General features: G+C 38.6%; 1 protein-coding gene across 1 annotated transcript; it reads right to left on the reverse strand.

Annotated features, from left to right (window-relative positions):
• Nucleotides 1–43,657: 43,657 nt before the first annotated feature.
• Nucleotides 43,658–48,118, reverse strand: LOC137096561 (uncharacterized). The gene is made up of 2 exons (XM_067466230.1): nucleotides 47,371–48,118; nucleotides 43,658–45,672 (listed from the first exon to the last, which is right to left on the reverse strand). The coding sequence occupies exon 2, from the start codon at nucleotides 45,224–45,226 to the stop codon at nucleotides 43,658–43,660; it is 1,569 nt and encodes a 522-aa protein (XP_067322331.1). The 5' UTR covers nucleotides 45,227–45,672; nucleotides 47,371–48,118.
• Nucleotides 48,119–72,089: the final 23,971 nt, after the last annotated feature.

Here is a 72,089-nt window from a genome sequence, read left to right on the forward strand (position 1 = left end):
TGGAAGGGATAAAATATAATTTTATAAAAATTCAAAAGACATCTGTGGTGGTTACACTCCAAACATATGGAGTTTAATCAATCAGTAGATTTCACCAGCTATGTGGTATCTTGCTACTTCATCACATTAGAGAATGAATCCACTTTAAATCCGGTTTCTGCCTCCTGCAGAATTCTGGAGTTTATAGTTTAGTGAGGCTGTTAAAGGCTCCTCCCTAAACTATAAACTCCAGAATTCTGCAGGAGCCAGCAACCAGATTTAAAGTGGATTTATTCTGTAGTGTGATGAAGCACTTGGTATTGTCAGGGGATTGCTTATTGTGAAAGCTCTTGTCAGTCTTGCTTTAAATCCCATCCCTGGCAGAAAAAAGGTGTTTTGCGGGATCTACTAATTTGGATAGGTTTTTATTCATCTGTACTGAAGAAATTGCTCTGCAGATGGGAAATATGGAGTGAAACTTATTTTGATCACTCTCACTAAAGGGCAATGGTTTCTGAGACCAACTGTATCAATGATATATGGGCTAAAACCTGTTTGAAATAGTTGCAGCTTTCATATACCTCAGAGAAGCTAGTTCATGAACCCAGAGGCAGGGTTGGAGCCAATACAAGTGAGCAGCCGTACTTGTGTTTGCACATTTGGCAAATGAAATGCATTGAGGAGACAAGAGCTGCTCCCAGAAATAGCTTTCTTTCATAGTATCCTTTCCCAGAGCTCAACAGCTGGGCAGACACATGGAGTGCTTCCAGAAATAGCTTTAAAATTTCATTTCTTCCTCATTTTAGAATAAAAGTCAAAAGTGTAATTTTCTCTCCTCATATCCAGGGACTGAACAAAGCACAGGGAGAAAATGCTTAAAGAAAGACAATATATGACACATGATTTCATAGATCCTGTTGTTTTTGTTTCTTACTTCTGTAATAAAGTTCACCAACGCTATAGCAACTGAAATTTAGAACAACTTCAAAAGTTCTAGCGTACTCTGCCATTGTTTTTAAATGCCCCAAGCTCTCTATATATTTTTCTACCATCTGGCAAATTACTTTTGCAGAAAACTCTGATTGTAGTCATCATTTTAAGATTCTTTTAGAATGCAGCCCTCTGGAGTCACTGCTGTGGCCTTTGCAATGACCCTGTCTATGCCTTCGTTCCTACTCTTGAATTTTGTTTCATTATATGCATTCTCACACTCACACTTTGGGACAAAATAAGAAATAAGAGGAAACGAAACATAATATTCTATTTTTAAAAAATCTGCAATGGAACCCACCACCGCTTCAGGTCAGGTTGCTCTCTTGAAACCACTTCTGTATAAAAGTATCTCTGACCAAATGTTTGTTCTGTGGCTCTGACTTATCTGTCCAAAGTACTTAGAGTTTTCAAAAAGTACTTAGAGTTTTCAAACTGTGGCACACAACATTCTGAAAAGGGAAACAAAATGTGGTGGAAGATAAGGAAAATAGTAAAAGAATAGATAATCCCAAGAAAGCCTTTCATACAATCCAACTTTGGTTGGCAGAGACAAGCCCAGTTAATCCTCTGCTGATCCATTTTCTCAGATGTTTTCAGAACATCCCATTTTCCTGCCTTTCCTCACACTTTCCCCTTTCATTCTCAATTTGCTTTAGTTGCTATAAATTGAGTTCAAAGTACCAAAGTCATTTATTATCAAATTTGGTCGTGTCAGGAGCAACTTGAGAAACTGCAAGTCGCTTCTGGTGTGAGAGAATTAGCTGTCTGCAAGAACGTTGCCCAGGGGATGTCCTGATGTTTTGATGTTTTACTACCCTTGTGGGAGGCTTATCTCATGTCCCCGAATGGGGACCTGGAGCTGATAGAGGGAGCTCATCCGCGCTTTCCCTGGATTCGAACCTGCAACCTTTCGGCCTTTGGTCCTGCTGGCACAGGGATCTAACCCACTGCGTCACTGGGGGCTCCTGTTATCATTATCAAATCAACTCAGCTCTAACTATTGTTAAAATGTTGTTTTTATGTTGTTTTCATATTTTATATGTTACGTTTTTAACTGTATATGATTGGACTTGGCACCATGTAAGCTGCCCCAAGTCCCTTCAGGGAGATGGAGGCTGGGTATTAAAATAAAGTTATTATTATTATTATTATTATTATTAGTATTAGTATTATTATTATTTTACTGATACAAAAGCACAGTATGTCACAGCAAACGAGATCTATATGCTGGATTTTGTATCACAAAATCACAAGTCGAACACTTCCCAAGAGTCTAGGACTGTGTGATGTATTTTCAAATGATGCGTGCAGATCCAAGTAAGGTGGCCTTTTGCAATTGACAGATCATGATTTTGTCGATGTTTATTGTTTCCAAATGCCGGCTGAGATCTTTTGGCATGGCACCCAGTGTGCCAATGACCACTGGGACCACCTGTGCTGGTTTATGCCAGAGCCTTTGCAGTTCGATTTTGAGGTCTTGATAGCGGCTGGGTTTTTCCTGTTGTTTTTTCTCAATGCGACTGTCATCCGGTATGGCGACATCAATAATCCAGACTTTTTTTCCCCACAATCGTGATGTCTGGTGTATTGTGTTCCAAAACACAATGTTGTTGTTATTATTATTATTATTATTATTATTATTATTATTATTATTATGTAAAGGTAAAGGTAAAGGTTTCCCCTTGACATTAAGTCTAGTTGCATCCGACTCTGGAGGGTGGTGTCCATATCCATTTTTAAGCCAAAGTCGGTGTTGTCTGTAGACACCTCCTAGGTCATGTTGCTAGCATGACTGCATGGAGCACCGTTAACAAATTAAATCAGTGTGAAGCAAAAAAATTGAGCAGGTCTGGGTAAAAAAAAAACATGGACAGCTATAAAGATCTAAAGCATGCCTGTTGAAAAGTCAGAAATAACCTGTTAAAAATAGGGCCAGTTTGGGAGAAATATAATGATAAAATCTGAATAGGGGTTGAGGAGCTGAAAATGTAGGGAAGTTTTACTTTATTTGGAACTGAGATATTACAGTGTCCCATGTGTGCATAGACGACATGTTTATTTGTTAGACCAGGGGTCCTCAAACTTTTTAAACAGAGGGCCAGGTCACAGTCCCTCAAACTGTTGGAGGGCCAGATAATAATTTTAAAAAAAACAATGAATGAATGAATTCCTATGTACACGGCACATATCTTATTTGTAGTGTAAAAAAACACTTAAAAATAATACAATAATTAAAATGAGGAACAATGTTAACAAAAATAAACTTATTAGTATTTCAGTGGGAAGTGTGGGCCTGCTTTTGGCTGATGAGATAGCGTAGTTGTTGTTGTTGTTTTGTGCTTTCGAATAATTTCAGACTTAGGTTGACCCTGAGCAAGGGCCGAGTTAATGACCTTGGAGGGCCGCATCCGGCCCCTGGGCCTTAGATAGAGGACCCCTGTGTTAGACCATAAATCTTTACTGTTTCTATTTTCTGCATCTCAGTTTGACTGCTTATATTTAAAAATGCCCCTGCCCAACAACTTACCCCATAAGCCACTACTGTCAACAATACATAGAGCAATGCTGTAACACAGACCACAGAATACCAGCTATATTAAAATTGAACATGCTGCTTATTTTTACAGTGGACCTTGGTATATGGAGGAGTAATTCTAAGACCTACTGTGAATACCAAAACCTGAGGATACTCAAGTGTAACTTCATGCAATGGTTTGGTTCAATTGTGTTTCTTATACACATAGCAAAAAATCAAAATAGTGGATGGTGAAATCTGTAGATGAAGATTCCCTGGATATGGAAGGGCAACTGTATTTAAAAACTGAAATAAAAAGAGGGCTGTAGAATGTTTGTTTCTCAAATAAAGGTACCTTTAAGGTATAAAAAATTAAAAGTGTGCAAAGAAGTGTTTCCTTGCAGTCATCCAAAAAGAATTGAATGCCTTTGGAAGTCTAGTCAATAAAACAATTCAAAATAAAAATTAAATTTTCTTTCTTAACCTCTTCTTTCTTTTACATATTAGAAGTTTGTTAGTTAAGTTTTGAATCAAACCAAATTGCCATACCATATTTCTTAAGGTGGTCACAGATACCCCTTTAAATCTTTCCAAAATCAAAGACCTACTTTTTAAAATAAGCAATGAACAAATAACCTTAATTGAAAAGTAATTTCCAAGATTTATTGCAAAATTCCTAAATAGTATTTTGTGTCCAGCTTTAAATATATGAGTAGTATTTTCTAAAACTATTGTAGGATTGTTGCTGTTGTTGTTGTGTGCCTTCAAATCATTTCTGACTTATAGTGACCCTAAGGCAAGCCTATCGCTGTTGGATTTTTTTCAAGATTTGTTCAGATTGGATTTGTCTTTGCCTTCCTCTAACTTTCCCAAGGTCATTCAGTGGGTTCCTGTGGTGAGGGGAGATTCAAACCCTGGTTTACAGAGTCATAGCCCAGCACTCAAGTGCTTACACCATGCTGGCTCTGCTGTATAATAGCATACTTGTTTCTATATAAAATCTGGAAGTATATTTCATTCTTACACTATAGCAAGACTTATCCATCACCGGAGAAACCACCTTCTGTGTTTCTGTCTGATTTCAGCAGGTTTTCTGATTGGAAGAAGGCAAGCCCAGAACAATTACTCATGAGATGCACAACAGGACAGTTTCCTCTGTGTGAGAATAATTCTCCTTTACCTCCAGATTGACTGATCCAGCCATTGATCCAAATGTATCTGGACTGACTGGTGCAAAGATTCAGCACAATTACTAGTCCCCAGCAGAGGCTGACTAGATGAAGGTAAGGCTGGAGTACTCAATCATACTTGTTGGCGGGCAGGCAGACTCCACTATGGTTGAGTGCTTTGAGCTCACAGTATCCTTTCATAGTTTCATGATTTAAAGGATTTATTTCTTATAAGTTGGCAGACAATTTGGAATTTACTGCATAGGAACTGTTTAAAATTGATTGCAGTGATTCATTACTACTAGTACTAGTACTGTGACATATTAGTAGTGGTAGTATTTGCATTATTAATTGAAAAACTCCTATCCTTAATGTTATATATATTGAATGGAGCAATTGTGTTTGTAGCATCATTTTTGCCATTCTTCATCAAATCTGTGCTCAAACAAATCTGTCCCATGTGGAAAACCATTTCCTTTGCAAGGACTGGCAATATCAATTTAATACCTTTGGCTGTGTCTCCAGTAATTCTGTTCATCTTCCTTCATGTGTCTCTTGATTGCTTGTTTTATATGATTACTCATCCACAACTTTTTTTCCTAACACAGTTCTAAAAGACCTTTAATTAAAAATGGGGAGAAAACAACTTTTCAGAAAAGAAATTGCAAGTTTTGACGGCTCATGGCTTTAAAAAAGAAGAGCCTTTCCCTTTGGCTGCAAGTACTGAAACTACAAAAGCAATGACACCTCTGAAGTACTTTCCCATTCTGCTCCGGGGTATCCTTAATGTTCAGTGATCTCATCTGAGTATGGATTTAATAAGAGAGCTTTCATCTCCTTATAGTCTAGTTCACACATCTCTTGGAAAAGACTAAATAAGCTGACTAAAACAGCTCTGTCTTTACAATTGTAAATTGAAGAGTTAGCAGTTGGTGGTTTGAATATATTTTGAATGTCCTTGGGGTACAGTTGCTTTCTTCTCCTATCAATTTGAAGCAGGTTTCTATCCAAATGGATTTGTACAGTTCATTTTACGATGATGCACATGTTAAGCATGTTCTAGTGCAACAAATAAGATTAGCTAATCAAGGGATGAAAGTTGTCAACACGATTGCACTGTTTAAATCTTTCAGTTTAGATGTGTTCTGAGCATTTTCCTAGCCTTGCAACAAGAAATCATAAAACTCAAAAAGCAGTGCAGCAAAGTTTCAGCAAATCTCTGATTTTTAAGGACTATATCCTTAATGCTTTAAAGACTTAATACTTTAAGGACTACACCCTTAATACTGAATCCCAGCATTATTGGTACAAAGAAAAGCAAGTGTGTTGATGTATTTGAGAGGTTCTGCATATCTCCAAGTCCTTCTTCTCTAAATGCAAATGTGCTTCTACAAATCATCATAAGATTATTTCTAACACAAAAATGGAGGAGGTATAGTATATAAAGGCATTTCTCCAGATTTTCATTATCCTTGTGAGGGGGAGAAAGGGGGAGATGGTTGCCAGAGGAATAGTCTTGTATGATCTCAATATCAATTCCAAGATTAGGCACACAGAGTTTTGAAGGGAAAGATGACTGAAAACCAAACCAACAGAACTTTCTGTCTGTCCTTGCATTACCAAAACCAATACATACTATACACAGTCAGAATTCTCTGTAAGCCACTATCATTCTATACAGATATTATACAATAAAATCCATCTAGACATCCAATCACTACCCCACCAAGTCAAGCATCAGTAATACAAACAACATTGCCAATTTCATCTGAGGACTAGGAAACATAATGGATGGTCTTCCCCACTACTTGCCTTGTTTAGGAACAGAAGAATTATGTCAGTTACCATTTTAAATCTGTGATTATTACCATCTCTCCAACCCATTGCCATCAACAGTTCCCCTCTTCCAAGCATCCATAATTCCAGTCAAAGCTGTTAGTATATTGAAGTCTGATCCCTTGGTTAACTGAATCAATTTCTCTGCCTTTTCCAAAGACAGAAGGCGTAGCTGTCCAACCCTTCCTGGAATGCATTAAACCTACATATTACTTCTTCCCTAAGTGATGGTAAAGAGCAAGTTTAACTGTCTTGACTCACATGGTGCATGCCACCTGTCCTAGAGAAGAGAGAAAAAAGACTTTGGTACTCTCTCAGAATTTTCTACACAGATGTAATCTCAATAATCTGGTATCTGCGATTTCATTTTTCCAAGAAGCAGCTGGCAAAGTTGTCAAATGATTAGTAAATTCCAAGTATTATTTCCTTCCACATCACTGGTTCCTTCCATAATGACAACTTCTTTTTGTACCCATTAGCCATTATTCCAGAGTTTGGCCTCCTGTGTACACTTTCAGCAGGTATTTTACAGATCTCTTCAAATCCACTAATTGTCCCACCATTACTTGTGTTTGTTCTTGAAACTGCCAACAGATGGGTAATGTTCTTCCAATGGAACAGTTACCTCCAGGCAGTCTTGCTGGCAAAGTATCATAAAATGCTTTGTTTGTCCCCTTTATTGTTTCTTCATGAGGTGGAAAAACAGACTACAAGTTTAGCAAATATACTTGAATTTTCACATCAATTCTAAGCATGGGAAGAACTATGATCAGAATCTCATTAAACCACTTCAAGATCCCCCCTCTCCCCCCACACAATATTTTGAAGTCTCCACAATTAATATTATTTCCCCTCAAAGACAAAAGGAAGGGTGCCACAACTAGGAGTGCATCTACATTGTAGAATCAATGCAGTTTGAGACCACCATTGCTCAATGCTATGGAATCCTGGGATCTGTAGCCTGATAAAGTATTTAGCTTTCTCATCAAAAAGTACCTCTTTTTTGATGAGGTACCATCAAAACGTTTGCTGGTACCTCATCAAACCAAAAACTTCAGGATTCCATAAAATTTGAGCCATGACAGTTAAAGTAGCATTAAACTCTATTGATACTGCAGTGTAGACCCAGCCCAGAGCAGAGAAGGTCAGTTCCTTGGGATTATTTGTAATTTTGTGAGATATTTAACTAGCTCTAGCAGAGAACTTGAATGTCACAACAAACAGATCCCAGAATTCTATAGCAATTCTGTCAAACTACTATCCTTCTGCAATATGGCTACATCGTAAGATGACCAATATAAAAGATTCACAATAGCAGTTCCAGTTCATGTTCAAGGTCTATCTTTTCTGTCATGATCTTTAATAACTACTGAGTCCATATTCTAAAATCCTGCTCCAGGAAAACTCTGCAGATGGGTACTAATGAGAAGTCATGAGATGACCCAATCCTGTCATTTCCTGACCAAAGTCCATTTTTGTTCCCCTTAAAGGAGCAGACTAAAGCTATCCTATTCTACTTGCCATTTGTTGGCAGAAAAAATAGGGGAAAGTTTACAATGAAGACTAATGTTTGTATATTTGTTAGGGCTGTATAAAATTTTGATTCTCCGTCATAAGTCAGATCTAACTTGTTAGATTCGTACATACAATGCGATCTCCAACATGTGGGTGTTACCCATACCAAAAATTTAATAATCAAAACTTTTACCTGGTATTCTTCATAAGTTATGTAAATGTCATAACTCTCTGTTACACTGTTTTAATTCACAGAGCAACTAAGCACTACTGGAAGGTGAAGTCAAACTTCTTACCATGCCTCTCAGGCAATCAGGGCTGAAGGAGGTAGGAGAGAAGAGGCAGAGCCGCAGCCATTGCTCTTTAAATGCCCTAGCACCACACTGTACCCTCCATTTGCAATTGGGCAGGGAAAGGGAATAGACAGAGCAGGTACTAAGGTGCTAGCACTGGAGAGAGAGAGAAAGAGTCAATGATAGATTGAAGCTGAGGCTTTACCGCTTGCTTCTTTTTGTGGTGGGTGTGCGCCTTTTGCCTTTCATTTTTTCCCCCAGCATTTTGATGGTTTCTTCTAGGGACTGCCAGCCTATCTTGTGTGCAATGGTTGCTACAACCCACACAAGTTGTTTGAGATAGGCACGATCCTATTTTGCTTCATTTTCGGGGTATCACTATCTTCTAGGGCTACTGTCAGCCTAATTTGTATGCATTGGTTGCTACAACCACATAACAAGTTGTTTGAGACAGGCAAATACTTTTTTGGTTCATTTTGAGGGTATCACTATCTTCTAGGGCTACTGCCAATCTAATTGTGTATGTTCGTTGCCACAACCACACAATAAGTGATATCTCTTCTTACTTCCCTTTTTCTGCACTCCGCCCTTGAGCACCACTATGGAAGTGCACCACTGTAAGGTGTGTAAATATGTTCTACCATTGTAGCAAGTTTCACCCCAATAGCTCTAAAAATGATTAAGAAAGGTGCCCCCCTCCCCCTCCTCCCCCCGCTAATTACTAGTAATTAATAGTAATGAAAAATTGATACTCCCATTATAGTAATGAAATGGACACTTACAATATTTTAGAAATGACTCATCAGTGCCCCCTAATTTTGTAATGAGTACTGAAACCTTTTTTTTTTAATCGATCACACAGGCCTAATGTTTGTTGAAATACTAAAGGAGCTAACTAAGGTGTTTTATCTGGGGGTGTATATTCAGACATATATAACCAAACATTCAGGCTGGTTAGTCTAAATATCCTTTAAAAAAACAGATCTTATCTTATTTTGGAAGCTAAACTATATCAGCCAGAGAAACAGATAACAAAAACAGAAGAACAGCCTGCCTCAGGTGAGCATGCTCACTCCATCAATGTTTAACATTTACACAAATGATCAGCCACTGCCAGAAGGGACAGAGAGTTTCATCTATGCTGACATTCATGCCATCACTGCCCAAGCAGAGAGTTTGAAATAGTTGAACAGAAGTTCTCTGAAGCTTAAGATGCCTTTACTGCCTATTCCAGGGAAAACCAGCTGAGTCCTAATCCATCTAAAACACAGACATGTGCTTTTCATGTTAAGAACTGACAAGCATCTCGAGCTCTAAGGATTACCTGGGAAGGAATCCCACTGAAATATATCAGCATGCCCAAATACCTGGGAGTTACCCTGGACCATGCTCTGACCTACAAGAAGCACTGATTGAATATCAAGCAAAAAGTGGGTGCTAGAAACAATATCATACGAAAGCTGACTGACACAACCTGAGGATCACAACCAGATACAGTGAAGACATCTGCCCTTGTACTTTGCTACTCTGCTGCTGAGTATGCATGTCCAGTATGGAACACATCTCACCACACTAAAACAGTGTATGTGGCTCTTAATGAGACATGATACATTATCACAGAATGCCTACAGCACGAGAAATTATACTGTTAAGCCGGTATCACACCACCTGACATCTGTTGGGAAGTAGCAGCCAATCATTAAAGGAACAAGGCAGTGACATTTCCGGCCCATCCTGTTTGGATATCAGCCAGCACACCTTAAATCAAGAAATAGTTTTCTAAGACTGACAGAAGTATTTGCAGGAGCACCTCAGCAAGTGAGAGTCCAAAAATGGCAGGCTAAAACCCAGCACCTCAAGCCATGGCTGATACCGAATGAGAGACTCCCCCTGGGCACACAGAAAATTGGGCAACTTGGAAGGTGCTAAAAGACTGCACTCTGGCACCATGAGATGCAGAGCCAATAAAAAAAATAGGGCCACAAAGTGGAATCCATGGCATGCGAGTGTGGAGAAGAGCAAACCACAGACCACCTATTGCAATGCAGTCTTGGCCCTGCCACATGCACAATGGAGGACCTTCTTATAGCAATACCAGAAGCACTCCAAGTGGCCAGGTGCTGGTCAAAGGACATTTAGTATAATGCCAAGTTTTTAAAACTTTGTGTTTTTAAAACGCATTACAACTGTATCCTCGGTTTGCTTCTGATACAATAAATAAACAGCTATGTCAGCTCTGATTAGTATTTGTATGGGAGACCACCAATTAATATCAGATGCTGTAGGTTATATTTCAGAGGAAGGAACTGACAAAAGCAGATTTGAGTATTCCTTGCCTAAGAAAATCCTATGAAATCTATAGGACCACTGTATGTCACGACACAGAGCAAGAACAGGGCTCCACAGCCACATACGGACCCACAGGGAAACCCATGATGGAAGACCATCTTACTCGTCCAACGAGGGATCGCCCTAAGTAAGTAAGTAACGTGCAGTTTGAAGGCATGTACAATTCAGGCTAAATCTGGAGTGAATTCACCATCTGCTAACATGGAACTCACCAAGCTTTTATCATTTCCTTTTATCATTTCCACTGATATTATATACTGATATTCTTTATAGCTTGATTTTCAAAACAACTATTTTAAAACTAGTCTTAAATTTGGCTTTGTATTGTTTACAGTGAACTTTAAGCCTACGGGATGAGCAGTTGTGGTGGGAATGCACCAACAATATTTTCTTCCATAAATATCACCTTAGCTGCTGTGGCAGAAGCTTTGTTTCTAGGATAAGACACCCATATGAATAAGCTATATTGATTCTATTGCTGATTCTCACCACTGCCCCTGGCATGACAACTGCTGAGCCTAGTACTTTACAGCCCTCCATTCCATGTGCAGACACTACAGAGGCAATCATTTGAAGTCCAACAGCTTGCACAGACTGTGGTATGCTTTGCCTTTATCATGCTGTTCAGAACATTCAGCAGCCATCCCCAAATCATATACTAACTGCACACAAATCCTGTGTGAATGATTTGTCTGAAATTGATGGTCATATCTACAAATAACACTGGATGAAAATATCCCATGCATGAAGTATCTCCAAAAGAATTATGAAGTGTGTGCCAAACTCAGTGCTGGAAGTTGTAGTCCAAAAAGGAACTTTCCTAAGCTTGGGCCAAATGTGTAAGCAGATGGACTGAAAGAACAGTACATTTGTGAGTACTGAACTAGGATTGCATCATTAAACCTACATGCAGAGATCGAGAGAGAATGAGAAAGGGGATGGAAGAGAGTACTCAAAAGGACTTTATTGCAAGCTAACATCAATAAGCTACAACCAGTTCCGGACAATAACACAGCCTTCTCACAACTCCAGGAAACAGGTTTTCTTTCTCCTACAGAGACCCTCTAAAATCGTAAATAACTACTTACTTCCAATAGGATACATAAGATGGAAAGTAATATCATAACAAGACTCTACCACAAGTCCAGATGCCAATACTGTGTCTCCACATCTGCTCTAGGAGCAATGTAATAGGAACCAATAACATCACTCACAGTATATGCATTTACTTGTTCTTCCTCTAATGAGATCTATGTGATCCAGCAATGCTCTTTGCTCTACGTTGAATGAACAGGACATAATCAATGCAAGAGAGCAAATGGACACAAATCTGATATGGCATACCCCAAAAAAAAAGGTTGCAGAATTTTTTCAGTCTTCTGGGACATACAGTAAAGGATTTAGAGTTCACAGTCCTTGAAGGAAATTACAAAGGAAGACGAGTGTCAGTTTCTGGAACTTGTAGGAATAAAAACCGCTTACTGAGAACTGAACTTTATTTTTCCTTTTACCGGACTACAAGAAAAACAGTTCTGCCTAGGGAGACAGAATGTTGGGTTATATAGTCTCCTCCAACCTCCCTCAGTTCTCATAACACAGACCAACTGGCCTTATCAGCTCAGTCTTTCTCTCCTTCTCTTCCTTCTTGCACATCACATATGTCAGGCTGACTCATTTGGCTTTTTTCAGTTGGCATCCAGACAACTAGAAAAAGAAAATGCTGGATTGAATTTTATTCACAAATTCCAATGAATTAGGTGTATGAACAAAGACAATGACTTCATTTGACACTATGATACAAGAATCCTTGCTACTGCACATATAACAAAAGGACTTTTTGCAGAGAAAGTTTTGAACACAGGGAAACTGAGTTTTGGAAAGCAGATTTGTTTTTACACACTACATAGACCTGAAATACATATATTAACTTGTCAAGCCCTTTGAAAAATTAGAGCATGATTTGCATGTTTCTGAGTCCTATTACATTCTATCCCCCACCCACATCTGTATAAATATACAATAGATCTATTGCATCTATAGAAGTGGGTTTGTATCAATGAAAGCTCATGCTAAAATAAAAAAGAGTTAAATCTTAAAAGTGATGCCACATTCCTTTCTTCTCCCTTTCTCGTCTTCCTTTTTATATTAATGAGGACTTTTCATCTATGGGTCAACTCTTAAATGTAGATTTTGGCACCTTTTCTTCATTTTGATGAAAGGCTTTTAGCTAGTGTCTCATGTAATTAAGCATGCATGGAACAAAAACAAAAAGATCCAAGCTCAAGCATTACTGTGCAACACCATTCTCCAGTTACTTTGATTAATACTTCTCGAGAAGCAGTTTGGTTTTGATTTTCAGTTTTGAATAATTGCATTCCACCCCTGTGTCATCTGCCTCTCTGTTTTTAGTTGCTTCAAGTATTTGCTGCTCTGCTAGATTTCGCCAGTTTGGACACTAGCAGTGATTCATTTTTTTCTGAAACATAAGTGGATGAGTTTGAATTGTCTTGACATTTAACATAAGTAATTGTTCAGAAAAAAATGAAATAAATTAAAGGATTTTATCAGACCTAGCCAGTTGACCTAATCTTACAGTCATAGACATCTTGCTTTTTGCAATATTAGTCAATATGTCCATTATATTATAGTTGAAAAAAGACAGAACACTACCTTTGACATCTGAAGTACTAATATGCCTTGTTGTAATTTCACAATAACAAACAACTGTCCCTGTTGTCATTCTTTATAGTCATTTGAGTTCAGAATGATTTGTGGAAATAAGTGTGCCCAGGAGTGGACTGAAGCAGGTTATTTGCCAGATTTAACATTATTAGAATTTTATTCCTCATCATAGTGCCAACCAACAAAGGGCGTTACAAAGACTAGAGGCAACCACCAAAATGGTCTCCTGTTTTCCTACCAGACATGCCTATGCAGGTGATGGAACCAAAAATTAGAGCCCCCTTTTGGAAAACTTAGCACTCAAACAGGCCTGTGTATACTATGCAATTTTTGAGATAACTTGGTCCAAAGCCACATAAGGGTTTACAGGCCATCACTAGAACCTTGTATTGGGCCCAGAAATGAATTAGTAATCAATGGAGCTTTTATTGGAAGGGAGTTATGAGCTCCTTTTTCCTTTTGGATTGTTTTGGTTCTCGGGGTGTATGTAAGAGCCTCTTCAGATGTAGAGAAGGAAAGAGCCTTATGATTCCAACCACCATACTTCTGGGAATCATTGCCATTAAAACTGAGCAATTCAAGGCAGTCATAGATAGTGAGATCCACACCACGGATAGCAGAAACCCATGCTGCGGATACCGAAACCCATTAAGTGGCCAATGAATACAGGTCGTGGACCACCTGTGGATCTATGCCAAGTGAGACAAAAAAGCTATATAACTCAATGCTCCCCAATCAAGAAATCTCACCAGTTGAAGAAGAAAGCCACCAAAGTATTTTATTCAATTCAGCTGGAAAGGATGACAACTTGCAGTAAGGAGCAAAAGGAAAGCTGACATGTTTGACACAGGCAAAAACATACATTTTTATACACATAAATCCTTTGTTTTTTTCGCTCATGCCCCAGTTGGAGCTGGTTTTGCACTGATTGGCAGAGCCGGCCTTGACATCACAGACAGCTGGGAGAATTCCCTTTGAGAAGTGGGACTGTGGGAACCACCAGCTAATCAAAGAGCATTCCTCACTTCCAATGCAGATTCTGGCTCTCAAATGACTGATGGGGGCAGGATGACCAGTAGAAAAAAAGAAATGCATAGTTTATTGAAGGGATTACCATGTCCCAACCTTGGGAATAACAAGGGGGACAATTTGGGTCCCATTGGGTTTTTTAAAAAAGGTAATTGTATTATGAGTCCTCAGCTAATAAATCTAATGCCTCTGCTGCTTGTTTCCATTGCGTCCCAAACCAGAATACAGGGTTAGTCAAAATGCATAGGCCAATAAGCCATTCAATTGAATGGCTTATTGGCCTATGCATTTTGACTAACCCTGTATTATCCAAGATGATAGGATCATGAAGTCTGTTCCTGGGGAAAAGGGAACTGGCATTGTGAATTACCAGGGCAGGACCTCATGGCATACAGGAAGAGTGCCAGATGATGAGTGTTCTCCTTATGTTCAGGTGACTGCACAAAGACTGGGCAGCCCGGTTTATCAATTTTGTCATTCTCTGCATAGTTGGACTTAGGGGATCAAAATAGATGGATTGATCCCAGTGATGATGGGTGCTTGGATCCTATTGTTGTGATGATAACCAGGAAGCGTTGATGGGGACTCCCAGGTCAAGGGGTGTAAGTGATAGGTTATCTGAATTTTGATGCAGTGGCTTGATCTTCAAATAGTTTTATGAGAAACATATTACCTTAAACATACAGAGGGGTCCATGGATAGTGAGGATTCCCGGTCACAGGAACCAGGGTACCCACAGGGGTGAGTGTCAGCAAAGGAGGTAATTGGGGTGCAGGGAGGTTATATTGAGGAGAAAGGAAAGAGAGGAGCCCCACTCCAAAGGCCGAGGGGGCTATGGGGCCAAGCAGTTACCGGGGCTGGCTGCAAGGGGCAAAGAGGAGAGAAAAGGACACAGGAGGCAAAAAGAGATACAAAGATTCAATTGAGAGGATAACACACTGTAGTTCATGTTTATTAAATTGTTATTTTGTAATAAAGGGGGAAAGAAAGTATCCAGGGCACTTGGTAGCTGCTGCCAGGCTCCTTCAATCCTCTGAACATCTGCATATTCGATACCAGTGAGGCTCCGGGCTCCCGCTTGGTGAATTCCTCTGCAATGGTTCCAGTTATAAATGTATTAATAATTTGACCCAGGAGGGTCGATGTTCAACATTGCCATTGCCCTTAGCCTTAAAGTAGTCCAACCTAATTTGTATCCAATTAATCATTGACCCATATACATCATCACAGGAAGAAATTTATTCAAACTCACATGTGCAAACTGTAGCCAAATTACATGAATTTCAGCTGTACATCCAATCCAGTGGAGCTAAAATGCTGTTTTAGCTGAATATCTGCAATGCAACCTTACATGAATTGCCACAGTAAAGATTGCAAAATAATAATCGTCCTTGATCTGCAAAATTTGTTGTCTTGTTTATTCTAGCATCCTCAAACAATCAATTTTTCATTTCCCCAGATAGACAAAAAAAAGAAGAGGTTGTTTTAAAGGCGTGGTTTGCTGTTTTCAAATCACCCCGAACTAATAATTTCATCTACTATATGTATCATTTTCTTTCAGAAGTGGGGACTTCAAAGTCAGATAAGATTCCAGAATAAATACTGAAACATTTCTAAACTGCTTTGAAACTACTGTTATTTCCATGCATTAATCTCATCACAGTGTCCTATTCTCTCTGTATTTCCCCTCTCCCCCACTTTCCCTCTGATGTCTGTAACTCAAACATCTAAAGAAAGTCTGCTGTGCTGAGACTGTCAGTTTTGACAGAAAAGGGAGAATGCCCTATGATCCCATTTTCCAATGACAAGTCAAAAGATCTTGATAGAAGCCATCTTCTGAACATATTACTTAAAGTCAAGGGTGGGTGCAAAACAGCATGACAACCAAGTGGCATGTTAGATAAGCAATACGCCTGGACACAAAGTATTCTATTCTTCTACAAGGCAATTGGTTTCCTCACATCCGAGAGAAAAATTGGAATTCAACCAGACTTATCTACAAGCCCAAAATATCCTATCTTCAGGGCACAGAAAAGTAGTATTTATCCAAATGATTGAAATCAAACAAAACAAGATAAAACATTCTAAGAACTAAGGATTCTGATCAAGTGCTGAGTCTCATATTGAAAAGTCATCAGGGTAGCTATGGTGTTAAACATAGAGTGAAATGTATAATTCAACCATTTTGAGCTTCCAGACATGCTCAACAGTCCGATTGCATTAACTTCTTTTTGACAATGATGGCAAACTTCATTTCAAATTGATCTCACTAGAAATAAGATCAAACATAGACTGTAAACTTGGATACTATTAGAGCTAAATCCAGTTGTTAGTTCAAAAAAAAGTGGATGGAATAAACCAATAACCTTAACATAAGTGATGGCTTAACAAATCCCATTGTAATGGTGTTAACTATTGGTTTAAGCCCTCTGATTACAAAATAATGTTTTGTATTGCAGTTTTCATGAAAGTTAGGAGGTCACAATCAGTCAGTCATAGTAAATGCTAGTTGTATTCTCTACCAAAAGGCCACTGAGCCAATTTACTATGTAAAATCGTTTTTTAAAAAAAGTGAATCAAACAAGTGGTCCCATATCATAATTTGATGTAAATTCCTCATTCTACTTTTGACCATATGCAATAGCAAAGACAATCATGCTTTGATCCCATGATGAAGCTTTCACATCTGTTATATTCTATAAACGGCTGTCTAGCTGAGACTACTCTAACACAGAACCACGGTATCATGGAGTTGGAAGAGACCACAACAGCCTTCCAGTCCAACCTCCTGCCATGCAGGAAAATACAATAAAATCATTAAAAACAGATTGACCATCCAGCCACTACTTAAAAACCTGCACAGGAGACTCCACCACACTCCAAGGCAGTCTGTTTCACTGTTGAAAAGCTCTTAGCACCAGGAAGTTCTTCATAATGTTTAAGTGGAATCTCTTTTTCTGTTGTTTGCTACAGTTGGCAAAATATAAGGATTTAGATTTTTAAATATGTTTCCAGGATCATCCCACCATGTAAATCAATTTCGTAACCTAGCCTAGTAGTAAAAGCTAAAAGCCATCACTAAAAGGAAAGAAAAACAAAAATGGCATTTTCTACATAAAATGCAAAATGATAAATCACATCTGAATGCTACCTTATCCCCACCACCACCACCATGTAATCTATCCTAAGGGCAGAAAAAGATACTATGGCTAAGATTTAGTGACTGAGTCCCAGCAGATTTGCCTTGGTGAATAAAAGCAGGGGGAAGAATTTACAGATGCCATTTCCACATAAATGGCATACATTGGCCATACGCTTCACATATACTTCTAGAAAAGGAAGAAGGTGGAAAAATTACTGAGCCAGCATTTAAGATAGATTTATGATTTTTTTTTCAGATAATAGGGATTATTTTTTTTTCTTCCTGGGAATGTCCACATAGTTTCCCAGAAGAAAAGACCAAGACCAATAGTCACTGATGGCTGTGCCCTCCTTTTATAATTCATTGCACTTTTTTAGTTTAAAAATATTTCTTTTACTTGGAAGATTTATTTTTCCTCACCTATCCTTCTGTTTTATGTGTCTCTCAAGGCTTCTCAAGGAGAGTAATCTTAAATAGAAGGAAAAGACATCAGTATTGTAGGTGTAAGTACACATTATACATTTATGGGTATGAGAAAACTGTAATGGTGATTCTCTATCAGATAGCATAATGAATAGAAGAACTAATACATAAATTCAAGGAAAGCCTGTTGCTTTATGGACCATAAAGGTGTACGACTCTTTAAACTTTGGATTTATTACATTTGATGTCTGATATTCAACCTTGTCAGAAGCAATCTAGTGATTCTCAGAAAGATATCTGAAAAGTAGGTAAGTGGACTATTCAAAGGAACAAAGGGGCAGAAAAAAAGATATCAAAGAAAGGAAGGCATGACCTTTAAAGGCTGGAAAGGTTTGTGGCCAGGTTATCTGATAGATGGCCTTTTCCTTTCTGGACTTGCTTGTTTTTGAATCTCTCAGTGAGTTTGGGTCCTTTCTCTTTGTACTGCCAATATCTGAGAGATGTTTGGTATGGATATAAAGGCCCTCCTCACAAAGGACCACTTTGTTCCTTCTCCTTGACCTCCTATCATATGAAGACCTTATTTTGTTGTTCCTATTGCATCATTAGCTGCTGTCTCTTCTTATTGAAAGCTTGGGAGATTCCTTTGTAAAAGTAATTATTCACACATTTAGTTCCAAGGCTCTAAAATGAAGTAATTATAATAGGCAAAAGAAACTGAAGATACATCTCAAACTGCTCAACTGATTGATGTTTTTATGGGTAAAAGTGCCCAACATGTTTCAGCCTGTATATGATCTCAAAGGCTTTCTTCATGGGCTATTTGAAACTTAAATTCAGACATTTTGAAGCTGAAACTCACATACCATTTACTGGATAAAATAAATAATCTTCTATATAGTCTATATTGGTTACTCACGTGAGTAACAAGGGGCTTGTCTACACTGGCAGTATACCTTAAACTGGACCAGAAGTTGCTCCTGGATGTCCAAACAACATCCAGGACTTATTGTCCTTAACGTGGATTAAACACAGATTAAATGCAAGATAACCTTGTTTTTTGGTTTGTTTGTTTGTTTTGCAAAATTGGGGAATGCTCCAGATTTTGGCAAACATCCAGTACAGTCCCACATTTCAGATTAAGTGTGGACAGAATGACTGCCTTGAATCTGCACCTGTCCATGTGGACTAGAGTCACCATACCCCTTTCCCCCTGTTTTCCCCTTACTTGTTGCCATAAGAGAAGATTACAGAGCTCTGGGGAGCTCCTGGCTATTGTCAGACCCTTTTGCAGACACCAGCAAAGTCACCTGGCAATAGCACTCACAGACATCTGTGTCTATCTGGTAGTAGCAATGGGGACAGCAAAGTTAAAGTGATGGCGAATCGTTTTGGTCCCTTGGAAGGTATACCTGCTGTGTCAGACAGAGTATTTTTGTGTAGGTGTAGATGAGCCCTAAGTAGTATTTTCCAATCTGACATATATCTAAGCCCACTTGACAGATGGCTGGATCAGATGTCAATCCAGGTGCAAGGAGGATGATATTTACAATCCTTTCCTCCTAGTGAGTGGGATCTGAAATTCCTGTTGCTGATTGTCAGATTCTCACTTGCTGGTGGAAGATGATTGGAAACGTCCTCCTCCTCATGCTCTGATCGACAATTGAACAGCTTTCCTTGACCTGTTGCTGTTAGGGCAGACTTGAGATGGTGGAGATATTAACTTACAATAAAACGATATAGTCTTTCTGAATATAAAGTAGTTATGGATCAGTAAATCTAAGATACACATTTTTAACTGTAATGCTGAATGCCAGTAATTAATATTACATTTCAGAGAGCTCATGAAGAAAGCTTTTGAGAACACACACAGAAAGAAACACATTGGATTTTTTTTTTACCAAAACAAAAACATTGATCAGTTGAGACAGGCATGTAGCGGGGGGGGGGGGGGTTGAGGGACTTCACCCCCCCCCCCGAAATTCTCATGGTGGTTCATGAAAAGGCCTTACTGGTGCATTATTTAAACTGTTATGTTTATTCATATCATGATCTGATCACCATGCTCAATATATCCCATATGCATGGGGGTATTGGGGTAATGATACAAAAGGTTTGCTAGGGTAGACCCTCTTTCACTCAGACTCAGCCCCCCCCCCCCCCCCCCCGAATCGAAATCCTGGCTACGGGCCTGAGTTGAGAGATATGTCTCCAGTTTCTTCTGTGAATTTTATTGGGTGCTTCTCAGTTTTTGTTACTTGTATTATAATATAGTAAATTCTCATTTAGCCAGAAGTCAAGTAACTGGAACTCTAAAGCAATGGGCAAAAAAAATCAAATAAATAATACTTTAACATTTAAAGTCGATGTATAACACAGTGCATCTATATAACATTAAATTAAGTTTGCCTTTACTTGTTTTAATTTGCTTTTAATTATTGTATTTCAATCATGGCACCATGTCAGATCAGCCCCCTCCCTCCTGACATTTAGGAAACTACTCAAAATATGGCTTTTTAAGCAAGCATTTGGAGAGTGAGATGAAGCAGCCAATATAACTTTGGGATTGGTGCAACGTCCAATGTTCTATGTTTTATGTTGTCTGTGTTTGAAGTTTTATAGTTCACTAGTTTTAATCTATTGTTATATGCTATTTTAGTTGTGTGTTGTATTTTAAATTTTGTGAGTCATTGAATTTTGTCATTTACTTTGGTGTGAACCACTTTGAGTCCCTCCAGGTGTTGATAAAAGCGGGATATAACTGAAATAAATAAACAAATAAACTAATAAATAAATAAACGTCAATACAGCATTTATGGTATGATTTAGTATGGGGTATAGTATTAGGTCTATTTTTAATATTTACTCTCAAGCAGTGAGAAACTACATTAGCCAGTCTACATGGTTGCCGGTTAAATGAGAGTCCACTATAGTTAGTTTGTAAAAAATGAAAACTCGATAGTTTTCCATTGCTTAGAAGTTACTACAATTGTCGCATTGAAGAGGGAAAAAATTTAAAAAGTTGTCCTTTACATGAATGAAAGAACCCACTGGCTCCAATATGAAACACAGTTTGCCCCCATTTGATGGTTTTCCTGCACAATTTAGTGAAATCACACTCTGTAAAAACAAGCAGAAAAAATAACTAAAACCACAAAAAAGAATGAAGTCATCCTATGTTAGGCTACAATCATAATGCAATATAGTTATACCATTTAATTTAAAATGAAATGGATACATGCAAATCATTACTCTAGACTAGTTTTTCCCAAGCTCTTATTTTTTAAATAGTCTCATCTCTAATTGTGGTTTTGTCTGTCTGGAACGCTTTTAAAAATTGATTTAATACTCAACTTGTGTATTGTTCCAATTCAATATAAATTATCTACATCAATACAATATGGATGTGAATGACTGCAGTAATATACAAACGTAACCCCAGACATTCTCTTCAGCCTTTGTGAGTCCTTCAAATGATCATTCACCTTAAGGTGGCAAGTCTGCTCTTTGTTTTTTCCACAGGAAATGAGAAATGGGATAGCATTTTCCCTGCAATGCAATTGCGGCCTTTGAGGTCAGTACTGATATTGCTAGCAGCTCTCTAGTTGAGTTCAGTGAGGACTCCTTTTTTCAGTGTGCTTTAGGATTAATACTAGTAATTCCTGTAACTGTTAATAGGAACAATCCACTTAAATGCCATGCTAATGCATGAGCAAATTGACACCATTTGTGTAGGAGTCATCAGCAAATACTGTCAATTGCGAAAAGCCCTGAGGAAAATTCATTTTCTATAAGACTTAGGCTTTGACTGAAAGTGACGTTTCACAGAAGTGTGTTTTTGTAATCTGAATTATTTGTCTCCCCCTGCCTATCCACCATCCCTCTTTTTATTTTATGACTTGTTTGTCTGAGTTTCTCTGTAATTGTTGTTAGTAGGAGTACATCTGCCGCATCAGCACTTCTAGGTACCATTTTCAATTAATGCAACATTGCCATTAAATGAAGACATCTATTAAGTCTCCAGCACAAATCCAAAGTGCAACGTAGGGCAGAGGGAATCTTTGGTTAAATTAACATTATGGCCTTTTTTAAAAAGGTACAATCTTCATCAATGCTGCTATCTACACAAATGGAATACAAATTAAAATGAGTTTCTCATTAGACTTATTTTCTGGCCTTTCAAATGTGTCCCTTCCTGCTACAGTAGATAATTTTGGTAATGTCGTGAAACATAGCTGATCTTCCGAGGCAAGCTCTACAAAAGAATAGCAACACCAAGGACAAGGCTATTTTACTTTTACAGAGTCTTGTTTATCCAATCTTGGCTTATCTGACTTTCCATCTTATCCAATGCCCCCGCCTTTTCTTTCAGCATTTCCCCTTGAATTAAAGGAGCGCTCCCCAACTCTCCATTCTCAATAAGTGAAAAGGCAAGATAAGGAGGAGAAGAGAGAAAATAGGGAAAAGAGACAGGGCCAGAAGCGGAAGCGTCCTCCCTCCTTCCCTCTGTGATTTCCACGCTCCTCTTCTGCACCCGGGCACTTCCTGCTGGACTGCTCTAGCCCCAAGTCGTTGCTTTCCTTTAACCCTTTTAAGTCCCTGTTGTGAGTATTCTAGGTGTTTAGTGCCACGTCGAACAGGTAACAGTAGGAGACTCCATATTATCTGACATTTTTGTTTATCTGAAGTTCTGCCAACCCATTTTTCTACTGTAAGCAGAAAAACATTAAGCTCTTTGTGATTAGATGTATATTCAACACAATCACATGGTAAAGCTTCTTTTGGATTCTGCCATTGCAGACTGTGTGTGTACAATGGATAAATCCAATTTGAATGTATATCACATAAAGAAAAATCACGACAACTCCTTGCGTATATAAAAATATCCAGCCAGGAAAAGGAATTCAATCTTGTCTTATCCCTAATGTCTGATTATTCCAGAATATGGAAACAACTTTTTTTAAGTACAGCTACTAGAATCCCTTTCAGACAGCTAGAGGACTCTGGAAACTTTTGTCCAAACAAGAAACTTTTCCAAGCTTTGAATATTTCAATTCACACAGAGTTTTTGCCAGATATATGTTTCGTAACCAGATGCATGAAGTAGTATGGTCCAAAAGAAGCTCTACCACTTGATTTTGTGAAATACACATAAATAAGGGACTTAAACCATGGCAACTAAGATAAACAATGACAGACTGCCTTTACAATCCTGAACAACATAAGACAGTATATTTTATGATTTTGCTGTCAAAAGATATAAATTATACCTCCTTGTAATTTCTTAAAACTACACCATTTAGCATCACTTTCATTCTCCTTTCTTATTTTATCTATCTATCTATCTATCTATCTATCTATCTATCTATCTATCTATCTAAATGCTCTGTGCATAATGAGTACCTTAAAAACAAAAGAACCAATGAACAAAATCACACCAAATTTGTCAACAAAATGTCTCACTACTCAAGGAGTGGCCATCACTCAAAAAATTATGATTTTGTCATTTGGGACTTGTAGTTGCTGGGATTTATAGTTCACCTATAATCAAAGAGCATTCTGGACTCCACCAACGATGGAGTTGAACCAAACTTGGCACATAGAACCCCCATGAATAAATATACAAATAGAGGAGTGGTACAAGGAAGCATGGAAATTAGCAATAAATGATAAGCTGACATGTATATTAAAAGTTAAAAAAGGTATATGGAAACAAAGCGATTTTGATGTTGTATGGGGTAAATTTGTTGTAAATGGTTTTAAAAAACAAAGAAGGAAAGTTACCGTCACAAGAAGAAATGAGATTTTGGACAGATGATATGTAAAAGTTGTGGCTTGATATGGGGGGAGGGGAGCACAGTGGTGGTGGGGGGGAATGCTTAAGCAAAAGAAAAAGATTATATGTTAAAGAGGGTGTTGAATAATATGTAACTGCTATAAACAAATGTATAATAAATATAATAACTATGATAAAACAATAAAAATACTTTTTTTAAAAAGAACCCCCATGACCAACAGAAAACACTAGAAAGGTTTGGTGGGCATTGACCTTGGGTTTTGGAGTTGTAGTTCACCTACATCTAGAGAGCACTGTGAACTCAAACAATGATGGATCTGAACCAAACTTGGCATGAATACTCAATATGCCCAAATATGCACACAGATGGAGTTTGGGGAAAATAGACCTTGACATTTGGGAGTTGTAGTTAATGGGATTTATAGTTCACCTACAATCAAGGAGCATTCTGAACCCAACAAACAACAGAATTGGGGCAAACTTCCCACACAGAATCCACATGACGAACAGAAAATACTGTGTTTTCTGGTAGTCCTTGGTGATCCTTCTGACACCCCCTCGCAACCCCCCCCCCAGGGGTCCCAAACCCAGGTCATCCAGTCCAACTCCCTTCACCAGGGCAAGAAAACATAATCAAAGCCCTCCTGGCAAAGGGCCATCCAGCCATTCACACACACACATATATGTATATGACACATGCAGTATCAAAGATTTGAAAGGGACTCCTAAAGAAGGGCAATGACATGCTGCATGTTCCAGAGTATGCAGACCAGACAATCTCCACAACACTGGCAAAGAAACAGCAAGAAATACTGTTTACCCACAAGAATAAAGACATTACATATATTAGAAACCAACACTTTCTCATTACTTTATTTTCCAGATCACCAGACTAGGCCACAGCAACGCATGGCAGGGGACTGCTAGTATCCTATAAAAAGTCACTTAAGGGTAGGAAAGGAATAAACTTGAAGGATCATTTTTTCAACATTACCTTTTTAACTAGCTTACTAACCTGCAGACCTGAATACTTGCAATCTTACTTGGAATTATTGTTGTTCTACCCTCATCTATTTTGCTACCCTCGTAAAATGAATCCCAGTCTTTTTAAGCTCCCTTATCCAACATATCTGTGGAAACCTTTCAAGTGGCATCCAGGTTTCATCTGCGATGCACTGAATAACTGAACCGTGTGAGGAATCAACTCAATGGAACTCCACAGGCAGCCAAAAAAGAGTAGCTAAAATATGAGCGGTACATGAGACCTCAGTTTGCCCTCCTTTGCTCCCTGTGAGTAAAGATGAAAGAGAAACAGTGTAACATTTGGAAAGATTTTCCATATAGTACCTTAGCAAATGTGCTTTCCACTTAGCATTTTTCATTTGAACTGTTAATATCGATCATTTTCATCATATAGTACAAAAGTCATTAGCAGTAGGCTCTTTTCATAATTGCAGTGACTTCTACACTGCACTCAAGAAGATGAATATTGATGTAATTATGTCAAGAATTTATAATTTAATTGAAGGCAGGTGCCTCCTGGTACAGAAATCTCATTGTTCACTGATCTGGCTCAATTGAACCAAGCCAGTTAAGAGTGACTGATGAATTTTTCTACCTTTTATATGGCATTTGTCAACACAGAACCTCTCTCAAGGTCTTTCTGTGATCCCCCCAGACTTGAATGTGATGCCTGATGAATCTCCTGCATCATTCAATACATACTTGCATGAGGTGAGGCTTTTTTTAACTTCATAACTGACTATAATTTAAGCAGTTTTCCCACATACTGACCTTGAAGTCACATGCTCTTTGTGACTGTCAGAAATCTCAAATAAGTGGCCAGTCGTTTAGTTTAGAATGCATCACAGAAATTCATACAAAATACAGAAACCAATTTTTTACAGGTGAAAGAATTCTATGGTTGAAACTTTTGAATGTAGGAGAAAGAAAAGCCAACAGATTTCTCCATCTTGAGTCATTTCACATGACTGAATGCTAATGTCGTATCTGGTTCTAGTTTCACTGCTGTGGCTATAATGTGAGGCCGCCCTGAGTCCCCCTTGTGGGGAGAAGGTCAGGATAGAAGAATATGAAATAATAAATAACACAAGCATATCACCCAAGGGCCCTTGTTCCAGAGATATAGATATATTTGGAAATGGTCATGGAACATTCATTCATTGAGAATTTGATGCCATACAAATTAAAATATGAGCTAGCTTTAAACAATAAATGCTATATGTTGTGGAGGACAACCTGGAGACCCTTCACAGTACATGATCACAGAAATATGATTTCCCCAAAGCAGTCATGGCAAGATCCCATCATTGTGTAGTATTTTATTATTTATCGTGTCAGAAGCGCATTGGGGGTACAGTTGTAATGTACTTAAGAAAACACAAATAAAGTTTAAAAAATAGCATTATACTAGATTTCCTTTGACCCGAAGTGCCTCTGGTGTCACTGTGAGAAAGTCCTCCATTGTGCATTTGGCAGGGCTCAGGTTTCATTGTAGTAAGTGGTCTGTGGTTTGCTCTTCTCCACACTTGCATGTTGTGGACTCCACTTTATAGCTCTGTTTCTTAAGATTGACTTTGCATCTCATGATGCCAGAGTGCTATCTATTCAGCACCTTCCAAGTCGCTCTGTCTTCTGTGTGTCCCGTGGGATCATAACACATCTGGGCGTTCTCTGGGCAATGTCTTTTTAGATGGCTGATTCTCTCACACCAGAAGCAACTTGCAGTATTTTATAACATGAAAGGCTCTCTTGTGTGCTCATCACATGTTTTCATGGAAATTTTCATAAGCTTCAGTCAATGACTAAGATTGACACATGTAGTACAAACCATTTCACAGTCGCAGCTTCTTTACATTTCCATGAAATGAAAGCAAATGTGCCTGATACTTCTATTTAGGTGAAGGAGGCTGTTCACACCACATATTTATTGCAATATGATTCTATTTTAACTGCCATGGTTCCAGTCTATGGAATCCTGCAGTTACCGTTCAGTGAGGCATTTTAGCACTCTGTCTGAGAATTCTAAATTCCCTAAACCCCAAATTCCAGAGCCTTGAAATTGAAGTGGAATAATAATGCTATAATTATGTAGTGTGATTAGGACACTAGCCAGCATGATGGGAGATACTGAGGTTTCTAGCAGTATTTGAAAGGCATGCCTTCCCCATCCCTGTATAATGGGTATGTGAACACATAATCATAAGTATTGTCGAAGGCTTTCATGGCTGGAATCACTGGGTTGTTGTAGGCTTTTTCAGGCTGTATGGCCATGGTCTAGAGGCATTCTCTCCTGACATTTCGCCTGCATCTATGGCAAGCATCCTCGGAGGTAGTGAGGTCTGTTGGAACTAGGCAAAGCCTACCTCTGAGGATGCTTGCCATAGATGCAGGCAAAACATCAGAAGAGAATGCCTCTATACCATGGCCATACAGCCCAAAAAAACCTACAACAACCCATAATCATAAGTGTTTTTAATCAGATATAATCCTCATTATGATCTATTGAACATACTCCCCAAGCTTTGAAGTAACTGGGGGTGGCCATGGCTGACAGGGAGCTCTGGCATGGGCTGGTCCATGAGGTCACTAAGAGTCGGAAGCAACTGAACAAATAAACAATAACCCCAGTGTGACTGTCCTTATTTATGAATTGAGTTCATCGGCAATAAAATGGGGATCAAAAAATCTGTAGGACTTTCATATGTTGGTAAATAAAAAATATTGATATGCATTTCTGCCTCTTTTATCTACAGATTAACTCAGTCCACAATGTAATGGAAAGTGACATACATAGCTTAGCTGTGGGGAAAAATAATATTTTTTATAATGAATTGTTATTATAGCTTCAATTTATGCCAACCCTAGAAATGAGAAGCTTTCAAGACACCCTATTAACATCCCCACTGAAATCTTGCAAACTAAGGGTTGTGGGTTCTTTTACTAATGATTTCATCACATGGGATTTCTTTTCCATCATATGATGCTTCAAGCACACAGAGCCCACTGGATCCCATCAAATGATGCACCCCTACTTCCAGCCATGCTCCATCCATGAACTGGGCTGGAAGCATCCTACGACTGAGCCCTAGGAACACAGGAGGGTTCTCATGCTCTCATTTAATAGAACAGAGAAAGCATGGGGGGGGGGGAGGTGACAACACTCCTTCCTGTGGGATGGGGAAGAGAGCAATGCAGGGCACAGGGTGACAAGTTCCTACGCTGCCTGCTGGATTTGCCCTGCTGTCCCATGGATGCCCCTGCTTTCCCCAGGCTTGAGGAACCTAATGTAATGAGGTCCTAAGTCAATCCATATATAATCCAGCCTTGCTCTTTTCCTGCTGCCTTCTACTTTACCAAGATATGTTGCAATGAATGCTTGGGATTAAATTCTACCATTGAGAGTTTTCATCCAGCTATTTATCTTGCAACTAACTCTTTTTGTTAAGTAGTAGTAATCACAACTGTGGGGATAAATCTCAAACATCTGTCCTGTCTTAAATGACCACAGGAAACAGAATATAGATAATACTATTGTAGCAAAAGGCCATTATAATCCCTTGTGGCAGGTCTAACTTATTTTAGGAAGGAAAATGAATGGAACCTAAGTGTAAGGAAAATACTCACTTAAATAAGGGAAGCAGTCCAAAAGAATGTGCTGCACAGGCAAATGGCCACAGAGGAAGACACTGACTAGGAAGAGAAACAGAATACTATATATACTCCTGTATAATTCTAGGCATTTTAGTAAAAAAAAAAATGACACAAAAAACTTGGGTCGATTTATCCACAGGTCAGTGTGTAAATACTGTACTTAACTCTTGCCAACAAAGGTAAATACTTCCTTTATTGAGAAAAGTGGGGAAAGGTGAGATTTTAGTCTTAACTTGGGGCACTATATTTTTGGTCATATGCTTGGGCACCCTGGTGTGACAGAACAAGAAACAACATTGCCATCAACCCTCTGGCATGAAACTGCTGGTTGACAGCAATGCAGTGATGGATCTGATCCACCTCCAAAACTCCAGGACCAATGCAGAGCTTCTTAGGGCACTTTAGACCAGGCATCCTCAAACAGTGGCCATCCAGCTGTTTCGGCCTCCAACTCCCAGAAACCCTAACGAGTTTGTTCAATTGTCAGGAATTCTGGGAGTTGAAGGTCCAAACAGCTAGAGAGCCACAGTTTGAGGATACCTGCTTTAGATCAATGTCATTGGAATTCTGGTTGACCTACTTGTACCTCGTGCCCATTATGGTACATTTCAAGAACAACTATAACAGCCAATGCTCACCCAATTTTAATTGTTTTTACTATGTAAGATGTTTTAATGTTGACCATGTTTATAAAATGTACTTTTTTTCTAGTATGTCTTTCATTTTGATGCTTAATTCTTTTATGTAATTAGCTCAATGTTGTTATTATCTTTTATTATGTTTTATTGCTTTAATGTAGTTGTATTTCTTGGGCATTGAATATTTGCATTTTTGTGTGTAAACCGCCCTGAGTCCCCTAGGGGAGAAATGGTGGTCTATAGATAAAGTATTTATTATTATTATTATTATTATTATTATTATTATTATTATTATTTAGGGCGCTTCCAGACAGGGCTTAAACCTACAATGAAGTGGATTTAAGTCCCCACATCCAAAGAAAAACCTGGACTTTCACCCCTTCCAGCACTAAAAAAAAAACCTTACTGGGTTGCCATGAGGTTGGCATGTAAAAATGATGTACCAGGAGGGAGGGGGGAAGGAACAATTTGCACCTTACCCCCGCTTCCTGGTGCATCCTTTTTGTCCACCAGGAGAGCTGCCAGAGCAGCGTCATGTTGACCCAGTAAGGTTTTTAATATATATTTTTAAGGCTCATGTCCCAAATTAATCCTCTTTTACTTGAACCATAGTTTGGATGTCTCGTATAAAAGTCCAACAGGACCCGTATTTTGGGCCCTGTCTGGATGGACCCTTAGAAGCTCTGAAGTAAATCCCATGTTCTCTTTATCTCCATTACAGTAAGTGCATTTTATTTTGGCTGTGTAGATACCTCCTCAGTCTGTCCTCTAAAATATGCAACTGAAGCATTTTGATGTGTTTTGCTGTCTCCTACCAAACTTTACCAGTGGCAGCTGGATGCTGAAGGATTCCCCCCCCCCTTTTTTTTTTTCCTCCAGTGGATTATACAGTTGGCGATGCTGGCAGGAGTGTCTGGCTCATTGTCAGGGGAAGGGAGCTACTTTTCATATATATGTTATGGCACTTTGCTTGTGGGGAGGGGGCTGCTTGTTTCAGCCAACAGCAGTTTTAACTCTTCCTGTTTTTATCTCTCCTTGGTTTTGCAGGAAGCAGTTTTTTTCTGAGAGTTGACTCATGTTCCCTTTCCTTATCTAATCCCACTACACCCTAACAGCAAAGCTTGCTGTCTGCACTTATTCACCCAAGCAAGCCCCTTCCCTTTCGAGAGCATGAGTAAGAGGGCAAAGGCAGCATTTTTGGTGAGAGCAGAGCCCACAACAGGTAAGGTGGAGACAAGTACAGCCAAAACGCCTGAATTCCTAAAAAGAGACAGAAAGTATTTGAATACCTTGGTCTTCAGAGCCAGGTCTTGTGAGGGTCTACATCTCAAGACCCAGAACCAGAAGACTAATAGCAGCATGGATTCATTGCTCATGACCACATATTCTGTTTCTTCAATTGTTCTCACCACCACTACTACTAATTCCACATCCTTCTTTCTGGGTGGAAAAGGGGTGAACTGCAGGGAGCTGCAGATCCTCTCATTCTCCTGAATGGGGATGGTAAGTATTCTGTTGGAGCTCAATGGTATGGGTGGTCCTTCAGTCCAAGACAGAGTTTTCATTGTTTTATTGTAATTATATTGAACTCTGGAATAGATCTATACAGTCAGCAGATCTAACTTTTGCAAAATTTATTAATTGCAGATTTGATTTATTTGTTTTCTCTAGGAATCTCTAGGTCATCCAGAGTACTTCTACGGTCAACTTCCAGTTGACATTGACCACAGAATCTCCATAGAAGACCTAGGGATTCCTAGAAAAGTATTCTCTTTGATTTTTTAAAATAGCATTTAAAAAAATGTGTAGCTCTTCCACTTTCATGAGGGTCTGACTGAATTGCAGCTCTATGCTATCATTATCCAAACCTGCAAGTCCCCAATTCCCAGATATTAGGCACTAGGGGAATATATTTGTTGGGATAGCTACTGCAGTCTAAATTATGCAATATTGGAATCATAAGTAAAAGATGCAAGAAAAATGTGCATAGAGACAGGATCCAAAATCAATCAGCTCTCCTTGCTGAAATGGACAGCAGTGCTTATCGTACACTTGAGCTGCAATCTAGCCATTTTTCAAAGCACTTTTTTATCATTACATTGCATTAGTATTTTATTTTTCAAATGTCTGGTTTAGGAAACTGCAGAAACCATTATGTATTCAGCAGAAGCTCAAAGATGGCCTTGGGCATCTCCTTTAATAACAGCTAAATATTGGCTGGGATGTTAGGATTATTTGCCAATTACCTTTTCCAAAACTAGCATGTGATTATTAATGTCTGCAGAGAGAAAAAGAAAATGGGGTAGGAGGAGGGGGAGAGTTCCTCTGGTTTTGGTGAACTGTAAATCCTGCCAGCCTAGCATTTAATATCCCCCACACCCTTAAGCCTAGGGTTAAATTCAAGCAAACATTTTATTTGCGTTGTTATGAACATTATTTCTTCCTGTTTATTTGTATAATACTCCCTTCATAAGCCATAATAACAGAAATTATTAAATATGTATATTAGCCTACATACATACATGTTGTACCAGAACGTTGCTGAAAAAGAACAGAGAATTCAGGCATTCTCCATAAGGTTATGCACACAGAAACATAGATTTTAGAATGAACAACACAAAGAAGCACTTTGCATAGGCTGGTACCTTCAACAGAGTACATGCAGTGACTTTGTACATGAGCCTCAATCAGATAGCCATTTATTTGGATGAACTGAGTGTGTAGATACAGGCAAGAGAATTGTGATAGCAAGCTGTACCTTCCACCCTGCACACATGCATTGTAACACATACTGATAGGCACTACAGTGTTATACCATCAAGCTATATTCTGTAACAGCATCCCAGCCTGCTACAACATACAAGCAAGCTTCAAAAGGCCAGCTAAAGAAGAAGACTTTACCCAAAAGACACAAGCTCCCTTGACTCCATTATTACTCCACTAAACCCATAAAAACCCATTTTCCTTTACTTATTCACAAATCTTCTGTTCACCGGACCAGGGGATAAAGGTCTCAGAGACAAGTCATAATGATTTTTTAAAAATTACAGATCTGTAAAACCCCTTGCTCTGCACAATTGTATGTCTTGAAAAATGGACCTCAGAAATGAGAGGGCAGAGGAAGATAAAAACAGCTTCCTAGGAATGATCAAACCTTCCCACCACACTGAATATTAATAAGAGTTTTATAGTCAGTGATCATGCTAGCTGGTCAGATCTGGAGTTGTCCTGAAAAGTAATTTTTCTAGGCTTGGCATATTAGTTTATTTAGCATGATATATTATTTGAATGCAAGTGTTTGCAAAAAAAAAGTGAACCAAACAATATTTTTGATGATTTTAAAAATAAAAAGATACATCATTTTTCAGTTTTATCTCTAACCCAGGGTTATTCAGAGATAAAAGTTAAGGAAGATTTAGGAAACCTAGAAAAGATGCTTTGCTCTTCCTTTCTTTTATACAGCAAATCCCAATAGGACATGGTCACTCCCACACAAAGATCCTACTATTTTTACCCCATTAACCAAGTCATCTCAGCTAATTAGAATCAAATAATAAATATCTGATCCCGAAGTTGTTTCTTTCACCTTCTATATAATGAAATTGCCTGCAAGGCTAATAAGGAATGTGTTGGACCTTCCAACAAACTTCAGGTGGTTCCTACTATATCTTTCCTTTTTTAATATTCTGTTATTCGTTTTAAGAAGACATTATCTAAATCTTCAGTCTTGCAATTGGGGCTATAGTAGACTCAAAATAAGGCCACTGTTGTTTCTCTCTCCTTTAATTGGTACCCAAAGACTCTCAACCTGTGTTTCCATACTCAAAGCCATGGATCTCACAGGTGTTCACATTCTTCACATATAGTGCTATTCCTCTTTTTTGTTTAATCTGTTTCTTCCATTACTATGTTCCAATAATGAGACTCATCCCATCAGGTTTCCATGACGCCAATTTAATAATATTTGCATCCCTATTTTAAGATTTCAAGTTCATCTTGTTTATTTCCATGCTGTCTGCAATTGTGTAGAAATATCTAAGGCCATTGGTAATTCTCTCCAGCTGATTCCTTGTTGTCATTCCTTTGCCCACTTCTGGGCTCTTTTTTATTGGCCCAATTACCTCTGTATCCCTGAGACTATTGTTCCCTATGCTTGTTTCCCCCCCTACCGTCTAGAATACTGTTTCTCTCAACCATATAACAGTTTAAAGCTCCCATGATCAGATTTACAAAACTTCTACAACCTCATCAGATGAAGGCTGAGGAGCATATTCTCCCCACTTTTCTGTGCTGCCAGCACAGGGTTCCCTGGAGCCCATCACATGATGCAGGGCTACTTCTGGTGAGACTCTGTGGGGCTCTGTGCTGGCAGCATTAGGGCAGCAGAGAGAAATACGGCTCATAAGAAAACACATAGCATCTTACCGTGCATCTACATCATTGCTTCTGTTTCTCACAACAGGGACACACCACCACGACACATCTCTTCTTCCCCTGGGAATTGATAGTAACTCTTCCATTCTTAGACCCTCCAAGGTAGCCTCCATGATTTCCAAGGTATGAAGCTCCTGTCCACTGGGTAATTGGGCCAATACACCTTGTAATTGTTGACTAAAGGGGGGGGGGGCTTGGAATCAGTTCTATAGCTCCACGGTTGAAGCATGGTTCTTGATACTTCTACTTCTGAGTGTCATATTGCTTCAAGTATCTTTCTCCCATGTCAGACTGTCTGTTTAAAATCCCACTTTTCATCTAGAAAAGGAGTTGTTATCTTAGCTCTAAACAGGTTTTCAAGTTCTTGGACAAGGCATCATTACATTATTGAGATTGCCTTCATGTTCAGCCTTTATGCAAACACTTGCTCTATCTCGGTTTATGGGTATATTTGAGCTCCCTTTGATGAATAACTTGAGTAGAATACGATGAACCCTGGAAACTTCAAAATATATCTACCAAAAGATGAAAACTGGGACACGTGGTCAAACAACAATAGTTTGGAAAACATGTTGTGGTTGGAGTGCATATTAAAGCAAACAAGAACATATACATTTTCTATGAGATGTGTATAATGGATGGGCAGCACAATTACCAAATACTTCTTGATAATCCTCTAATAACTGAACTCACAGGCATACTTACACAATTTTCTTTAAAAATCTGAATTAAACCGTGGATGCTGTGACTCTTCTCTGTATGTTAATAACTTCATATCTTACTAGCAAGAGTATATAGCAGGCCTAAACATGAGAGCAATAATTACTTTTCAGTGACATAACTCTACTGTAATCAGCCCCCTTGGATATTTCTCCTTTCTGATCTGATTCGAGTTAGGCAATCTACACAGAAGCAGCAGGAGGTAGAAATGCCTGTAGCAACTGATATGCACTGTGATGCATGTAACAACTCTGGAAACTTTGATGACCTGCTGCCTCATTAAGTAGCACAAATGTCCAAAACAGGATCCTTCACTCTATAGAGCAAAGCAAAAACTGAAATGAATAAATTCCCAGATTAAAATATGGCAAGTGTTTATATGCCATTTTTTCACTGCTGCATCAATGTATACTCTACATATGAGGTATAGATTTCAAAAACATATGTCTCTATAATATAGACATAATGTCCAATGTAGACATGATGTGAATTTCAGCAAGGTACTGAATATCCCTCCCCTGTGTGGATAGATGCCTTGCTTTACAATAGAAAAGCCTCTGAAAAACCTAAAATCCTTTGATAGGCTGATGTTGTTTGAGCAGCTAAAGTGGATTAGGATTCCACTGAGTAGGTGTGTATTTTGGCATTTCACAAGGCTTTTAAGAGGATTTTTTTAAAAAATCCAGGAAGCAACTGCTGTCAAGAAAGTTTCAAACAGACTTTCACTATAGATGAAATTAATACAGATACTGCTCCATTCCCAGCTCCTTGCAGAAGAGAAGAGAAATGTGCATCAAGTCAGGAGGCTTTAAGTTCTGAAAGGACAACATGGAGAGAGACAGTAAATACTTCCCTGAGCTTTTTCACTGCAACATTATGCTAGAATCTTCAGTAATTACACCACAACACATGTTTATGCTTGGACTGCTGAGAATTTGCTGAACCTATAGTCACACAATTATTTCACCATCGTATGAATGAAGACCCTTGAATCCTATTCACTTCTCAGATAGGAGGGAAAAGGAAGAGAAATAGAATATAGATGTACTCATCGTTGCCTAAGGCGGCTGCTGAGACCCCCCCCCCCCCCAAATGCTAATGTAAGAAGAAATTTACAAAAAACTTCACCGATAAGTCTAGCATTTTATGAATAGTTGATCTATTAAGTCTGTAGGTACAGTATTTCATTTATTCTAAGACACCATCAAGTATAAAAAGCACAGTAATTTGAGTGCTACCACCAACAAAAAAGCTTCTTTGTATATATAAAAAAGCACCCAGGAATCTAAGACGCACGTCAATTTTTCAAGATGTTTATATGAAAAAGTGCATCTTAAAATTGATGAAATATATTATCTCAACCTATTCACCAAAAATCATCATGACATAAAGAAAAATAAGTAAACAAAGTAAGAAATAACAATTACAGTGGGAATTCATGATGAATTATTTATTTATTTATTTATCGTATCAGAAGCAAACCAAGGGTACAGTTGTACTGTATTTAAAAAACACAAAGTTTAAAAAACTTGGCATTATATTAAATGTCCTTTGACCAATAACTGGCCACTTGGAGTGCCTCCGTTGTTGCAATAAGAAGGTTCTCCACTGTTCATGTGGTAGGGCTCAGACTGCATTATAATAAGTGGTCTGTGATGTACTCCACTTTGTGGCCCCGTTTTTTAAGATTGGCTCTGCATCTTGTGGTGCCAGCATGCAGTTTGTTTAGCACCTTTCAAATCACTCAGACTTTTGTGTTCCCAGGGAGGAGTCTCTCATCTGGTATCCGGTATTCATGATAATTGTTACAGATTAATAATTCACAGTATTCACGATTGTTGGATTGCCACAATTGTAAACGTCCTGATCTTACTTTGTAAGGCAGCTTCTGCTGCAAGTGACAGAGGTCTGTTTTCCTATTGATTGGGGTGTAGCATGATAATGTCTCCACATCCCACCTGAGAGTAATCTCTAGTATAAGAAGAAATTGTAACAGCAATCCATCTTCTGGGTTGCTGTGAGTCTTCCAGGCTGTATGGCCATGTTTCAGAAGCACTCTTCTGACGTCAGGAGAGAATGCTTCTGGAACATGACCATACAGCCCAGAAAACTCACAGCAACCCAGTGATTCAGGCCGTGAAAGCCTTCAATCCCATTTCTGATTGGTGCATTAGAGATAGCTGGAGGAAGGTGCAGAAATGTCAATTCTATGTGTCTCAACCTGTTGCTCTCAGCAATTACTGTCTGATAAAACAAGATTGAAGAAGTCAGGCTTGAAGACACTGCTTAGTTCTAGAGTCTTGCCCTATACTGTGTGTGTGGCTGGGTGGGTGTGTATATAATATGTAATGCAAGATTCACTCTTACTTGTGAAATGCATACATCCCTCCCTGTTCAACTAAGGCTGCTATATCCATTTATTGTAGAATGGTGTTATTGTATTTATTCATGTGGACAAGCTAATTTTTTTTAAAAAAAACTGTTGTTGAATTGGTTTGGTTTAAAACAAAACAAAACAAAATAAAATTGCTGCCATTTCCAAGGGAAAGGGGAAAATGGAAATGGAAATACATGCTCAGGAGATTTTAGGGCGACATGTGGTGCTACTGCCATCTGCTGGCTATTTGCGGTATATTCCTGTAGGTGCCTGTGTTTCTTTCTTACAATAAATGAGCACATTTAAGGCTCTTTTTCTTCAGTGCAGGCATGCAGCAACAACCAATCAAATCCTGGGCACACATGGGTTGACAGAACTGACAGCCCATCTGTAGTACAGGAAATCTTGTCGCATCTGGAAATAGCCATTACTTATGCAATAATGCATCCTTTTAAAATATAAAGATTTTGTTCCCCTCTTCCACAGATCACATCCTCTCAGGAAGCACTCATTCTGTCTGAAAGCAAATTCTTTTCCTTGCCTTTGTCTCTGACATGCAATGCAGACAGACAGCTACAGCAGACTCGCTTTACTGCATGCATATTTTCATTTAAGATACATTCCTGCTCAAAATGGGAACATGAATTTGCAGCAGTGGAATTAGATTACAGTCCCGTGCACACTTAAATGAGGGTTTGGGCCATAAACTCCTAGAGCTGATTATACATGCATGAGTTTGGGATCTCAAGGGGTATGTGGGTTTTAGATGAATAGTGTGTGCCCTTTCTGTAAATGCAACCTGTTTTGTTTTGTTTTTTCAACATGCCATCGGTTTATACGCAAGCATAGGTGCAGTTGGGGTTTCATGATTTTTTTCATCTTTCCTGTTTCTATATATTATGAACCAATATATTTTAACATATAATTGTAGCTTAGCATATTTTACTATACTCTGTAATTGGTATATATTCATTTTTTAAAAAAGTAAATTGAGAATATTTGGAGCCTGATTCCATTTTGTTTGTCCTTTCCCTCCAGCCTTTGCTCCAATCAGCTTTTGTGTGTGTGTGTGTCAAGAGCGACTTGAGAAACTGCAAGTTGCTTTTGGTGCAAGAGAATCGGCCGTCTGCAAGAACATTGCCCAGGAGACTCCCAGATATTTTCATGTTTTACCATCCTTTTGGGAGGCTTCTCTCATGTCCCCGCATGGAGAGCCAGAGCTGACAGAGGGAGCTCATCCGCACTCTCCCCATATTCGAACCTGCTATCTGTCGGTCTTCAGTCTTGCTGGCACAAGGGTTTAACCCTATATATATGTGCCATATATAAAGAAGGTATATATGGATTTCAAATTCTCCATTTTATCCTCAAAACAACCCTGTGAGGTAGATATGTGAAAGTGGCTGGCCCAAGTTCATTCAATTAGTTTTGAGAATCATTAGAAAGTCGGATGTGGATCTTCCACTCCCAGTTGACATTCTAATCTCTGCAGCACACTGGCTCTATTCTTAATGTGGAGCATCCTATTACTTGTAGGTTATATATTTGTTATTAATATCTGTCTACTACTTCTTATTTATTCAAAATCTTGTAATGGATTACAACACAGTAAAGGAATAAAATAGTATTAACATCACATCTCAAAAATTAAAAAAGTAAAGGTAAAGGTTTTCCCTGACATCAAGTTTAGTCATGTCAAACTCTGGGGGGTGTGTTCATCTCCATTTCTAAGCAGAAGAGTCAGTATTGTCCAAGATCATGTGGCCAGCATGACTGCATAGAACACCATTACCTTCCCACAGAAGTGGTACCTATTGATCCATTCACATTTGCATGTTTTCAAACTACTAGGATGACAGAAGTAGCTGCTAACAGTGGGAGCTCAGCCCAGTTCCCGGATTTGAACCACCAAACTTTGGGTCAACAAGTTCAGCAGCTCATTGGTTTAACCCACTGTGCCACCAGGGGGCCACCCAAAAAACCCACAATCTTTGAGATATCTGAACAGTTCAAGACTGACATTTTTGAATGATTAAGTTGATTTTTCTCTAGTGTGATGAGGCCCCTCCCAACACTTTACGCTTGATGTTAAATACTGGAAAATATCAAACATTTCATCTGCAGAGGAACAGGTTAGTGAATACATTGCAGTGATGGACAAGGAAAACCCCAATGATTCGTTTTCATAAAACTGGGACCCACTTAATCAAAGAATCAGAGTCATAGAGTTGGAAGAGACCTCATGGGCCATCCAGTCCAACTTACATTCTATTTGATACTGAGGCCCCTTCTACACTGCCATATAATCCAGATTATCAAAGCAGATAACCCACATTATCTGTTTGAACTGGATTATGTGAGTCTACACTGCCATATCATCCAGTTCAAAGCAGATAATCTGGATTTTTATGGCAGTGTAGAAGGAGCTTAAGATAAACGGATGTGATGTTTGCAGGTTTTGAAGAATAATTGACCTTTGATTAAGTTTAAGAGCTCAGATTATAAGTGTTTGTGTAGTTTATTCTTGTTTACATTACAAAGTGTAGAAATCCACCTAGAGCAACCCCAGATCTGGCACCTTCATGCCAAATCCAAGACCATTGTCCAGACAGCCCCAGATCACCTCCACTTGGCTCAGACATTCTGCATCACACCTGCTTTGTGTTGCCAGCCACAGCGCTCCATCTGAGCTCTTGGCCAATCATTGACATCTCTGCTGATTTCAGAAAAAAGTGTCCAAGTAACCAGCAAGAAGGAGAGGAGATTGTCCCCTCTCCTTACTGATTGCGAGAGTGCTCTGTTTTGACATAAGCAGAGGTGCCTTCAATGGCCAGCTCAGAGGGAGTGGCATCAGTGGAGACAGCAGTGTAGAAAAGGAGTGATGGCACCTATGTCCAGTCACAACAGACCAATCCAAATCTGGCCAATCCCACTGTCCAGGCTGCCCTGAAACCCTGGAATGATCCATAATTTCCTGCAAACTCCAGAGCATCCCCCAACGTAGTTAAAAGGGGCCAAAGTCTGTTAAAACTGAAAACCCTCACAATACTTACTGGAAGTCAGTATGAGTCACATAGACAGCTGGAAATTAATTCAGGTTGAGTCTGGGGTTTTGAGGCTCATGTAGACTAACCTAAGGTTTCTGTCTTCATCAAGTGGAAATCCATAGGTCCCAGAATGCACCTGGGATTTCCCAAACATGGGTACTAAGAGTTTCCCAAAAATTTTATGTCTGAATATATTCATTCCTTTTCTGGTAGCTTAAGCTTCATGCAGTGTCTCTGACACAGAATACCTTGTAGTTTCAGAGCTACTATGTGACTTACTCCATCAGAAATGAGGCTCCTGGTTTCCCTGTGGGAGGATTAACTCCTTTGAAAACTCCTAAACAGTCTACCTTAGTCTCAATAGCAATGATAACTAGAACGTAATGGCTAAAAGAATAGAGCAAATAGGGAGGAGAAGGGAATAACACATGAAAGAAAGAGCAGAGTTCTTTCCTTTAAGTGATACTCTGATTCTACTCCTCTCATCAGTGATCTTCTGTTCCATCTTTTGAATACATTTGAAAGAGCAGAAGAAGGGGAATCTGCAACTCATACTGGGAAAATCTTTGCTCTTTTAGACAATGAGAATGGCTGCTGACAACGAAATTGGCTGTGTGGGCTTTACAGCACAGCAATCTTTTCTTCATGGCTGAAGGAAAACATCCAGAAAGCCAATAAGAGGAGCCCTATCTATTTATTGTTTACATGTATGCACCCTCAATACATGTCTTACCAAGTGTAAAAGTGAAAGTTTATTTCTTAAGAAGTTTACAACACAACACAGGGTGGGAGGACTGATAGAAGAGAAGGCAAGGATGAATAGGGAAAGAACGGATTATTTCTATTACACACATACAAAACCCCTTAGTTACATATTTAGTTCCAATAGGACATATGCACTTTTTGCATCTGAAGGACTTTGTCTATCTTGCTTATCAAACCATCACAGGTAGATACATCCTATGCCTTACAGCTCTCCTGATTCATCAAGGACAGTCTCAATTAATCGTAGGCCATCCCACTTCTTCAATTGCTTTTAAAAATGTCCTTGTTTCAGTCACCTCTTCCCACTTTTCTCCATTGTCCTCACCTTACTTTCACTGTTGCAATACTCTCCCAACTTGTCCTTTCCTATCCATCAAGATTTTTTTTTGTCGCCTTGACCATATCCTAATATTGTTTTACCATATATGTTCTAGTTTCATGGATGAAATGTTGGAGGGCATGCCATTCCAGTATCGCTAGGAAAGTGAAGGACCCCAAGTTTCCATCACATACATCTAACATATTCACATCCTATACATACAGCATGTGTGTATTAATACTATTTATCACAGCATGTAGGGTGTGTGATTGAAACTTAACATTTACACAGGCAGGCATGTAACCGGGGGGGGGGAGCTTGAGGGGCTTCAGCCCCCCCCCCCCCCGAAATTCTCATGGTGGTTTGCGAAAAAGCCTTACTGGTGCATTATTTAAACTGTTATGTTTATTCATATCATGATCTGATCACCATACTCAATATATCCCATATGCACGGGGGTACTAGGGTAACGATACAAAAGGTTTGCTAGGGTAGACCCTCTTTCACTCAGACTCAGCCCCCCCCCCCCCGAATCAAAATCCTGGCTACGGGCCTGTACACAGGAATGTTCTGTGTCTCTGAGACAAATATTCCTGATTATTACAGTACTTTGTTCCTTCTTCCAGCTGTGCATCAGTTGTAGGAAGGACATGATCTCTCAAGGCAACTCATGGGGGAGCATGTCAAATAAGATAACACCAATCTCTCTCTCTCAAACTACAGCTTCATCCTCAAGTGTGCAAGCAAACACAAACTCTTCTAGAGAGGGTCCTGGACCAGCAGTTCATTGTTCAGAAAGTGCTTTTATACAGCTTTTGATTTACTCCTGCAAATATCATCAGATTTTGACAATACATAGTTACAGAGAATAGTTTCTATGCATGTCTTCAAGCATGACCTACAATTTGGTTTCAGGGGTTTCCCTCCATGGGATTCCACATTCCAAGGAAATGAAGTCTTCACTGCTTGTGTCCAACTACCTGCAAAATGTATATCTCCCAAAACATTGATTTGAGGATGGGTGGAATGCTGATTATCTTAAAAGTTGCCAGGGCCCTGCTGGACAAATAGAGTGGAGGAAGCTTTGACAAGCTCAAGCATAGTAGATTAATGCCCTATACTCCTCATCCAGACCATTGCCTCCATTGTTTTATTACAGAACTTTCTTTTTCTGTCATGTCATCATATAGTCATGTCATAGTCATGTCATCACATAGTACGGGCATCTTATTTTTTTCTACTGGTATGTATTTGTAACAGAGGTTTCTAGTTGATTTTGTTTTTGTTGAAGTCCAAAGTGCTTCTTGTTTCAATATTGTTCACTTTAAACTCCCACACACTTTGATCATACAGTAAAAGTAGAACCAATTTATAAAAGGAAAAAATGGAATTAGGACTAGTTATGGGGTACTTTCTTTCAGAAGAGAGAATGGCAGAGGATGTTAGTTAATTGTGAAAGAGCAACAAAGTCAAAAAGTTAATTTAACTTCTCACTCATAACTAACCATACCACATATCACAACTCCAAGCCAGGTAATATAATGATTCTATGTCATTTCAAGATTCAAAGGAGTGTAGTAAAATTGGAGGAAGAAAGCCACTTGTGAATGCCAGATAGCGTGGTATTTGTATGAAATATCATCAGGTTTCTCAGGAAGAAGCAAGTATGAATCATATTTGTTTTATGGAACAAAGATTGAAACACCCTCAGTGTGTTCTGGAGACATGTGCACTCTCTCCCATTTGTTAAATCTGACAGCCTATCATCCCAAAAGTAGAGTTGCATGGGAAAAATGTGACAATGTACATAGTCAAAGCAGAAAAAGGTGGTAGAATGATTCAGAAATAATGCAGAGCTACATTCTTATAAGGACCACTCTCTGAAATGCTACTGTTCAGCATGGGTAGAGATTTCCCTGGTGTCAGAATATTCTGTATATAGCTCTAGCTCTATCCATCAAAAGCTGCCGAACATTAACAAAATGCTCTTGTTTCTTGGCCTCCCCTAGACAAATCAAGTTTCTTTAGATATTGCAGATAAGCATTCATTGTGAAGCAGGGGAGCGAGGGTCCCCAAGAAATTCCAGGAGAAAGAGGAGAAGGAAGAGACAGAGACAGCTTTGCAAGTTCACAGAATTTTAATGCTTACCCAGGTAAGGGCACCTCAGCTCCAATCTGGCTGTTGAGGTACAACCGACTGATCCAGACCACCCAGTATTTATGGCATAATTCTCAGGGTTACACATGCGCAGAAAAGTCCTAACCTTTACACAATCTGATCAGTTTGTCCTCGAATTGTGGCCAAGAACATTTGTTGGCAAGATATCATGTTTTCCACAACTTTTCCCCTTACATCATCTGACCTCGTTCTCAGACAACTTACATTGATTTACATTGAACCATTAAAATGAATCATAACTTCATATTTCTTCACACATCAAATTATATGATTCCACACATCTTCATCTCTGTATCTTTAACTCATTAAAAAGCAAGCATTTCCCTTATTAATTCTCCTTAATTATCTTCCCAATACATTTGACAATACATTTGTTCCATTTAAAAAGATATATTTCATTTTGCCTGCTATTTACTTCAACCAGACAGGAGGTGGCGCTGTTATACCATATCTTCAAATGTTTGCTTCTTCCTTAGGTTAATAATTATCAATTGTTCTCGGCACCCACCCTTGTAGGCTTCCACATATAGCTCCGCTCTGACCTCGGCTTATCCAAATATTGACACAAGATTAGGTCCCCAGCCTCCTGTCCTTTATGCCATCTGTCGTTTTCCCTTCCACCAGAGAATCATCATCAGAATTCCTTCTTCATATTATTAAGGATCCCTTTTTTAAGGTAAGATTTCATTAATTTCATTAATTTCTATTTAGCTGCTGCCACATACCCCACAAAATCTTGTGACGAAGAAAACCATTTTTTCGGAGTCACACCCTTAGAGTGATTATACCACCTTATTTTCCCTGGATAACTGTTGCATCTCTTCTATCTCCAGAGTCATAAGTTGTTTCAATTGACTTCCATGTCGGGCATTTGCCGTAGTAACAATTCTTTCAATCATATTTCTTAAGCAGGCAATCACACAAGGCAGTAGGAACATAATTAGAATACCAATTATCAAGATAACAAATCCTACAACGATGAGGTCTTTTAACCATTGGAAGTTCGGCAACCACTCAGTTAACCAGCCAAAAACACTCTCTCCCTTTGGGGCGTATTCAATTCTGATGGTAGATACTACTTTCTGTATCTTATCTATATCAGATTCAATCTCTCCCGATTTGTTTATATAGTGGCAGCACGTGGTATTGAGAAAAGAACATAGCCCTCCTTGTACAGACAATAGGTAGTCCAAAGCAAGTTTGTGTTGCATCAGGACCCCTGCCAAGGAATCAACTTCTGTCTGCAGAGCTCTTATTCCAGCCACAGTTTTGTTCGCCAGCCTCTCCACTTGAGCTGAGAGTCTCCGAATCTGTTTTATATTTAGAGCTACACCCGCAGCAGGGAACAAGATGGCTCCCAGCCTTTCTCCCTCATTTAAATAAGTTTGGTCTGGGTCATATCCAATTGTTTCATCATAAGCTCTTTTCAAACGCTGTTCTTCACGCTCCCTTCTCCAAGTCACCTGGGATTGTTGTTCTGGGTATATTGTCACATCCGCTAACATCAGAGTGCCAATCGTGCACGTTCCTTCCCAAAATGGCGGCAAAATCTTTCCCGCCCATTGACCACAGATCCAATACAATCCCTGAGACAAGCCACCCTTGGCTACCAACGATTTAGGCACTTCCTGGTGGGCTTCCACCCCTTTTACCACTTTTGCAGGATTTGATTCTCCTCTACTCTGCTGTGGCCCTTCAACAGGTGGTTCCCCCTGGCCCTGAGGCAGCCCTTTGCTAGGAGCCTTTGGTGGATCACGACCCCTGCTGGCTACTTTTGCCTGGGCCTGTTTAATGTGCGTGCCCAATTCTGGTGAAACAACTCCATCAAATCTTTTTACCCTTCTTGAATGTTCCAAACGGGCTAAGAGGCTAATATCTTCAGACGCCTCTGTTTTGAATACATGGAGAAGGAGATTACAATTGGGATAATGACCAAGTTCTATTTGGTGTGTGTGGAGAGGGTTATCTCTATCTTGGGTCCATCTCTCATCTTTCTCCCAAATAATGCAAGCTGGGGCCTCTGGCGAAGTCTCTGCATGTGTTATTATAGCTTGTCCTGGATCAAGTAAAGTTTCAGTCATCTCATAATTTTGAGGCCTTAAATTGCTCCATCCCTTTTGGCTTAATAATGTTCCTACCATAAGTGGCCATCCCTCACGCTGGGAAGTAGGCCCATGACTACAAATCCAACAGTCAGTAGCTTCTGTCTCATTCGCTATGTTCTGAATCATCTGGTGGAATATGTTCTGCTCCCATCCTCCCTGCACTAGCTTGGTGACAATTACACTCAACATCATCAGGTAATAAGTATTCCACATTCCAAAACGAATAAGCTTTCCCCCATAAAACATGCTTATAACGGTAAGCCAACCAGATCAACCCCACAATAATCAGAAATCCCACAAATACACCCCCGTCACCAAAAAAGTCCATTTACTCTTCTTTCTTCTTTCTTCTTTCTTCTTGCTTGATTGTAGTTTCAAAAACTAAGTCTCTCTCCTATTCAGGGCAACTTTATTCTTATGTTTTAAGTCTTTGAAATGTATGTCTTTTTATTTTATTTATGTATGGTTTAATTAGTTCTTTATTCAATCATCCAATTCTTAAGTTTATTTGCTGTAAGTCAGGGTCCTCTGCTGTGTAGTCTTCTCTCAAGCAGGCTTAGCTCATCCACAATTTTACTTCCTCGTACCCGTGGGGATTCATCAAGTAGCAGACCCCTTTCACTCCTGTCTCAGATGTCACACTCCCCAGGATCTCTCATCCACTTTAAATCTTCTGGTAAAACAGGGGGATACTGTAACAGGTAATTAATTAACATTTTTTAAAATCTGTACTTCTTTCCTTGATGCTTAATCCTCCTCACTTCCACCTCATATTGCAACAGTTTATCTTCCTTTGCCAATTCAATTTCTAAACATTTTGAACCTTAAAAAGCATCTCAGTATTTTAGCAAGGCAACCCCATAACATTCACTTTATCACAGCTCTCCCCACAAAATCTTCTAAACTTAAATGCATCTCGAATTGCCACTACTTTCTCTCTCAGACAGTTTCACAACTAATATCAATTTTTTTCCCAAAAGATTTTCCCAATTCTTCTCTCCCCGTGAGGGCATTTAAGTGGCCATCTTAAATACTCTCAACACATGATTTTTCTCTTTTCAATCTCACCCGGCATTTGCAAACAATCAACCTCACACACCAATCTTATTCATCCCAAAACTGATTCCATACATACACTCATTTACTCTTTACTGCAATTTTCTTCTCAAAGGGGAATCTAATCATTCACTTCTCACACTTCTTTCTCACACATCTCAACAATTTTCTTTCATTATTTTTAATCCCTCTTTACTTCTGTACTAACATTTCATCACTACTGCATGACTTTCTTTTACATTCTCATTCTCTCTTTTCCCACATGGTAATCACACACTCTGGTTCTTCTCCTGTGATTAACCATTTCGCTCTTCTGACTTACTTTTTCCTTGCTTTCTCAACATTCTCTCAACATACCTTAACTTTCTTCTTGGATGACTTTCTCTTACCCACATGCTTGGTCTTTCCCCATCATATGTTCCAGGTTTTCCTGAATTTTCCTCTTTTTTCCTTTTATTTGAAACCTGTGAAGATTATTTCTCTCACAACACAAACAGCTACACACATTCTTTTTCTTTTTCTAATCACACACACATTCAAGTTTTCCAGAGAATGTATACAGACATTTTCCCTTTTTCCCAAAAGACAAACACATATTTCACATATTTTTCTTTTTCTCTTTTCCTTTTTTTTCCCCATTTTATCATCATTTCTTTTCTTTTGGCTTTTTCCCGGAAGCCTATAACCATTAGTTTCTTTTCTTTATGAACATACTGACATTTAACAAAGAGACAAAGCAAAAACAGAAACAGACATACGGTTGCAAAGCAGCTAGAAGGGACAATGCATATAGACACAGCCAGATTCCACAATACACAACACATAGGATCAACATAACAATTTTCCCTTTTCAAAGTGCACTTTTTCTTAACTTAAGAGTGCGCCTTCTGTGGCGAATGCAACACTCAGGGGGGTTTCTTCTTCTTGAGGTCTGCAGTACCTCTTTTGAAAAAATGTTCCCCCAAACCTGTTTCCTCAGGCATATCCACAAATGCCTGTACCTTAAAAAAAAAAGCTAGCTTTTCCCCTTTTTCTGGAACTGCAGCTGTTAATTCCCAATGCCCTCTCAGTCAAGGAGCCAGCAAAGGAACAGGCCAGCGGAGGCGATTTTTCTTATGGGTACCCTTTTTTGTCTCCCCTGATCCATGCCTTGTCCAGCTCCTGAGTGAGAGGCACCAGCTTCCAAAAGCTTACCTTTCCTTCTTCCTTTTCTCCAGCCCCACGTTGGGCGCCAATTGAAGCAGGGGAGCGAGGGTCCCCAAGAAATTCCAGGAGAAAGAGGAGAAGGAAGAGACAGAGACAGCTTTGCAAGTTCACAGAATTTTAATGCTTACCCAGGTAAGGGCACCTCAGCTCCAATCTGGCTGTTGAGGTACAACCGACTGATCCAGACCACCCAGTATTTATGGCATAATTCTCAGGGTTACACATGCGCAGAAAAGTCCTAACCTTTACACAATCTGATCAGTTTGTCCTCGAATCGTGGCCAAGAACATTTGTTGGCAAGATATCATGTTTTCCACAACTTTTCCCCTTACATCATCTGACCTCGTTCTCAGACAACTTACATTGATTTACATTGAACCATTAAAATGAATCATAACTTCATATTTCTTCACACATCAAATTATATGATTCCACACATCTTCATCTCTGTATCTTTAACTCATTAAAAAGCAAGCATTTCCCTTATTAATTCTCCTTAATTATCTTCCCAATACATTTGACAATACATTTGTTCCATTTAAAAAGATATATTTCATTTTGCCTGCTATTTACTTCAACCAGACAGGAGGTGGCGCTGTTATACCATATCTTCAAATGTTTGCTTCTTCCTTAGGTTAATAATTATCAATTGTTCTCGGCACCCACCCTTGTAGGCTTCCACATATAGCTCCGCTCTGACCTCGGCTTATCCAAATATTGACACAAGATTAGGTCCCCAGCCTCCTGTCCTTTATGCCATCTGTCGTTTTCCCTTCCACCAGAGAATCATCATCAGAATTCCTTCTTCATATTATTAAGGATCCCTTTTTTAAGGTAAGATTTCATTAATTTCATTAATTTCTATTTAGCTGCTGCCACAATTGTCTCTCACTATTAGCCATGCTAAACTGGAGTTGATGGAAGGTCAAACATCTGGAAGTGAAATTTAAATTATTCCTCACAACACTAAATATGATATTAATTATTCAGCAGTGTTAAGACAGCATTATACATATCAAACAGGAACAAAAATACTTTACAGTACTTAATACTATATTGTATTATCCAACAGTGTGCATCCTCCTTCAATAAGGCAAGCCATTGGCATCTATTGCCAATGACATGATATAGGTTTCTAAAGAAACTGAAATAATATGAAAATGAAAAATATGAAAAATGCATTGGGTTGCCCTGTATTGGCATTTCCATTGAAATGTAACTTCATACAATCAAATCAGAGCCAGAACTCTCAATGTAAATCAGAACTCAGGTCACCAACAAACTACATTTGACTGAAGTGATCCTATGCCAGTTGCTGTGAGTCACTCATGGAAGCTTTCAAGTTTGACTCTATGGCTTGGCATAACTGAGGCAAACAATTTAAATTCTTAAATGTTATTTTCTAGTTTTCATTCAACGAGTTGAGTTCAAGATGACAATGTTTGCTTGGCTAGAAAGGGAAAAGAAAGAATGGAAGCTTGGCAAGAGCTAAAGACTTTAAGACTTTTCTCTTCCCTACAATCCTAACAAATCAGCAATGCTTATATAAATCAGTGCCAATTCACTCCTAGAGCTAAGTTGTGGAACCTTACTGTAACTTACAAAATTTGCAAATGTATCATAATGTCTAGATTTTTGGTTGACATAATAGGAACTCCCAAGCTACATTCAACGGGAATGGTTGCAGATGAAAGTTCAAGTTCGAAAGGTAAATAAAGTCAGGTAACTTCATCTGGTTCAACAGCATTTTAGTACCTTGCACTGTTCCACTCAAAAGTTGCAAAAACTCTGTTTGCTATCCAGTCTAGCAACCCTCCTGGCCCTCCTTCATCATTGTTCAAAATCTGGGATTTATAGGTAAACATGAACTTTTCCAGCATTTCTTGCTTGAAAGAGTAATGCTTGTTTTTGCCATTTATGATTCTTTACAGTTTAAGAAACTCTCTAATAGCTACATTATGTTATGATAGTGTCCTTTCCATGAAGCATTCTGTTTTAGAAACATCATCATGATGCTGTGGTGTTTCTAGAACGTCACAGCACCACTGTTATTTGAAATAATGCTAAGATATGCATGGAAGGGTAGTAAAGTTAGAAAAACCTAATCCTGCTTCTTAATAATAATCGTCATCGTCATCGTCATCTTTTATGCATGTCCCACCACCATCTCCCATAAAGATTCAGGGCAGATTACAAAGCACACAACAATGCAATACAACATATAAAATACAATATATCAACATTAAAATTAATAACATTATCCACTCGGATGGGTTTAGAAGCTCTCTATCCCAAAGTCATAAAATATCCTCACAATTGTTATGATCCTACAGAAACAGAGAGAAGAATATGTGCTACAACCTTTCCTTTTATAAATTGTATCTAGGTTGAGTTTCTATATTTCTTGCGGGGTACCAGAAAGCACTCCTGAATTTAAGAAAAACAAGAGTCAGTCCTGCTGTATTTTGAGAAAGTTCTCAATTTCAAACCTAGACAGCTACTGTCTGTCAGTGTAGAAGTAGGCAACCACAAACCTCCAGAGGTCTTTGGACTTTACTTCCCATGATCCCTCATATCTAGAGGGCTACATCTGACTATCCCTGGTATAGATAATAATAAGCGAAATGGAAGAATGATTTGACAATATAAATCAGTTTCCTAAGACCCAGAGAAAAGGTTCCTGGTAGAATCACAACTACCAAGAAACAGACAGAAATAAGTCATATTGGATGTTGTTGTTATTATCGTTATTTAGTCAGTGTACATAGTGCCTTAGATAAGCAGAAGGGCATGGTAGAGAGAAAAGATAGAAAACTATCCATTATCAACAAAAATGCTTTTGTGGCAGGATCATTTTAGTATCCATAGTTAGTTACAATATAAATGTGTATTAAGCAGTCAATATTTGTGATGAGTAAAAAAGTAACATTTTGAACAGTTTCTTAAACGACTTTTTCCAGAGATTAATCATAGATCCATTTTATTATTTTTTAAAATGTAGAAGAAAGCCATGTGCTTTGCAAAGATGTCACAAAGACAAAGCTTCTTAATTCTTCTTCTTCTTCTTCTTCTTCTTCTTCTTCTTCTTCTTCTTCTTCTTCTTCTTTTCCTTCTCCTTCTCCTTCTTCTCCTTCTCCTTCTCCTTCTCCTTCTCCTTCTCCTTCTCATCAGTTTGGCTTCCTTGCCCAAGCTGTTCGTTGTTTTTAGCTCCCAACCCTCTATCCTCTCTTTCTTTTCCAACTTTGCTACTAGAAAATTGTTCTCACACTTTTTGATGTTTCTATCTTTATTTCAATTAAATTGTTTCAATAAAAATTATTTTTTAAAAAAGACAAAGCTTGTGTTTTTTCTAAGTGTATTAGATCTTAATCAAAAACAATACCATTAAATCCAATTTGAAACCTTTTGATGGTACACTTTTTAGGGAGAAACATGAAGATTAAGTGATTTGTTGTAGTATAAACATTTGTGAACTAGAACCCATTGCAGCAATTGCATAATGGCTTTGATTTATTAGGACTTCATCATAATGGATCTGTTAGGCTTTAAAAAGCTGTGGTTTTTTTCTTCAACGAAAATTTATCATTTTTATCTCCAATGAAAATTAACACAAATAATTATCCAGAAATTGTCTCTATATAGACAAATATTCTTTGTCTACTTTATATGGTCTTTGAAAGATACTGCTTTAGGGGGGGGAAATTAAACCACAGAAATTGTATATTCATATGAAAGTTTAGAAATTATAGTAAAATAGAACAAAAAAAAACTGTGCCAATTTTTCCATGGATCAATATAGGTACTATAACCTTTTCTTAATTAAAAAGAAATTAATTAAAAAGAAATTAACCCTTTCTCTGATAAGAGTGGTGAAAGGGGAGAGCTTATTCTGTCCTGGGAGGACCTGAAAGAAGCACTGACTTTTCCAACTCTCTCGGTGCTCCTTGGAGAGGAAGCACCAAAGAGCTTCCACTACCACAATTTTCCCATCCAGGCATTCAAATGCCAGAAGCAGAGCTACAGCAGAGAAAACAGAGGAGTTTGGTTTTTCTTTTAGTTATTTGTATCTTCCTGGACGCACGTGCCAGGGTCATGAGATCCTGAGGAGAAACCCCCATCAGTCCCACCACCATCAAAAGCTCCATTGGTGGAAACATGAGACTAGGCCTTTTCGGTGGCTACCCCTCGACTCCCAGGGAGACTATAATGTCCCCTCCCTGTGGTCCTTCGAATGGTAGGGTAAAGCCTTTTTATCCAAGCAGGCTTTTCAAGAATAAAGTTTTAAGAACATATCAGGTGTGTTGTCGAAGGCTTTCATGACCGGACTCACTGGGTTGCTGTGAGTTTTCTGGGCTGTATGACCATGTTCCAGAATCATTCTCTCCTGATGTTTTGCCCACATCTATGGCAGGCATCGTCAGAGATTGTGAGGTTTATTGGAAACAAGGCAAGTGGAATGTCCAGAGTAGGAGAAAGAACTCTTATCTATTTGAGGCCAGTGTCAATACTGCAGTTGATCAACTTGATTAGCATTGAAAAGCCTTGCAGCTTCAAGGCTTGGCTGCTTCCTGCCTGGGGGAATCCTTTGTTGGGAGATGATTAGCTGGCCCTCATTGTTTCTTGTCTGAAATTCCCCTGTTTTTGAGTGTTGTTCTTTCTTTATTCTGATTTTAGACACCTCCACCATTTGGAGCCATGGAGAAGAAGAACTCAACAAGTTCATGGACCACCATCATCCACCCAAACATCCAATTCACCATGGAAAAAGAAAATGAAGGAAAACTGCCATTTCTAATCATCCACAAACCCAATCTTAGTCATCCGCAAACCCAATCAACAATTGGGCCACAGTTTACAGAAAACCTACACACATGCTAATCAAGGTGATCAATTGCATCATTCACACTTGCCTCAAACAGATAAGAGTTCTTTCTCCCACCCTGGACATTATTCCACAGATATATAAACCTCACGTGCCTTGTTTCCAACAAATGTCACAACCTCTGAGGATGCCTGTCATAGATGTCAGTGAAACGTCAAGAGAGAATGCTTTTGGAACATGGCCATACAGCCTGGAAAACTCACAGCAACCCAATGCCAGGGGTGCTTTATTGTGTTTTGCTCGTTTTTAACAATATCTAAGTGTTTTAAATGATTTTAACTAACTTGTAGGTTTAATTCTGTTTTAATAGATTTGTAAATTTTAAATGGGATTTTTAATGTTGTGAGCCGCTTTGGGCCTCAAGGGATAAAAGTGGGATATACATAAATAGTGACAGTTGTCATCATTATCATCATCCACAGGCCATATCAAAGACCATCATTTTGGACCCAAAACCTGCCTATAACTTACACATGATGTCAACTTATACAGAAGTAGATATGGTACATTTTTTCTATAAATTTACTATCGTGACAAAGAAAAAAGGCATTGTAGATGTTTTCACAGGTGACACAAAAACCAGTTATTAAACCAATTTTCATTATTTTCTATTTTTTCAAGTTACTGAGATGCACTTTTGATTTGAAGAAATTTCATTTTTATTTTAACTGCAAGCTATTTATGAAGATGGGTTTGAGAATGTGCATTATAGTACATTGATTTGGGATACATTACCCTAGACTTTAAACTTTAGCCAAATAGCAAATGTGGTATCTTGCCTGAAGGACACTGTAAAATATGGATGTTGACTCTAGCAAGACCACCTTGGTATTCAACTGCCTCAGGATTAGTGTAACATAGGGAATCACAAAAAGACAAGGGATAACCATAGGAGATACGATAGATTACATTTGGCAATTAAATCCATTTATTTATATCTTTGAAAAAGAAAGCACTTCTCAGGATGTTAAAAGGATGATATTTATTTGTTCAAAATCCCAATACATGTCATTCTATGAATACTCCATCAAGAATTTTGAGCAAACTTCATTATTTAGTATTCTGGTATGTGTCTCATTTTCCTTCATGTATTCCATTTGATATAAACAGAAATCAAGCATGTGTGAGATTGGGGGAAATGGGTCATGAGCAAGAATGGCTGTGTCTTATCACTTTCAAATCAGTGAAAAATAATTGTCAGCCTACAGCTTCTTTCCCCCCAAGTGTCACTTAGGAAAGTTATGTACCAACTTGGGAACTTCCTGACATATGGTTGACTCAGAGAGGCAGATGACGAAAGAGTACTTTAAAAAACAAGACAGTAAGGCATATTAGTGTTGTGCATTTTTCAAAACCATGGATGCTGTTACTAAATAATGAGGGAGTTACTTTTAGTTCTACAGCTCCCAGAATTCACCAGTGGTCAGTCCAAGGAATAATTATCAAGTTAAACTGATCCTGTAAGATCCTGACCTGGAAAACTTATTATCATAAATCAGCGGTTCTCAACCTGTGGGTCCCTAGGTATTTTGGCCTACAATACCCAGAAATCCCAGCCAGTTTACCTGCTGTTGGGATTTCTGGGAGTTGAAGTCCAAAACATCTGGGGACCCACAGGTTGAGAACCACTGTCATAGATGAAGAAAGTATCTTGTTCTACCTCAGCCTTACATGAAGAATCACCTCTTTCTCCTTTTGGTGTGGTTCTTAAACTTATGATAAGAAAGGGAAAGAGTATAATCCTCCTTTTCCTACCTCTGCTATTTTATCTAACTTCCTCTGAAATATCACCACGCAGCTTGTTTTGGTCAACTGCCTCCCTCACTTGTCATTCTCTCTCTGCCTCAGCTTTATCTGGGGCAGCTGTCAACAGTTATCTTGTAAATTGCCTTTGTTTTTTCATGAGATTGATTTTCTCAATGAGAACATCTGTTCTGGAGAGGCATTGATTTTGTCTCATTTCCTCTCTCAGTGGCCCCTCACTCAACTATTTACAATATTTCCTTGGTTATGCACACTGCATTCTTATAAAGCATCAGGGACAAATTCCTGACCTCCAGCAGAATGAAACCACTACTATTGAGGCCATTACTGTTAGAGGAATATTATTTGACAATTCTGTCAAGATCTTTAAGTCTCACTATGGAATGATGAGAAGGAAAGAGCCATTAATGCAATCACCCCTAAGTGCCCAATCCAGTGCTGTAGAGCCCACGATTCACCTCATCTTACCACAGATCTACAGACAATGAAAGAGTCTATACGAAGGCTAGAGTGCAAGTAATGCAGGTCATGGAGTGAATATGAATGAAAATTGGCAAAGACTTTTCATTGTGCCTACAATGTGGCAATGAATGCGCCAAAAATAATATACTATGCTTCCTCTATTCTGTCTTCCACACACTGTCCAAAGCTTTTCAAAGTGATAAAGAGTCAATTGAGGTTAGGCTCAGAGGGGCCAGGATAATAATTCTCAGAAGCCTCCTTTGATAAATTTGCCAATTGTTTTGAGCAGAAAGTTGTTTGTATTCTCTCAGAACTTTGGTGCCAAAGTTATTGCAAACTGTTCCATCTAGTCAATTTTCTTGGAATCAGTTTTAGTTGTTGCACCCTGATGATGTGAATAAGACACTTAACTCAATCTATCATGCCACATTATTTGTTTGTTTGTTTGTTTGTTTGTTTGACTTGTGTATACCGCCACTCCCAATTTGGCTCGGAGCGGTTTACAGCAGTAGATTAAAACAATACAACCAACTCTAAAATACAATAAAAATGGGAACCGACATAGTCACGAGTTATTCACCCACTGAAAGTTTGTCGGAAAAGAAAGGTTTTACAGGCTTTCCGAAAAGCAAGTAGCTCTCGGATGGTTCAGGTTTCAACTGGCAAGGCATTCCATAAATAAGGGACCGAGAAGGCTCTCTGTCTAGTAGAGGACAGATTATAAGTCTGGATGTTGGGGACTTCAAGTAAATTTTGGTCCATATTTATTTACATCCCGCCACCATCTCCCAGAAGGGACTCAGAGCGACTTACAAAGCACTCCAGCATACACATATAGCATGCAACCAGTAAAAACTATACAAAAGTGTAAAACAAATTACATAAAATTATAACAACAACAACAACATCATATAGTCTTCACTTTTTGTCCATCTTGTCTCTAGGTGGATCGAAGGGGTGGTAAACAGTAAACACCTCAGGGCAAAGTGATATACCTTTAAGGAAGGTGCCACACATGTTATCCTGAAGAAAACCTCCAATAACATCTGAAGTTGCTTAGCCACCACCTTTAAGCACATTGTCCAGGGACAGGATATTAGTAACAGTACAATTGAGACATATCAGAGTTCAAGAGAGAGTGTGTAATCTGCGAGAACTCCTGGATTCATGCTTGTCACTGGCAGCTTAAATAGACTCGATGACTCAGAATACCTTGGGCCAGCTTCTACAGATCTACCAGGTACAGCCTTTCCTGGACAGGGATAACGTAGTGACAGAGGTCCATGCACTGGTAACTTCCCAGTTATACAACTGCAATATATCTACATGAGGCTGACCTATACAATGCCTTGAGAACTGCAACTAGTTCAAAATGTTGTAACTAGACTGCTTACTGGAATTCTATTCAGATACCTTATAACATCAGTTCTGAAAAAAAAGCATTGGTAGCCAATACATTGCTGCTCTGTATTCAAGATACTGACAATAACATTTAAAGACATAACCAGCGTGAGACCTCAATAATTGAGAGAGTATCTCTCTGCATATATGTCTTCCTACGAACTGAAATCTCTTGGAGGGACCCTCCTCTATGTCCCATCAACAGGAGAAAGACATGGTGGGAAAACATGGGAGAGGGCCTTTTCTGTAGTGGCAGCATTCTGGTAGTGAAATTCCCTTTCTCTGGGGGTCCAAATGGCACCAAGATAAGAATCATTTTGGTGCCAAATAAAAACCTGGCTTTTGTTCAAGCTTTCAAGCCAAAATGATTACTGTATATCCAAGCTGTACATGTTTTATAGTTACATTAGAAAAAAACCTACATTATATATTGTTAATATTTTGGATATAAACATTTAAATTAATAGAAAGACAGATATATAGATAATGTACAGTTTTGACTACATGGAAGAATGTACACATTCACATGTGTAAACCTTGGGATTTTCCAGATTGGTCTAAAGAAGAGAGAAATTCACAATATCGCTCTTTCAGTTCTACCAGATTTTGTCAAATGTACTTATTCTGTATCGGTGTGTCCATTTGTTTTAGGACCATTGGTACTGGATGAAGACATTTGTTGCCTGTGCACTACAGCTCTCCTAAAAGTTGTTTACAATAAAAAAAATGGTCTGCTGAGGTGGCCCTGTGGTTTGAAGGGCAAATATCTTCCTTTTTGAATTTTTTACAAAAGTAAATACAATGATCATAGTGTTATAGTATAGAAGCCTCCTAGGTCATGTGGCTGGCATGACTGCATGGAGTGTCATTACCTTCCTGCTGCAGTTCTGCAGCTTAGCGGTTTAACCCACTGTGCCACAGTGGCCCCATCAATGAGTACTGCCACCTAATACTCAATTGGAACCACAGCTATGATGCATATTTTCTAGGGCTGGGCGGTTTAGTTCGTTAATTTTGTAATTTGTTAATTATTCGTTATTTTTAACATTTACAAAACGATTACAAAACTTATTTTCAAACCCGGAATTGTTTTTAAATATCGAAACGGCATCCTCCATCTTTTTTACGAGCTTCCCGCCCGTTTCGGAAATGAGGTTTAAGGATGGAGGATGCTGGGTGCGCCGGGAGCCAATCCGGCGCTCCCAAGCACCCTGTTTCCCTCCCCGGTAGCAAGATAGCAAGCGGCGCATTTGCCCCACTTCCAGTCTCTCCCCTCCTGCCAGCCACCTTTGCTCTGCTGCTTCCCTCCTCTTTCCTCATGCTGTCTTCCTGGGCAGCAGCTTCAAACTATTATTTATTACAATATGTCAGGGGTCTTCAAACTTTTTAAACGGGGGGGGGGGGAGAGAGATTACTGTCACAGCATGGGTAAGAGTCTTAATATAACAGCAGGAAATTCATGAATATGTTTACTGATCAGCCGATCAGCTGAACTATCAGGAATGTGGCCTCACATAACCCAGCTTTTTCCACACAGCCATATAACTCAGAATCTCAAAGCACAAAATCCCCCAAAACGGGCTTTAAACTGGATTATATGGCAGTGTGGCCTCACATAACCCAGCTTTTCCCACACAGCCATATAACTCAGAATCTCAAAGCACAAAATCCCCCAAAACGGGCTTTAAACTGGATTATATGGCAGTGTGGCCTCACATAACCCAGCTTTTCCCACACAGCCATATAACTCAGAATCTCAAAGCACAAAATCCCCCAAAACGGGCTTTAAACTGGATTATATGGCAGTATGGCCTCACATAACCCGGCTTTTTCCACACAGCCATATAACTCAGAATCCTGCAGCCAGCTGGAGGAGAAGAATCAGGAGGAGGAGGAGGATTAGGAGGAACAGCTTAATTATAATATAATAATATAATATAATATAATATATATTATAATATATTATATATAATATAATATACAATAATAATATAATATTATTGTATATTATATTATGTTATTATATATTATATTACTATATTATATTATATTATTATTGTATATTATATCATTATATTATATTATATTATATGTTATAATTATGTATTATTATATTATATTATTATAATATTATATTATAATTGTATATATTATATTATAATATATCATATTATATCTATATAATATGTCCCAAGACCACAGCATGTCCAAAAGCAGAAGATTAAGTCAGAAGGAAACATCCAAAAACAATCCGAAGTAAGAATCCAGTCTTTAAACCGGTTTGAAACGGTTTAATGTAATATAATGTAATATAATAATAATAATATAATATAATATACAATAATAATATACTATAATAATATTATATTATATTATTACAATATATTATTATTGTATATTATATTATATTATGTTATTATATATTATATTATATTATTATATTATATTATATTATTATTGTATATTGTATTATATTAATATAATTGTATATTAAAGCACCCCTGACAGGTCCATCCATTCTTAATAATAATTATATTATATTATATTATATTATATTAGAATAGTTTTAAGCTGCTGGCCAAGGAAGAGTTTTAGCTGGGTTGAGACAAGCCGTTTCAAAGCGGTTTAAAGACTGGATTCTTACATCGGATTGTTTTTGGATGGACATTTCATTCTGACTTAATCTTCTGCTTTTGGGCATGCTGTGTGGGCTTGGGACAGTTTTTTGAGAACACTTTTCCTTGCTTCCACCCAATGTTTTCTAACCCTGTGATTCTGAAGCAGTTTGCTTGAACTGCTCTTATCCCAGATTATATACAGGATAATCTGGATTATTTGCTAAATTATGTTTTTGGCACAGCAATTTGCTACAGACTTTAGTTCTTGATACTAGAAGTAGATCACTAAATTAAGTGCTTCTAGCTATTTTTGTTGTTATAATAATAATATAATAATATATAATATAATATAATATGTATAATATATTATAATATATAATATAATATACAATAATAATATAATATAATATAATAATATTATTATAATAATATAATAATATATATAATATAATATAATATAATATACAATAATAATACAATATAATATAATAATAATATTATATAATAATATATAATATAATATAATATAGTTGTTGTTTGTTTTATCACACCAACAGTCAACAACAGAGGGAGAGGGAAGCTTCAGAAGTTCCCCCTGTCCCGTTTGGAGGTTTTTTTAGCCTATTCCGCAATCACGTCCGCCATTAACGAATCGATTCGTTAATATTAACGAAATTTCGTAAATATCAAACTTTTTTAAAGGAAAATTTTGTAATTATTTTAAATAACGAAACGCAAAAACCCCCAAAAAACGAATCGATTTTAGAAACAAATTTTTCCGTTGTTACCCAGGCCTAATATTTTCCAGTCAGGATGTTCTTAATGTCATCTGTCTGAGAATTTCATGTGGGAATAAAATGCTGCAGCGGATGCCAGGAACTGCTAGAAAACGGGGACAACAGAAAGTAAATTCCAATACTTCACACACATCCATAGGTTTACACCCATTGCAGGAGCTCTGTCTCCATGAAGTCAAGATACCTGATTTTACAAAGTTCCCTATGATATCAAGTGAGTTGGCACAATTTTTAAAGGAACGTATGAAGGACAAGTGTTATGTATTTTGCTCACAATTCTGTTTTCCACCCAGAAGGACAAAGGAGATTTGAAAATAACTTTGGTTGCAGATATTTTGATGGGTAATGAGAAAATCTTTCTTTTCTTTTATGTCACTTGGAAAAATTAGCAGCTCAAGTTAGACAATTGGTTTGACTATAGTCTTCTGCTTCCAGTAAAAACTGAAATTGTGAATATTAATCACCAGTAATATTACACATGTAGATGAAAGCAGACTCATAAAATTGAGTACAAAGATGACAAGTATGTACTCGACTAATATAAAGAGGGTGTCACTACATAAAGCCTTTGGGGACTTTCTAAGCTTAGAAAAAAATGACAACTAAGAATGAACATTAAAGCAGTTAATAGAATTATAAATGAGGGAAAGAATGTAAGAGACACAAGATATGGTGACAGCTGCTCCCAGTAATGATTTTTTACAAAGAACATTGAAAAATGCATGGGCAATTTTATTAGACATTATGGCCATATGGAATATAATAATAATAATAACAATAACAACAACAACAACAACAACTTTATTTTTATACCCTGCCTCCATCTCCCCAAAGGGATTCAGGGCAGCTTACAAGGGAACAAGCCCAGGAAGCACAAAGTTAAAAACATAACACAATAAGATAGCATCAAAACAAAACCAAATGAAAACATATCACAATAAAACATAACAACATAAAAACAGTACCACACAGAATGATAAAAGTGCTGAGTTCAGAGAGCTCTGGGTTTGTGCAAATTCCTAGATAGAGCTAAGGGAAAGTGCAAAATTCAGAAGGCAGGGCTGGGAGGATAATGTTAATACACTTGCTTAGAGTCAGCATGGCACTCAATGTAAGTTGTGGTCAAAGTGGTAGACAAGTGTTGCCTTCAGGTCCTTTGTAGAGGCAGCTGGTCAGGCAAGCTCTCAAAGCTTGCACCTTAAATGTTGAGTATGGTGATGAAAGGCACTACTGGTACTTGGCTGTGGGGTTATTGTTGAGAAGATCCAGCACTGAAGATGCATCTACACTGTAAAACGAATACAGTGTAACACCACTTTAACAGCTATGGATAAATGTTATGGAATCATGGTAGCTGTAATTTTACAAACACTCTCCATCCATTTGCCACAGCCCCAGCTCGCCTGTCAAATTTTAAAATGCATTTCTTGGGGTTCCACGAGAAACTTTTGCTTCAAAAAAGGCTCTGCAGGTGACAATGTTTGAGAACCCCTGATATATAATATAATAACATTTCTTGGGGCTCCATGAGAAACTTGCTTCAAAGAGGGCTCCACAACTGAAAAGGTTTGAGAATCCCTGGCTTGGAGCTTTTGAATAAGTTAATTTTATCTTAAAAGGGAAGGCCATTTTCCAAAGGGAGATTAAATGGTAAGGTAAAATTATTGTCCGTCAGTTCATTATGCCTAAATCTGTCCCTATGTGTCCGCATTTTGTTATTGCCTTTGCCCTCACAATACAGCACTGTATTGTAACTTATCAATCCTGTCATTTTCAGCTCCATTAAAATGTCTGCAAAAGCTGGAGTATAAGATAGATAATCAGATAATCTTGGGTGGAATGTCTTCTTTATGCCACCAGTTTAAGTGCTACCACATCTTTACAGACTTTTTGCATTTGTTAAAGGGGTTGAAAAGGTTGCCTTTCAAATGTCAGAAGTTATTTGCTTAAAGTTCAGGGTGTCTTACAAGTTGAACTTAGTCAAAGACATAGCCATGTTAGTCTGTACCATTGTACAAAGGGATCTTACAGCACTTTTGAGACTGAGGCTTATCTCAGTTAGTCTCAAAGATGATATAAGATTCTTTTGTACACTGATATAGACTAACATGGGTATGCCTTTAAATAAGTTCAACTTGTAAGACACAGTTAGTTTCAAACATGCTGAAAGATCCCTTTGTATACTGAACTTATACAATTAGACATAAGCAACTTTGAGTTCAACTTAACTTCCGGATAACTTTGCGAAAGACTGAAGTCATGCTCTGTAAAATTAATTCTGTGCTATTTTATTAGCAGCTTGTTTGCTTGTGCTAGGTATTTGTGTTTTATGATACAATTTGCACCCAGAATGTTTGCTCCTATAGCAGGATATAAGTAGATGTCCTAATGATATTACTATATTTTTTTCCTCCAGGCTGAGATCATCGGAACTATCATAATGAGTCCCTGCACCTCAAAATTTATCACTATACCACTGGGCTGCCATGGATTTGTATTGGCCATTAAAATAGAACTGGATATAAGTGTGTAACATAAGTTCATTATTTTTCATACTCACTGTAAGGCATATTTCAAATAATACCATACAAGAGTTTTCATAAATAACACAAGAGAAAGAAGATAAAAATGGATAAAATAAAATTGGAGGGTATGAACAAAATTGTTAATCTATAACATTGATATATATTCTACAGACCTAAATTTAAAGATTTCAGTTATTGTATCACAACTGTTTAGTATTTAAACAAACTTTGAGGACAAACAATGACATATTAAAGGGTGAAAGGATCGTTGTATGTGAGAACACCACTCTACCATTTCAAATGACTGTAGCACATGACAGTTTCTCAAACAAAATATACACAGCAACGTAAGTCTTTTGACTTAATAAAAGTATGTTTATATGTGTCAAGATAAAATAACAACTCTGAATGGGAAATTTGTATTTCTGCATTTCCCACTCAGCTCACCAACTACAACTCATAAAACAAGTACAATTTATTCAAAATTATAAAGGACAATGAATAATAATATAGGAAACTGTGTGTGTGTGTCCATTAGATGCCTGGAATTTAATTGTATCCTGAGGTGCACTCATCAGGGTTATTTTTATGCAATGAATCAATTCTGAAATATTTTTAAAGTATTATTATTATTATTATTATTATTATTATTATTGTGTTTATATATATCCTGCTTTTCTCTTCATATGGAGACTCAAAGTGGCTCACAATTAAAAACATTGCAATACAACTTAAAATATACAAACAGACAAATATGAAAACAGTATAAAGGGCCAGCTGGTTAATCTTCAGTTGCCATTCATCATTGTTGACCGAAAGGTGACAAGTTCAAAGCCTGAGTCAGATTGAGCATCTGTTAAGCTTAGCTTACTGCACACCTATGCAGTTTGAAAACAGCTGAGCTGTGAGCAGAGAAATTAGGAACTGTTTAAAGCTGCCCTGAATCCCTTTGCAGAGGTCGAGATAGGATAGGATAGAAATGTCCGAAATAAATAAATTGTTTATTTTACGACACGGGCAAATTGGATGTTGTTATTGCTGAGATGTCAAGACTAAAGATAGACATTCTGGGGGTCAGCGAACTGAAATGGACTGGAATGGGCCACTTCACATCAGATGACCACCAGATCTACTACTGCGGACAAGAGGAACATCGAAGAAATGGAGTAGCCTTCATAATTAATAAGAAATTCGCTAAAGCAGTGCTTGGATACAACCCAAAAAATGACAGAATGATCTCAATTCGAGTGCAAGGAAAGCCTTTCAACATCACAGTGATCCAAATATACGCCCCAACCACAGCTGCTGAAGAAGCAGAAGTAGATCAGTTCTATGAGGATCTGCAGGACCTACTGGATAATACACCAAAAAGAGACATTATTTTCATTACAGGAGACTGGGATCACAGGCAAGCATGGTCTAGGAGAACAAAATAAAGCGGGACGCAGGCTGATAGAATTTTGCCAGGAAAACGCGCTGTGTATAACAAACACTCTCTTCCAACAACCTAAAAGACGGCTTTATACATGGACCTCACCAGATGGTCAACACCGAAATCAGATTGACTACATCCTTTGCAGCCAAAGGTGGCGGACATCCATCCAGTTGGTGAAAACAAGACCTGGGGCTGACTGTAGCTCAGATCACGAACTTCTTATTGCACAATTTAGAATAAAACTAAAGAGATCAGGGAAAACACACAGACCAGTTAGATATGATCTCACTAACATTCCTAGAGAATATACAGTGGAAGTGAAGAACAGATTTGAAGGACTAGATTTAGTAAACAGAGTCCCAGAAGAACTATGGACAGAAGTCCGCGACATTGTTCAGGAGGCGGCAACAAAGTACGTCCCAAAGAAAAAGAAAGCCAAGAAGGCAAAATGGTTGTGTGCTGAGACACTGGAAGTAGCCCAAGCATCATCTTTTAAGATTTTAAACAGTTCAGCTGGGATCCCGTCGTCTCCTGCTGCCTTGTTGTCAGCAATGCTTCTTAAGGCCCATTCCACCTCACTCCTCAGGATGTCTGGTTCTAATTCATTCACCACACCGTCAAAACTATCCTCGATATTATTATCCTTCCTATACAGATCTTCTGTATAGTCTCGCCACCTTCTCTTGATCTCTTCAGCTTCTGTTAGGTCCCTGCCATCTTTGTTTCTTATCATACCTCGCCACCTTCTCTTGATCGGAGGAAAGCAAAAGGAAACAGTGATAAGGGGAGATATGCCCAGTTAAATGCTCAATTCCAGAGGTTTGCCAGAAGAGATAAGGAACTATTTTTAAATAAGCAATGCATGGAAGTGGAAGAAGACAACAGAATAGGAAAGACAAGAGACCTCTTCCAGAAAATTAGAAACATTGGAGGTAAATTTCAGGCAAAAATTGGTATGATAAGAAACAAAGATGGCAGGGACCTAACAGAAGCTGAAGAGATCAAGAGAAGGTGGCGAGACTATACAGAAGATCTGTATAGGAAGGATAATAATATCGAGGATAGTTTTGACGGTGTGGTGAATGAATTAGAACCAGACATCCTGAGGAGTGAGGTGGAATGGGCCTTAAGAAGCATTGCTGACAACAAGGCAGCAGGAGACGACGGGATCCCAGCTGAACTGTTTAAAATCTTAAAAGATGATGCTGTCAAGGTGATGCATGCCATATGCCAGCAAATATGGAAAACACAAGAATGGCCATCAGACTGGAAAAAATCTACTTATATCCCCATACCAAAAAAGGGAAATGCGAAAGACTGCTCAAACTTCCGTACAGTGGCCCTTATTTCTCATGCCAGTAAGGTAATGCTCAAGATCCTGCAAGGAAGACTCCAGCAATACATGGAGCGAGAGTTGCCAGATGTTCAAGCTGGGTTTAGTAAAGGCAGAAGAACAAGAGACCAGATTGCCAATATCCGCTGGAGTTTAAAGGCAGGGAGTTTCAGAAAAACATCTACTTCTGCTTCATTTACTATTCTAAAGCCTTTGACTGTGTGGATCATAATAAATTGTGGCAAGTTCTTGGTGGGATGGGCATACCAAGCCACCTTGTCTCTCTCCTGAGGAATCTGTACAAGGACCAAGTAGCAACAGTCAGAACTGACCACGGAACAACAGACTGGTTCAAGATTGGGAAAGGCGTACGGCAAGGCTGCATACTCTCACCCAACCTTTTCAACGTGTATGCAGAACACATCATGCGATGTGCGGGGCTGGATGAATGCAAAGCTGGGGTGAAAATTGCTGGAAGAAACATTAACAACCTCAGATATGCAGATGACACCACTCTGATGGCCGAAAGCGAGGAGGAGCTGAGGAGCCTTCTAATCAAGGTGAAAGAAGAAAGTGCAAAAGCCGGGTTGCAGCTAAACATCAAAAAAACCAAGATTGTGGCAACAAGAATGATTGACAACTGGAAAATAGAGGGAGAAATCGTGGAGGCCGTGACAGACTTTGTATTTCTAGGCGCAAAGATTACTGCAGATGCAGACTGTGGCCAGGAAATCAGAAGACGCTTACTTCTTGGGAGGAGAGCAATGTCCAGTCTCGATAAAATAGTAAAGAGTAGAGACATCAGACTGGCAACAAAGATCCACATAGTCAAAGCCATGGTATTCCCTGTAGTAACCTACGGATGTGAGAGCTGGACCTTAGGGAAGGCTGAGCGAAGGAAGAGAGATGCTTTTGAGCTGTGGTGTTGGAGCAAAGTTCTCAGAGTGCCTTAGACTGCAAGAAGATTCAACCAGTCCATCCTCCAGGAAATAAAGCCCGATTGCTCACTGGAGGGAAGGATACTAGAGACAAAGTTGAAGTACTTTGGCCACATCATGAGGAGACAGGAAAGCCTAGAGAAGACAATTATGCTGGGGAAAGTGGAAGGAAAAAGGAAGAGGGGCCGACCAAGGGCAAGATGGATGGATGGCATCCTTGAAGTGACTGGAATTACCTTGAAGGAGCTGGGGGTGGTGACGGCTGACAGGGAGCGACAGGGAGTGCTGGCGTGACCATGAGGTCACGAAGAGTCGGAGACGACTGAACGAATGAACAACAACAAAAATGCCAGCGGCCAAAGAGCATGGAGGAAATACGATCAAATGACTCTGCATAATAGTGGATGAAGCGAGAGCTCCCCTCTGTGTCCAGAATTGAGCAATAACCTCCAGGCACCCAAGTGGAAATGCCAAAAATACCTCTATCTGTCTGTATGTATGTATGTCTAGAAAAACGGCATTGAATCTTTGCTGTGTATGTGTACATTGTAATATGCCCTGTATCCCTTCAGGGCGAGAAGGGCGGAATATAAATACTGTAAATAAATAAATAAATATTGAACATCATTAATATTAAAAACAATTCTAGTTAAAACCATAAAAGCACCCTCTGAATAGATCTTAGTAAATATATTGAAAGGTCCCTCATAATCCTTTTTGTGTGAATTCAGCAATGAATGAGAATCAAGAAATAGTTTTCTAAGATCTACAGAGACACTCGCTGGAACACCCCAGCAAGCGAGAGTCCAAAAGTGGCAGGCTCAAACCCAGAACCTCAATCAATGGCTGATACCAAATGAGAGACTCCCCCCTGGGCACACAGAAGACTGGGTGAGTTGGAAGGCGCTGAACAGACTGTGCTCTGGCACCATGAGATGCAGAGCCAAACTTAAGAAATGGGGCCACAAAATGGAATCCACGACATGCGAGTGTGGAGAAGAGCAAACCACTGATCACCTGCTGCAATGCAACCTGAGCCCTGCTACATGCACAATGGAGGACCTCCTTGCGGCAACACCAGAGGCACTCCAAGTGGCCAGCTACTGGTCAAAGGACATTTAACCAACTACCAAGTTTGCAAATTCTGTGTTTTGTTTATTTGTTTGTTTGTTTTTGTTAAAAATGTAATACAAATGTCTGGTTGCTGATGACACGATAAATAAATGAATGAGAAAAAAACTAGTGAAGAAGAATCATCTGATTTTGCTTAACCAGAGAAGCTAGAGATTGAACCTGAGATGTTCTGCAAAATAAATTGTGTTATACTTCAGAGCTGTGATTCTTCTGTATATGTTACATTTAAACAAAATAAAAATGATGATAATGGGAAAGAAGAGGGGAAAAGAGACATACAATAAAACAGAAACTGGTGGAAAGGACCAGACAATTGATTACTCATCCTAAATGGCAAAGGGAGATCCCCCATCTCTAAGCAGGTGCAAGAGGAGGCAATTCAGATCAGGACCATTCCGTTAAAGGAGAGAGTTAACATTTTCTCAATTCAGTAGGCCTTTCACTTTCATGGGGGTTGGAGCCACAAGACCCCCATAAAAGTGGAGAAACCACGAATAAAAATACTTTTAAGAAACCCAAGGGAACACCTAGAAGACTTAAAAATGCCTAGATGAGTTTTCTCTCTAGGAAATCCTAATTTCTCCAGTGCATCTCTATAGTGGACTTCTAGCAGATTCCCAGATATACTAATCAAATCCATAAATTATCAATTCTGCAAAAGTTGATCTCACAAATGTGGAGGGTTTATGGGAGTCCCATTTATTTCAGTGGGGAGTACTGTTCCATTATCCAGGTGGAGACCATAAGGGAGCCAAAGAGAAAAGGATAGTCCATTTTACAGGAGGAGGGCAGTTGAAGAAGTTAAACCATTTCCCTCTGTTTTCCTATTATTCACCACACCCATGTCGCCGTTGTCAAAACAACTGTCATTTATGATATGGGAAGTGGGGAAGGGGAAAACTAACCAGCAAAAATGGGGAAAATGATTTTCCTCCTTCAACCCCCCCCCCCCCTTCTCTGTATAGTCCCTCTTTTGGAGTCCTCCCGGATAGTGGAACAGTGTGCAGTGGATTTACTGTAAATAGGTTGGAATCCTAATCCATGTTTGCAGACTTGAATAATAAATTTAATCAAAAGTTTCGAGGATGAAGATGTGTTTATGCTAATGCATACTATTTTTAGAGATGTGTTTGATCAAATATTTATCTCAGTATTATGTGTGTTACTTCCAGAATTTGGTGTCTAAAATTTTGGGTTTTTTTTTAATTATTGTAATATAGGATGGTTTCACCAATACCTCATAAACAAAAGTAAATATTGTATAACAAGAAGAATGTGTGGTTCTGCTGCTTGGAATATTTCTCTTCCCATACATTCCTATTGAAGCCAAATATATTATTCTAGTTATTCCTGTTGTAGTCAAACAACTTATTCCCATTGAAGCCAAACTAATTATTTCTAGACAATGCAATGCCACTTGAAAAATGTTTTACTAGATTTTCAGTCAAGTTCTGGGGTTTTCCTCTTTTAAACAAAAAAAAAATCAAGGGGAAATCATTACCTGATACTTTACATTTCAAGGTATGCTGGAAGTCATTCTGCCATGTTTCATGCAATGACTACATTTAGTATCACTTGGTATCGTGTGGAGTTTTCCATTCGCTCATTAGACATAGATATACATGTGTGTGCAAAGGCAAATTTAGATTCTGAGTTGCTTTCTCAGTAACGGCCAAGTAATGTAATGCCAAACCCAGAAGTTTCACTTTCATTTTGCCTGTGCTTTTGTGGCCCTATTAAAGTTCAACAGAAGTGAAAGATGTGATTCATGATATAACCAATTGACAGTATTGGTTGCTATAGTGTCCAGAAACACAAAGGGTACTTTCCCAGGTAAACCTGTCTGTGTAAAAGAGAGAGCTGTCAACTAATAGGAAAATCACACTTTTAAGTTATAATTTTTACTCTAAATAATGTATGCTAAAAGAATCAAGATGCACAAGAAACAGGAACAGTAAGACATTAGAACAATGGTTCTCAACCTTCCTAATGTTGCGACCCCTTCATGGAGTTCCTCATGTTGTGATGACCCCCAACCATAAAATTATTTTCATTGATACTTCACAGCTGTCATTTTGCTACTGTTATGAATCGTAATGTAAAGATCTGATATGCAAGATGTATTTTTATTCACTGGAACACATTTGTCACAAATACCCGATACGCCCACATTTGAATACTGGTGGGTTTGGAGGGGGCTTGATTTTTTCATCTGGGAGTTGTAGTTGCTGAGATTTATAGTCAACCTACAAGCAAAGAGCATTCTGAACTCCACCAACGATGGAATTGAACCAAATTGGCACACAGAACTCCCATGCCTGACAGAAAATACTGGAAGGTTATGGTGGGCATTGACCTTGAGTTTTGGAGTTGTAGTTCACTTACCTCCAGAGAGCACTGAGGACTCAAACAATGATGGATCTGGACCAAACTTGACGTGAATATTCCGTATGCCCAATTGTGGACACTGGTGGAGTTTGGGGAAAATAGACCTTGACATTTGGGAGTTGTAGTTGCTGGGATTTATATTTCATCTACAATCAAAGAGCATTCTGAACCCCACCAATGATAGAATTGGGCCAAACTTCCCACACAGAACCCCCACTACCAATAGAAAATACTGTGTTTTCTGATGGTCTTTGGTGACCCCTCTGACACCCCCTTGTGACCCCCCCCCCCAGAGGTCCCGACCCCCAGGTTGAGAAACACTGCATTAGAAGTATCTGTTTTCTGTATCTGTCTGGTTTTTTTTTTTTTCATACCTGGCAATTATCCATCTATTTAGACCTTTGGACTTAGAATGAATAGAAAGGATTAAAAAGAGTGGTTCATTACAATCCATTCAACAGGTCTCTCTATTGAACTTTTTAGATGTTCCCAGGGCGCATCCAGACAGCACCTAAAGCACCCTCTTGCATTTTCAAAACACAGATGCAGAGGGAATAGATTGTTAGCAAGCACAGTTTGGGATCATTACTAGACACTGAAGACATCTGTTTCTGGGCCTTGGGCACTTGAACCAAGATGAGATAGATTTAATTCTAGTCTTGAATCCAATCCTAATTTTCTGCCTAACAAAGGAAATGTGCCAGGACTGGTGGAAAATTAAAGTGGCAAGTTACCTTTAATTTCTTTTTAGCTGCTTCCCTGCCAATTGGGGAGTTCAGTGCACTGGCTGGCTGAAAAGTGGCTGCTGCTGCCATATTTGCACATCCCTGCTTTGCTAGTGTCAGTAAACAGTTCTTAAAATGAATAATTTTGTATCATGGAAGGTAATCAGTGAAAGTGATGAATTAATACATCAAACATGCTTGCAGGTATGTGACATGTAAGTACCTGCAGCTCAGATTGGCCACAATCCTGTCAAGTGTATCCTTGAAAGAATATGTGGTTTTCTGCTATATGATGTGTGAAGTGCTGCCCAGAAACCAGATGCATTTTTCTTATTGAGTAATGATATGGTTGAAGGAGATTCTACACCCCCAAAAAATCATTTTTTCTTAAATAATGTACCCAACACCAGTAAAATAAAAGTACTCATGAAAAATAAATAATGTAAGCTTTAGACCAACTGAACATGCATACTCTTAACTTGTATTATATATTAATCATAGCTGACATACAATTTTAACGGTAGCTTCCAAGAAAAAGAGGAAGAATCTAGAATTCTAAGAAATGTGTTAATGCTTTCTAATCTTCCGTGGCCTAACGTTCTTTGTTAAGGAAGTAAAGGGAGAGAACAATGAATATGTAGGAAAAAGCACACCACAGAGAGAGAAAACGAGAAAGAGAACATTAACATATTGATATTTTTAAAATACAAAGGATATACATGTTGGTTTATATAATTTATATAGTTTGTTTACATAATTTATTCACCTCCCCCCCCCCCCCAGAATAAAAACTAGAAAAAATGATATAGGTATGTATAGAAATGAAAAACCTGCCAATTAGACTTTTAAACCATAACTTAATTCAAAGCTATTCAGAAGCATTCTTTTTTGCAAAGAAGCATAGCACACAGCTCTTTATAGAACCTTTCTCAACAGTCAATCATTTGCAAAAAGCCAAGCTGACCAGTGAGACACCAGGGATGTGGGCCAACCTAACTCCCCTGGTTGGTATCCCAGAACCTTGTAGCAGCCACCAGGAAGGATCTCTCTTACACACACTTTCTGAGTATTGCAAGAAAATATAGTCCTTCAGGCAGCTTCATCCCAAGTCACATGTCATAAATTTGTACGGCATATGCAAACAGACTGATATCTAGTGAATCTGCCTTAAGAAAAGATTTACATGTGTCCTGTAAGTAGCCCTAGTTGACCTTGGTCAACTATCTGCCAAGAGCATTTGGATCTGATGAAGTTGCTAAGCACCTTTTGAAGCTAACCCCATATGATGTCCAAGAACTAGTGCAACGAGGGAAATATTCAGCATTGTTTTTGGGACTCAGCTGTGTATCTGAAACAGAACTGTCAACTTTTGTGCTGGTGTTTTTCACATAGCTTTCATAGTAGCTCAAGATATAGATGTTTAATTTGTGGCTTGGAAATACATTCATGGATTAAGGGCACATCACATTCCTTTCTGCAGTTGGGTATTTTTAGTTACAAGACATCAACAACCAGATAGTGCAGTGGTGGACAAATGTGGCATGTAGAACACATGTGGCCCCATCTCAAAGTCCTTTGTGTCCAAAGAAAAAGAATAATAATGATTAAGTTGCTCCTGAAAGTGCTTAAATAAGTAGAAAACTCCAAATTTGTTAGAATGTAAAAAGGAAACGTGAAGTAGACTTTCAATTTTGTTAAACAATTGTACAGCATTTTACTACTTTGTTCAACCTGGGATAGAGTATGGATTTGTTTTGGGGAGACAAATAGGCCCTAGACCATCCAAAATCATTAATCCCTTCTACAGATTCTATGGATTTTATCTAAACACTGGAAAGAACTTTCTGATGGTAAGAGCTGTTTGGCAGTGGGATATGCTGCCTCAAAATATGGTGGAGTCTCCTTCTCTGGAGGGTTTTAAGCAGAGGCTGTATGTCCATCTGTCAAGGCTGCTTTGATTCTGTGTTCCTGCATGGCAGGGGTCTCGTCCAACTCTACGAGTCTATGAATCTAAAGTACAATGAACCACTGAACCACTCCTGTGATTGTGGCAGGTTTCTCTTCAAGGAATCACTGAAGTTGCATCCAAAGCTGAAGGCTCGTATCTATGTATTAGGATATGCTTTTAACTTTGTGTAAATAGGGATATGAAGGAACTTCCACTGATTTTTATTCACAGGTTTCTGACTCAGTGTTAACTCCAACCAAATGTTTTTAAATAATGTTCCAAATGGTTGTTGAGACAACAATTTCACCCACTTTTCTTTCTTGCATATAGACATGCATGTATGTATGTATATAGAATAGAGCATTTATATTCTGCCCTTCAATTAGAAAGGCTCCCAGAGATGCTTACAAATTGCTGGTTTGTCAGTTCCCTGACCTCAAGACTACAACCTAAATAATATATGAAATGTAAGGAAATGGAATAAGGTGTGAGGGAAT

This window comes from Anolis sagrei, chromosome 3 (genome assembly GCF_037176765.1).
Source record: "Anolis sagrei isolate rAnoSag1 chromosome 3, rAnoSag1.mat, whole genome shotgun sequence".
Lineage (NCBI taxonomy): Eukaryota > Metazoa > Chordata > Lepidosauria > Squamata > Dactyloidae > Anolis > Anolis sagrei.

Excerpts from the sequence above, each read along its gene's own strand:
- LOC137096561 (XM_067466230.1), bottom strand. The coding sequence starts at position 45,226 with ATGTTTTATGGGGGAAAGCTTATTCGTTTTGGAATGTGGAATACTTAT.